The 61,290-nt window shown below is 45.8% G+C and overlaps 1 protein-coding gene across 1 annotated transcript; it reads left to right on the top strand.

Moving 5' to 3' along the window:
- Window positions 1-31,913: 31,913 nt before the first annotated feature.
- Window positions 31,914-59,465, top strand: LOC135042848 (oocyte zinc finger protein XlCOF6-like). The gene is made up of 7 exons (XM_063955059.1): window positions 31,914-31,988; window positions 33,878-34,022; window positions 45,275-45,466; window positions 46,251-46,329; window positions 46,448-46,545; window positions 46,703-47,060; window positions 58,018-59,465. The coding sequence occupies exons 2-7, from the start codon at window positions 33,945-33,947 to the stop codon at window positions 59,340-59,342; spliced, it is 2,130 nt and encodes a 709-aa protein (XP_063811129.1). The 5' UTR covers window positions 31,914-31,988; window positions 33,878-33,944; the 3' UTR covers window positions 59,343-59,465.
- The last annotated feature ends 1,825 nt before the right edge of the window (window positions 59,466-61,290 follow it).

Here is a 61,290-nt window from a genome sequence, read left to right as displayed (position 1 = left end):
TCTATGTCAAAAGGACGGCTTGGGTCAGGAAGACGGTTTCCTTGTTCGTGCTGTATGATGCACAAAAAAAGGGGTTGCCCTGCTTCAAAGCAGTCCATTGCTCGTTGGATTAAGCTTACTATCCAACAGGCTTATGCATCAGCAGCCTTACCGGTTCCACAGTCTCTGAAAGCCCACTATATTAGATTGGTGAGCTCTTCCTGGGCGGCTGCCCGTGGAGTCTCGGCCCTACAACTATGCCGAGCTTCTACCTGGTCGGGGACTAAAACCTTTGTGAAGTTCTACAAATTTGATATCCTGACGAAAGAGGATACCCAGTTTGGGCAGACGGTGCTGCAGTTGTTTCCACCCGTTCCCGCAGCTTTGGAACATCTTCATCATACTAATTCTGTCCCCAATATTCCTTATGAATGCTAGAGAAAATAGGATCAGAATCAGCTTTATTGGCCAGGTGTACTCACGTACACTAGGAATTATTTGTGGTACAATGCATCGCCAAGCAGCAACATGGAGGAAAAATGTAGCATACATTACAAACATTACACATATGAGTTCATACTGCACATATGCAACTGTACAGTAGACATATTATACATTTAAGACTAAAAACTAAGGCTGCTTGGCAGAGCAGCACCGAGGCAGCCATCCGCGGCGCCAAGTAGAACTCACACAATGCACATAATACAGAAGATTTAAGTATTACATCAAAAGATAAACCACACAGACAAAGACACAGAAAGAATAATGCATGATTGGTGTAGGCATTTTGAGTAATAACCTCCAGGGGTTGTGTATTCCACCCTCACAAGGCACCAGGTGCGGCAGCCATCTTAGGCGCACTGCGTAGGATTACCCAGGGTGGAATAGTCCACCCCTAGAAGAGAACACAAAATAGGGAGATTGCAGAGTCCTTAAGTTCAGAGTAGGGTTCCAATAAAAACATCAGGTCCACGCATTTTTCATCCCATCCACAAGCGCACCAGATAAGGCAGCCATGTTGGGCGCACTACAAGGTTACACAGTGGGAGATGAGCCATACAGGTGCCAAATGCATGTATGGGAGAACTGACACGTATGTAAGGAGTATGCTATACCCTGCATGGAAAGATCCAAATGAAGCACACCCCGCCCACGGAGGAACCATCCGAGGCAGCCATGTGGGGCGCACTGCATAGGTTACTGCTGGCAGGGTGTGCAACCAATGGAGGTACACATTACGGGAATAGCACATAGTGGGGTGGAAGTACCGTGTAAGAAGATAGAGAAGAGAAAGACACATTTGCAGGAAAACTGTACTAACATTATTTTGTGAAAAAGATAAATGTCCTGGTCTCATGAGAGCAGTGCGGGTGGGTGTGAGAATGTGGGGTGCAGTGCGGGTGGGTGTGATAGTGTGGGGTGCAGTGCGGGTGGGTGTGAGAATGTGGGGTGCACACTAATGTCCAATGGAATTGACCCAGCAAAGTCTGGTCCTGATGTGCACGTCCCTCAGTTCCCTGCTCAGCTTGAGGGGTAGTCCCGGGGGCAGTCATGATGTTCTTGGACACAGAAGTAGTAGGCATTGGTCCTGGTGTTCTCATGGCAGAGGTGAGGAGAGGCCACATAATGTTCCAGATTTCTTTCTTGATGCTGTTCAATGTTTGTTCAACTGTATTTTTAACTGTTCATTTTCAAAACGCTTAGAGAAGGAACGCTTGGAGTATTGGAACGCACAGCTGACATGCACAGCTGTGCATGGTTGAAGTTACAGATATACTATGGGAAATTGACCCAACTACAGCTGAGGCAAATGTCCCACTAATCAAAGGTGTTACATTACACAGTGTTTGACTAAACAAACACCAGCCCAGTCAGCCTTAATTAAATATGCGGCACTGACCAAGCTTTGAAACTCAGGTATTTTAAATTACAAACAAAAGCATAAATCACAAAACTGTCTAACAAATGATTTGAACATACATTTGGAATATAGATGATTTTAATATACCTACCGGTAAATCCTTTTCTCATAGTCCATAAGGGATATTGGGCGCCCGCCTCTGTGCAGTGACTTTCTGCAGGTTCTCTGTTATGTGTTCCTGTTCAGCTGTTGCGGTTAATGTTGCCAGACCTTGCTGGCTAAGTTATGTATTGGTGTGCTGGTGTTTAACTCTCACCACACCTGTTGTTGTTATGTTCCTTCTCTCAAGTATGTCATTCTCTTTCGGGCACTGTTACCTATAACTTCGCAGTAGGAGGAAGCATAGAGGGGAGGAGCCATCACATCCAGTGGAAGAATTTTAAAGTGCACTTGCTCCTCTGGACCCGTCTATACCCCATCCTACTAATTCTGTTCTCAATATCCCTTATGTACTATGAGAAAAGGATTTACCGGTAGGTATATTTAAATCCTATTTCTTTCTTTCTGTCTATTGGAGGATTCAGAATTTCCATTAGGTATAGGGTGTGCGATTTAGACATGGAAGGTGTTGCGTCCACTCTAGCGCCCATTGACAGAGTTGAAGGCGCAATAATATGCGAATACTACTTTCAGCCTTCCTCTTGTGCAGTAGTGTGTGCCGGATAGTGTAAGCCCTGAGATGTCCATTATCTGTGCCTTAATCACAGTAGCACAGCAGGTGGTTCTGAGTTACCCCATACCTTACTGGGGTTATATTATGGGTTGCAACCCCCAATATCCGTTCCAGGTATTAAAATTAAATATTTCCTAAATTGCATGTGTACATATGTAATTTATGCGATTACATGTCCATGAAGGCAAACAATATGTTGGCCGCACGACACGTACTCTCCACATAAGGTATATGGAGCACAGAAGAAATGTTATAAGGAAAGCAAAACACCCATTGTCGAGTCATGTGGTAAACTGTCAGGGTACAGATTTTAAGAATATCAATATGTTGGCTGTGGAACAAATGAAAACGACTAAAGGGGGAGGTGATAGATACAGTGTGCTGTGTAGACGGGAAGCATACTGGATCTTTAGAATGGATACTCTGACGTCTGGTGGATTAAATGATACTGTGGAGCTTAATGGTATATAATTATGCATATAGGGTAGCATTATGTTTTTGTAACCTAATGCGTAGCTATTAGGGATGATATATTATATAGCTAGGCTAATAGATGGTAGTGGTGTGTTCCTCGGATCTGATCTATATACATGGATGTGTGTATGGATAAAATGAACCTATATAACTTTTAGGATGGAGTGGCGGGAGAAAGTTAGGAACTGATCATTTAAAAATATTAGATATAGTATGGTGTGGTTAAGACTATATGTCTATTGACATTATACCATATATATATAGTCTATAGGTAAAAGGAGAGTGAACCAACTAAACAATTAATGATGGATTGGGACTTAGTGAATATGGATTTATCTGTGTCTCTATTTCTATTTTTATTTTGTTTTTTATTTTTTTATTATTATTAGTAATATTATTATTTTTATTTTTATCTTCATATTATATATATTTTATATTTTTTATTTTTAATATTAATATTTTTTTTATGTATGTGCATTCACTCTTACTATGGTCTAGAGTAGTAGTACGTGTGCAGCAGCTTATTGTTTTAATGTCCTATATCTTCTTGCTACATATAAAAGTATACTTGTTTATACATGTATATTTTTATTTGATACATAAATAATGGTCGTTGAAGCCAGAGAATATATATGTTGTAGTGGGAGGATGCAGCTTAAATAGCTGCATAAATTAGATGAGCTACACTGGTATGGAACGCATAGAATCCTGTAAACGAGAATGCGGGAATGTAGTCAAAACGAGTCATGAACTGCAACAATGTATACGCATGCGCGAATCGAGCGGCGCAAGATATAAAAAAGCACTGAGTATCTGCAGTATAACTATAGACACTGATGAAGCTGCTGACGAAACTTTAAGCGGAGAAACGCGTCTGTCATAACTACTGCAAGGAGTATTGGATATACCAAGTACGTGCCGGCCGGCCAGAGACAGCTACCTTATATGCAAAGGATTGGACATCTCACCTACTATCCATCACACGGTGGACTCCGGATAAGGCTATTTTTTGAAGCGATTACCGGGAGAGGTATTTTAGCACATGCAAAGCCGTAAATTAACACGTAGTTGACCAATCCTATGGCTCTGATGAGCGGGGACTTTGAATAATTATAAAGCTGGAAATAACATCCAATACCGGTTTATAGTATGCGGGGAAACTCTGTGCAGAGACTGCTTTAGAAATTGTGCAGTCAACTGCCACCTGGAAGGGAAAAAGGAGGCTTGTTAAATAGCTATACAGGCACTAAATTCCATACATCCGCTACTATTGTAACGGGCTGCTAAAAAAGGTTACAATTGTGACAATAGGGTTGTATGAGATTGCTTAGGTTAAGTGTTTAGCTGCATGCTTTTATATATAATTAGGATTGTGCAATATTCTCTGGCTGGCAAAACAAGATAGCAATATGGTATGAATGATATGAAGTATATATTTTAATTATATCTAATGAGAAATATTGTGTACCTGAATGTTTTATATGGGTTATTAAAAACATTATTTTAATGTGAATGTGCCAGCGCTGTCCTTGTATTTCTCTGACGTCCTAGTGGATGCTGAGAACTCCGTAAGGACCATGGGGAATAGACGGCTCCGCAGGAGACTGGGCACACTAAAAGAAAGATTAGGTCCTATCTGGTGTGCACTGGCTCCTCCCTCTATGCCCCTCCTCCAGACCTCAGTTAGAATCTGTGCCCGGCCAGAGCTGGATGCACCTAGTGTGCTCTCCTGAGCTTGCTAGAAAAGAAAGTATTTGTTAGGGTTTTTATTTTCAGTGAGATCTGCTGGCAACAGACTCACTGCTACGAGGGACTGAGGGGAGAGAAGCAAACCTACCTGCTTGCAGCTAGCTTGTGCTTCTAAGGCTACTGGACACCATTAGCTCCAGAGGGATCGAACACAGGGCCCGACCTCGATCGACCGTTTCCGTCCCCGCTGCCGTCCCCCTTGCATAGCCAGAAGACAGAAGACACAACGAAAACGGCGGCTGAAGACTCCTGTCTTCATTAAGGTAGCACATTGGTGGGTGCAGGGCGCTGGGGGGGGGGCGCCCTGGGCAGCAATTAGATTACCTTTTGGCAATAAAAACACACATAATACAGTCTAGCACTGTATATGTGTAAAAACCCCGCCATTAAAGTACATAAAAGGACAGAAGCCCGCCGCTGAGGGGGTCGGGCCTTCTTCCTCAGCATACTGGCGCCAGTTTCTCTTCACAGCTCAGCTGGAAAGAAGCTCCCCAGGCTCTCCCCTGCAGTATCCTGGTACACAAAGGGTGAAAAGAGAGGGGGGGCACATAAATTTAGGCGCAGAATTTGTATATACAGCAGTTACTGGGTAAACACTGAGTTGTAGTGTAATCCCTGGGTTATATAGCGCTGGGGTGTGTGCTGGCATACTCTCTCTCTGTCTCTCCAAAGGGCCTGGTGGGGGAACCGTCTTCAAATAGAGCATCCCCTGTGTGTGTGGTGTTGGTACACGTGTGTCGACATGTCTGAGGTAAAAGGCTCCTCTAAGGAGGTGATAGAGCGGATATGTGTGTGGGAGGGTGTTTCCATCGACAACGCCGACACCTGTTTGGATATGTGTAAGTGCTGAGGTAAAATTATTGCACAAAAGGTTAGGGAACAGAAAGGAAATCTACCCTGGTCTGTCCTATGTCACAGAGACCTTCAGAGTCTCTCTGTGCTCACTATCCAAAATAACAAACACTGGTATCGACACAGAGTTTAACTCCACTGTCGACTACGATAATGCAAAGTTACAGCCAAGAGGGCTAAAAAATATTCAATATATGATTATTGGAATAAAAGATGATTTGCATATCACTGATGACTCATCTGTCCCTGACACGAGAGTACACATGTTAAGGGGAGGAATGCTGAGGTAAATTTCCCTCCTCTCATGAGGAAAAAGAGCGGGAATCTCCAGACAAGAGACGGCAGCTTCCCACAAAAGAATTCTTAGGCTGTATCCTTTCCTCACTAGGACCAGGATGTGTTGAGAATCTTCCCCTTGGGTGTCCTGTTTGCACTAGCTATTCTCAGGGATCCTGCAGATAGTGTGCACATTCTAGTATACTACCCAGACCGGCGATTGGGTCGGCATGGGTTTATAGCACTGTGGCAGCGTGGACAGGTACCTTATCAGCAGAGATTGAGACCCTAGTATGCATATAAATATATTAAGATGCTGTCTTAAGTGATAGATATATAATTATAAAGCATGCCCAAAGGGACATGAGTATAATGGGTCCTAGAGTCAAAGCTATGTCGATTTCTGCTTGACGTGTCCTGTAGAATATACAGTGGACAGATGATGCCGACTTAAGAGGCATATGGAAGGCTGAGGATTGTGTGGAGAAAGGTTCTCGGGCCTGGTCTCCACAGCTATAGTGGGTAATTCTGCTAGTTTGCCCTATATTCCTGCACAACCTAGGAAAGCACGACATTATTAAATGCAGCTTTTCGAAAAAAGAAACAAGATAGTCTGAGGTGAGTCCTTTCTTGTCAGAGCCGGGGGCAGAGGAAACAAGCTGTACAACACAGCTAGTCCCCAGGAACAGAAGTCCTCCCCGGCCTCTACAAAAATCCACCGCATGTCGCTGGGGCTCCACAGGCGGAGCTAGGCCCGGTGGGGACACGCCTTCGTAAGTTCAGCCACAAGTGGGTTCACTCCTGTTAGATCCCTGGGCAATAGAAATTGTGTCGCAGGGATACAGGCTGGACTGTGAGAAGATGCCCCCTCACCGATGGCCCGGTGGGCTTCCCCCCAAGAGAGGGAGCCAGTGTTAACTGCAATTCGCAAATTGTATCTTCAACAGGTGGTGGTCAAGGGTCCCCTCCTTCAACAAGAGGGTGTTATTATTCGACCATGTTGTAATCCCGAAACCAGACGGTTCGGTTAGACCCATATTGAATTAAAATTTCTGAACATATACCTGAAAAGGTTCAAGTTCAAGATGGAATCGCTAAGAGCGGTCATTGCAAGCCTGAAAAGGGGGAGACTTTATCGTGATTCGGGACATAAGGGATGCATACCTTCATGTCCCCATTTATCCACCTCATCAGGCGTACCTCAGAATTGCGGTACGGGATTGTCATTACCAATTTCACCAAGGTAATGGCGGATATGATGGTGCTCCTGCGGAAGCAAGGTGTCACTATTAATACATACTTGGATGATCTCCTCATAAAAGCGAGATCAAGAGAGCAGTTGCTGGACAGTGTATCACTTTCTCTGAAAGTGAAACGGCAACACAATTGGATTCTATATATTCCGAAGTCGCAGTTGGTTCCTACAGCTCATCTGCCTCGCCTAGGCATGATCCTAGACACAGACCAGAAAAGGGTTTATCTCCTGATAGACAGAGCTCAGGAGCTCATGACACTGGTCAGGAATCTATTGAAAACCAAAACAGGTGTCAGTGCATAACTGCACTCGAGTCCTGGGAAGATTGGTGGCATCATACGAGGCCATCCCCTTCGGCTGGTTCCATGCAAGGACAATGGAACTTACTGGACAAGTGGTCCGGATCACATCTTCAGATGCATCGGTTAATCACCCTATCCCCCAGGGCCAGGGTGTCTCTCCTGTGATGGCTGCGGAGTGCTCACCTTCTCGAGGGCCGCAGATTCGGCATTCAGGACTGGGTCCTGGTGACCACGGATGCAAGCCTCCGATGGTGGGGGGCAGTTACACAGGGAAGAAAATTCCAAGGTTTGTGGTCAAGTCAACAGACTTGCCTTCACATCAATATCCTGGAACTAAGGGCCATATACAACGCCCTAAGTCAAGCAGAGTTCCAACTGGTTCTGAGCCAGTCAGACCGCAGGGGCTCATGTAAACCGCCAAGGCAGCACAAGGAGCAGGGTGGCGAGGGTAGAAGCCACCAGAATTCTTCGCTGGGCGGAGAATCAAGTAAGCGCACTGTCAGCAGTGTTCATTCCGGGAGTGGACCACTGGGAAGCAGACTTCCTCAGCAAGCACGACCTCCACCCGGGAAAGTGGTGACTTCATCAGGAAGTCTTCACGCAGTTTTGCAAATTGATGGGAACTGCCTCAGGTGGACTAGATGGCGTCCCACCTCAATAAAAAGATTTAAAAAAAAAAAAGGTTTTACGCCGGGTCAAGGGACTCTCAGGCGATAGCTGTGGTCGCACTGGTGACACCGTGTGTGTTCCAGTCGGTCTATGTATTCCCTCCTTTTCCTCTCAGACCCAAGGGCTGAGAATTGTAATAAAAGGGGGAGTGTGAACAATGGCCCTCATTCCGAGTTGTTCGCTCGGAGATTTTCATCGCATCGCAGTGAAATTCCGCTTACAGCGCATGCGCAATGTTCGCACTGCGACTGCGCCAAGTAACTTTACTAAGAAGATAGTATTTTTACTCACGGCTTTTTCATCGCTCCGGCGATCGCATTGTGATTGACAGGAAATGGGTGTTACTGGGCGGAAACACGGCGTTTTAGGGGCGTGTGGCTGGAAACGCTACCGTTTCCGGAAAAAACGCAGGAGTGGCCGGGGAAACGGTGGGTGTGCCTGGGCGAACGCTGGGTGTGTTTATGACGTCAGCCAGGAACGAAAAGCACTGAACTGATCGCACAGGCAGAGTAAGTCTGAAGCTACTCAAAAACTGCTAACTCGTTTGTGATCGCAATATTGCGCATACATCGGTCGCACATTTAAGAAGCTAAGATTCACTCCCAGTAGGCGGCGGCTTAGCGTGTGTAACTCTGCTACATTCGCATTGCGACCGATCAACTCGGAATGAGGGCCAATATTCTTTGCTCCGGATTGGCCAAGAAGGACTCGGTACCCGAAACTGCAAGAAATGCTCTCAGAGGACCCATGGCCTCTGCCTCTCAGACAGGACATGTTGCAACAGGGGCCCTGTCTGTTCCAAGACTTACCGCGGCTGCGTTTGACGGCATGACGGTTGAACGCCGGATCCTAGCGGAAAAGGGCATTCCGGATGCAGTTATTCCTACGCTGATAAAGGCTACGAAAAATGTGACAGCAAGACTTTTTCACTGTATATGTCGAAAATAGGTTGCTTGGTGTGTGGCCGGGAAGGCCCTACAGAGGAATTCCAGCGGGGTCGATTCCTGCACTTCCTACAGTCAGGAGTGACTATGGGCCTAAAATTAGGATCCATAAAGGTCAAAATTTCGGCCCTATCCCTTTTTCTCTCAAAAAGAACTGGCTTCACTGCCTGAAGTTCAGACGTTGTTACAGGGGTGCTGCATATTCAGCCTCCTATTGTGCCACCAGTGGCACCTTGGGATCTTAACGTTGTGTTGGATTCCTAAAATCCCACTGGGTTGAGCCACTTAAGACCGTGGAGCTAAAATATCTCACGTGGAAAGTGGTCATGCTTTTGGCCTTAGCTTGGGCTAGGCGTGTGTCAGAATTGGCGGCTTTGTCATGTAAAAGCCCCTATCTGATCTTCCATATGGAAAGGGCAGAATTGAGGACTCGTCCCCAATTTCTCCCTAAGGTCGTATCATCGTTTCATTTGAACCAACCTGTTGTGGTGCCTGCGGCTACTAGGGACTTGGAGTATTCCAAGTTGCTGGACGTAGTCGGAGCTTTGAAAATGTATGTTTCCAGAACGAAGCAGACTATTGCTCGCTGGATCTGTAGCAAGATTCAGCAGGCTCATTCTGTGTCTGGATTGCCGCATCCGAAATCAGTAGAAGCCCATTCCACAAGGAAGGTGGGCTCTTCTTGGGCGGCTGCCCGAGGGGTCCCGGCATTACAGCTTTGCCGAGCTGCTACTTGGTCGGGTTCAAACACGTTTGCAAAATTCTACAAGTTTGATACCCTGGCTGAGGAGGACCTTGAGTTTGCTCATTCGGTGCTGCAGAGTCATCAGCACTCTCCCGCCCGTTTGGGAGCTTTGGTATAATCCCCATGGTCCTTACGGAGTTCCCAGCATCCACTAGGACGTCAGAGAAAATAAGAATTTACTCACCGGTAATTCTATTTCTCGTAGTCCGTAGTGGATGCTGGGCGCCTGTCCCAAGTGCGGACTATCTGCAATACATGTATATAGTTATTGCTTAACTAAAGGGTTATTGTTATGAGCCATCTGTTGAATGAGGCTCAGTTGTTGTTCATACTGTTAACTGGGTATGGGTATCACGAGTTATACGGTGTGATTGGTGTGGCTGGTATGAGTCTTACCCGGGATTCCAAATCCTTTCCTTGTAATGTCAGCTCTTCCGGGCACAGTTTCCTTAACTGAGGTCTGGAGGAGGGGCATAGAGGGAGGAGCCAGTGCACACCAGATAGTACCTAATCTTTCTTTTAGTGTGCCCAGTCTCCTGCGGAGCCCGTCTATTCCCCATGGTCCTTATGGAGTTCCCAGCATCCACTACGGACTACGAGAAATAGAATTACTGGTGAGTAAATTCTTGTTTTTTTGTATGTTGTTGTTCAGGCTGTGAACCCAGCCTTTTGGACATAGCAGCAGGCGTGTTCACTACAACAATAGTGCCAGATTCTGTACATATATCTTTTTTAGGTATTGAGCCTCTTAGCACCAAGTACTCACTGTCCCCTACCCCAGATATCGGTCCCTTGGTAGCCCCAGCCTGACCCTGGTCCCGATGCTGAGGAGCGAAGCGGATAGGCCACACAGACTCTGCCCCCTGGAGCAATTTTCCCCTCCCTGTATGTCACCAGCCTCATCCTGTGCCCAGCAGTGATAGGCCCTGGTTCCCCGGTCACAGATCACATGAGCAGAGCACCGTCCGGCTAGTGATAGGCCCTGGTTCCCCGGTCACAGATCACATGAGTAGAGCACCGTCCGGCTAGTGATAGGCCCTGGGTCCCCGGTCACAGATCACATGAGCAGAGCACCGTCCGGCTAGTGATAGGCCCTGGTTCCCCGGTCACAGATCACATGAGCAGAGCACCGTCCGGCTCAGGTTAGGAAGGCGCCATTGGATGATGTGAGGGTTACGTAATAGTGGGGTGAGGAGCACCATGGCTACAGGCAGGACAGCAGGAAGCCGTTACTACTTACCTCAGTGCTCCTCTGTCACCCAGCTGAAGACACACCCGACTCGCCCTCTGTGCACCACTTCCAGTCCATGTGTTCCACCCAGAAATGTACTATAACAGCTTCTTGGTGATGAATAATTAGATGGAATAAACACATTATTGTGTCAGCCAGCACATATACTACAGGGGGAGTAGCCTGTGGTGTCTTTTTATTTATACAGGGGGAATCATCTGTGTAATAGCTTTCATGGCAAAGACATTCTCATCGGAGATTATCTTTGCCATGAAAGGATGTACCTGGTCCATAGCAATGTTTAGGTAGATGGATGATGAATGGCTGGACGCAGGGTTTCCCAGCAGAATATTCCCCAAAGGGTCTCACTCAATTCCAGCTTGTTTTCTTCCCACAACGCATCCTTGCTCAGTCTCTTCTCTAGGTAAATGATGCACCAACCGTCCACATGATACAACAGAAAACATGAGGCATCAGACCAGATGTCCTTGCTCCAGTTCCGATGCTCATATGACCATTATAGGTGCTGTCAGTGGTGGACATGGGCTATCAAAGGCACTCTAACTGGCCTGTGGTTACCTAGCCCCATACGCATCACGGATTGATGCATTCTGTATTGTGACAAATTAATCCCATCACTGTGAAATGTTCAGTGATTTGTGCTACAGTAGCCATTCTGTTGGTCCATGCCAGATAGGATCTCCTTTGCACCTCTCACATCGATGACTCTTGGCTGCCCTACACCTCATTTGCGGTTTTCCCTCTCTTCAGAGCTCTGCCGGTAGGAACTCACCATGGCTGACCTTGAGCACCTCACATGACTTGCCATTTGAGATTGCTTTGACCCTTTCAGGTCATAACGATTTGGCCCATATTAAAGTAACTCAGGCCTTCACAACTGTCCATGTCTTCTGCACCCAACACGTCACCTACTATTACTAAGATCAGCCTACCGTCTAATTTATTCCTGACCTTGACATTAGGGAGATGGCTGGCTTCACTGACTTTATATGGGAGTGGTGATAATGTTTTGGCTTATGAGCATATAATCTCAGCAAAGGACTGGAGATATAGGGGGGGTCATTCCGAGTTGATCGCAGCCAGCAACTTTTTGTTGCTGGTGCGATCAACTTATCCAAGCCTATGCGAGAGTGTATTTTAGCTTAGCACGGCTGCATTCGCTTGTGCAGCCCTGCTAAGCTAAAAAAGTTTCCCGCAACCTATGAGTAAGGCTGGATCTACTTACCATGCGCGACGGTTCCAGCGACGTTCCTCCTGGCTTTGACGTCAGACATCCGCCCTCCGTTTGCCTGGACATGCATGCGTTTGGAAGACCACTCCCCGAAAACGGCATCTAACGGTGAGTATCCGCCCCGGACCACCTCTCCGCTGACAATCTTCCTGCGTTAGGCTCTGCGTCTTCTTTTTTAGTTGTGAGCGTCGTTGCCCGGTGACTGTAGTTGCCTGGCAATGACACATGTGCGCAATGCGTACGCTGCGCATACGCAGTTCTGACCCGTTCGCACCGCAGCGAAGAACTGGAATATTGTTATATTGTCCTTTGTTATACTTTTCGATCGTTTTTAAAATGACTTATATAACCTTTTACTGGAAGTCATTTACAAAGATGCAAAATTGTGAGCCCATGGAGGGGGGGGCAAACACATTTAGTTATGCAGGTACGTTATTGGGTAGGTAAAGATATTTCTTCAGGGGTGATAAACTGCTTCTCATGGGAGGAGCTAAGTGGGCCCATCCTGGTATTGCTCCTTCATATGAAAATTAGATGTTATTTTCCTGTTGAGGTGTTTTAAGTGAGTTTTGGTTTAGCATGTGTACAGTATACCTTCCAGCTGCCCCAATTTAGAAAGAACAGCATCTGGGCTGGGTTTGTATGGATCAAGAGTTGGACTTATTTGTCCTGGTTCTGTATGTATCAGTGTTAGGAGGTATACCCATGTATAGACCAAGCCAGTGGCTGCCAAATTTCTCGAATCACGATGACCTAGAATCTCAGCTTTTTTTCAAGGCCCCCCCAGCCTAGATGTTTCTTATTAAGATAATTAACAAACATTATTAAATTAAGTAAAATATTTTTATCTGCCATCCTTCAGTTCAGTTATGAGGTGGTCGACACGGTTGTACTTTTGTTTGTCCATGCATTTAATGATTGGAAGCTACCTGCACTGGTTTTGCCTAACATTGACCAGAAATAACTTGATTTGGGACTGCGCCACCAACTTCCGAGAGCCAGGAACTAGCACAGTGACTGTATGTATCAAACGCCCAGAGCGAGGAACTGAAACAGTAACTGTACGCACCAACTACCCTGAGCCAGGATATAGATATTGGTCCCAGTAGAAGCCTGTTGTGGGGATTCTTCCAATCTGGACACCCTAGGACAGGCTTTTCCAACCTCGGTCCTCAAGGCACACTAAGAGTGCAGATGTTAGTGATATCCAGGCTTCAGCACAGATAAATCAAAATAACTAATGTACTGATAAAGTCCCCTGTGCTCAACAATGGATATCACTATAACTTACTGATAGTGTGCCTTGGGGAGCGAGATTAGAAATGCCTCCCAAGGATCTACTTTCTTCTGCCAAAAATTTCAAGCAGGCAACACAACAGAGTCTATTTTCTTATGGTAGGCTCATCCCGGACACCTGGATGTCATCTGACTAGAAATGGCACTTCACACTGCAGGAAGGTACATACTGTAACATTATAGTTGGGGCTTGTCCATCTCTATACAGACATTGTTCTAGAAGTCTTAGAATCAATACTAACCCAGGTTCTAAGTTCTGTAGTGTTTCCCACACGTTGTGTTCTTAACCTATTTCCTTCATTAAACAATGACTATTTCTAATAAAATTCTGTCAAAAATATCTGCCAGATAAATGATTAATAGCTGATATTGTTCACTTTGGTCACCTTCCTTTAAAGTTGTTCCGTATTTGCAACACAATGGGAGGATTCGTTTAGGTGCAAGCAGCTCACAGGGGTGTGTGAGTTACCAGTGCAACCAGAAGTAAGTGCTGGCAATCACCCTCAAACTCGCTCCCCCCACAGCCTCTTCTAGTACCAGACACATTTTTGCTTGTAGCCCTATGGGGGCTGCACACAAAAATCTGCAAGTCTGGCAGTACCACAAGTGTGGCATGCCCCTGCACTTGCTCAAGCCTAATAGGATCAGCCTCACTGGGGGAATCCAAAGCCACACATAAAGCAAACAGAACTCCGGAAGCCTGCTTTGACCGGTACGCTCTAGCGACTATATGGCTGTATTCTGAATTCTACGCTACCATGTAAATGCAGTGCCCCCACTGTCATTACTATCATGGGCTCTCACACCTATGTACCAAGTGCAGGAGACCTGTCTGGATTTGGTATCCACAATATATATGCACAAATAGTGAGTAATTCTGGCTACACACCCACGACATGCCTACTATACAGTTTTCTTATGTGTGCTTGCATTGTTGCCACCTAGAAATGCCCATTTAGTGGACACAGAGAAACATTAGATGTGTCTGTCCCAGAAGTAGGCCCTTTGTGGTCTATCGGAAATATCCACTGGCTAAGAACACAGGATGTTATCTAGCAACTAACCTGACATACATCCCACTCAGGTTTTTCCAATGGTTTAGATTAGTTATCATGGTGCATATGTATATCCCCTAGATCAGTGGTTCTCAAACTTTTGGTATTACTGTAATATCCAGACTCTACTGATACGTGCAGGTATACTAGGAACGTGGTATAGCGAATACACAGGTAAGAGCAGGTGATTGGAGGCAAAGGACTTGAAGTGCAGGTGATCTGGAATGCACTTGGCAAACATTATAGATAGCAATATTGCTTATTATAAAGGTACCGGATTGTACTGGTAGGTGCAGATTATCAAGCCGGTAAATGAACAAAGTCCTAAATGGCAGATATATACAGTATATTAACAGAGTCCCGGATAGCTGATAGATGTGATAAATGAACAAGTTCCAGATGATTGGTAAACTGAACACTGGGGAAGCAGATTAGTGTCCCAGACAACTTACTAGATGAAGGCACAAGGGAAGCAGGTTGCAGGGGGACGGGACATAGAGCCAGAAGTAAAGCACAGGGAATACTTGCTGGAAACGTGGCCCAGAGTGCAGTCACTGAGGCAGAGTTGAATTGATGAGCTGGCACTGGTCACTGCACAGAGCACACACAAAACGCCAGTCCCCAGGTGTAATCACAATTCGGTAATCAGGGCTATAAGATCACAGACTAGCCAGGGTGGAGAATCCTAGACAGACCTCAGGCAGAATGACACCACAGACAGGGAAAAGAACGTGTATGAGTTGTGACAGTACCACCTCTCCAAGGAGCGGGTTCTAGATGCTCTAACAAATGTCTAAGTGAATGGATAACGGAGACATCAGGGTATCCTAATGCTGCCAAGGAAGCCCAACAGAGACCCTCAGATGCTCTCTATTTCCTCCTTGCAGCCTTCCCAGTAGTAACCGTAGACTGGAGCTGGAAGGAACCAATGCGTAGGCTGCTGGTTGCAATCTTTTTGCTGGCAATGGAGATCCCTGCAAGGGACAGTGTATGGTGGAAAGGTTCTAGAGACCTGACACTGGAGACCTGGAAGGACCCGGTGTGACAGTTCAGCACATGAATGTAGACTGCAACCTACCAGACACTCCAATCTGTTTCCTAGTTCAAAAACAATATGGAAACCAGCGCTGGCTGTAAAAATTCAAATAGTATGGACGGTTTGTTATAAATGAATAATAAACCATTTATTAATCAATACACATTCAAAAAAATATTAAAAAGGGGTATACACAATAAAAAAAACTTAGTAAAATAGCCAGTGCCATCAAATTGAAATACTAAATTCTCAGCGATCCACTATAAGGGCTCTTATAAATAAGTCCTCAATTGGCTGGGACCTCCTCCAAAAGATAGCATTCAGAATATAAGCAATGGATATTACCAGATATCGATTAGGATTGTCCCTTGATGTACTCTCAGCCTTAGGGATTATCCATTTGTGGCCAGAGGGGAATCCAAATTAAAAGTGCTTAGCTGTTGATCCAAATGGTGGAGCGAATGTCTAATAGATGCCAGAGATACAGTAGATGGCAGGAGTCCAAGATATCTGGTGTGGTATCGGTTCTCAATTGTGGCCTACCGGCTCTCAGTATCACGCTCTACGCGTTTCGCTGGTTACAGGACATCCAGCTTTATCAGGAGCATCATGTTTTCATGTTGTTTTACCCATAGTGTGTTTCTTTTGTTTAGTTTAGTGGAATTTAGCCAGAGCCCGGTGGTCAGACAGGTTCCCAGCAGACACCAGGGCGGGACAACGAATTCTTCCAGAAAAGTATACATAAGCAATCCCCAGCCACATTGTAAAAGGCTGACCCACCTGTCTGACATCAATAACATCACTCTCAGCCAGTGGTGGCTCTAGAGGTGGGGATGCAGCACAGTCCAAAATTCAAATAGGGGAGCCACACCAACTGCCACCAACTGTCATTCCAACTGACTCACTGGCAGTTGGTGCGGCTCCCCTATTTGAACTTTGGACTACGCTGCAGCCCCACCTCTGGAGCCATCACTGCTCCCAACCAATGGGCATGCTACACATATCCAAGACAAATGGGGGAGGAGGAGGGGAAAACAGTGATTCATTCTGTGTGTGAGATTGGAGGTGAGAGGTTCTAGAGAAATCTGGGGAAAACCTGTCTGGGAAGAACTTGAGCAGCCAATGGAGGGGGTAAAGCTGCTTTACCCAGGAATTGGACCCAGTAAATATCAGGAGACAGCAAGCAATATGATCTTAAGCAGCTGTACACAGTGCCATCAGTACTATACCCCTGGGTGAGCGTGGACATATTTACAGTAATTATCACTGATGGTTGGGACTCTGCAGGGGCATTTAAGGGGACTGGTAATTACCTGGCATGTTATTCAATGGGTTACAATATGTAATGATTATTTACATTACTGTATTACACTATTGTGTTTTCTGTGCAATAAAGTGTCTGCTTATATATTTATTTCCTCCCTACTCGTGTGTTGCTGAACCTACAGATCCGGGCATACTGAGCGAACAATGGTTCAAATAGCTGTATCCTCACATATGGCATGAGCAGTAAAAGCCCCATAATCCTCAATGTCCCCAGGCAAGATTGCTTGGATCTCTTCTGGAATCATATCTGGGTGCTGAGCAGTCACTGGGCACTCAAAAGACTGGACAGAAGATGGACCCATATGGTCTGGAACCTTGGATGGGCAGGAACCCCCGGATAGACCCAGCTGGATAGGAAACTTGAATGGACCTGGCTGGGCAGGAACCTCGAATGACACCGGATGGGCAGGAACTTCGGCACAGAATTCTGGTGCTTCACGGATCTTGAACAACGGAGGCATACAGCTGCTGGAAGACACAAAAAAAATTAGAGCAATTTGACAGGCATCCGGTGAGGTGGCATTTGAGACAGTAGATGAAACCTCTTTCCCAGAGGCAAGGGTAGAGCTCAGGTTCTCATGCCCAAAGACAAGGGCAGGTGGGTCCACATGCCCAAAGGCAAGGGAAGACTAGTCCTTATGCCCAAAGGCAAGGGCAGACCTTGGGTGGGTTGCCAGCAAAGCAGTGCTAAGAGGGAACTGGAAAACAGCAGCTGGTCACAGGGATGGTTTCCCCTTAGAAGCTGGCAGGCAGGAGACCCTGGCTGAGGCTGACAGACAAGTGTCCTTTCCTGGGGTAGCAACGCTTAAAGCCTGTTTCTGGGGTAGGAAACTTGTACCCTCTCCTGGATTCTTGAAGCCACCTCCTTTGGCAGGACACTTGAAGCCTCCTCCTGGGGTAGGATAATTGGAAGCCATTCCTTGGGCAGGTTACTAAGAGCCCCCTACTGTGGCAGGATACTTGAATTCCCTTTCTGGTGCAGGACTCTTGGAGCCAGCTCCTGGGGCAGGACACTTGGAGCCCCCTCTTAGGCTGAAGCACTGAAGACCCTCGTTTAAGCTGAGGCACCGGAGACCTCACATGGAGCTATGGCACTCGTGACACCTTAACACCATTCATGAAAACATTCAACTTTCATTTAAAATCGAGGATAAGTCTATTAACCTTTTAGACTTTACAATATACAATAAAGATCGAAAAATTCATACAAAAAATTATTCTAAACCCACTATTTTAGGATGCTTTTATTGGTCCTATGCATTGGAACCATGATAGTTGGATCAATTATATTTCTGGGGAGCAACATAAAAGATTAACAATAATTTGTAGGGACTATATCCTAAGAATTGGATTTGAACAAAGAAGAAGAAGAAAGATAAATCTAAACTACTGTAAATAGTGGTGTTCATTACGAGTTCATTGCGAGATACACATGGACCCTTACTTTATGTATGATCTATTATTAATACTCTCCTTCTTGCCATGAATTGGAAGAACAGAGGAACCATATACATCACATAGAAATTATGGACCAAGAGACTGATTAGCAATAATCTGTCATTACTGTTCATGGGTGGTCATTCAGAGTTGTTCGCTCGCTAGCAGTTTTTAGCAGCCGTGCAAACGCTATGCCGCCTCCCACTGGGAGTGTGTTTTAGCTTAGCAGAAGTGCGAACGAAAGGATCGCAGAGCGGCGGCAACTTTTTTTGTGCAGTTTTAGAGCAGCTCAAAACCTACTCAGCGCTTGTGATTACTTCAGACTGTTCAGTTCCTGTTTTGACGTCACAAACACGCCTTGCGTTCGCTTAGCCACGCCTGTTTTTTGTCCTGGTACGCCTGCATTTTTTCGAACACTTCCTGAAAATGGTCAGTTGACACCCAGAAACGCCCACTTCATGTCAATCACTGTGCGGCCAGCAGTGCGACTGAAAAGCTTCGCTAGACCTTACTACTTCGTCCGTTGTAATAGTACTTTGCGTGTGCGCATTGAGCCGCATGCGCAGAAGTGCTGTTTTTTTTGCCTCATCGCTGCACAGCGAACGAATGCAGCTAGCAATCAACTCGGAATGACCACCATGGTCCATATAACATTGTACATTATAAGGTTGAGTGTAATGTATGAATCTGGGACAAAAAATTAGAATTGATATAGCCATTTTTGAAGTGCAAATGTCCTTGACTATAAGCAATATCAGATATGAGAGATATGTGTGGAGACATTTTGATAATGAATACTTACCATGTGGCCGGGATCCTGAGAACCTGTAAAAGAGAAAAAGATACATCATACCTGATTGATGGGGAGGATGGTCGAATTATGATTAATGGACCATTACTAGATTATAGAATATAATAATGGCCTGGCTATTCTATATCCCACTATATATGGTAAACAAGACATACAGACTGTTAACAATATGAAAGAAAAGGGACTCTTATTGGAATTTTGAAATATCACCCTGGCAAATATACATATGCAAAACCCCTCTTAAATAAATTTTCAATATTGGCTTACATGTATCTAGAAGGTGAAACACAAAATAAGCTGTAAATATTATAATATATATGGAGATGGAAACACGTGTTTAGTGATCAGTAGACTTATATATAAGGAATTACAATTAGTCGAATAGATAACAATCACATACAAACAATTAGGGATCACTCTACACAAACCTATGATAACACCACAACACTTTAAACATTTACTCATATCACAAATTCCATTATTTATACTATATCAGTCACAATCATTCACTGTAAACAGAAAAGTGTACAGATGGCGCTTCAATTCAAAGGTGCTGCAGTCCACCAGCCGGGATGGTCACCAATTTCCCACAAAAGTTCCATTTCAGTTCTACAGTTTTGCTGAGGTGCACTCCCTGGGTCACTACGGGTAATGTTCTTTATCCGAAAAAAAGAAGGGTTTACTTCTACAAACGACTTATTCAGCAGTGCTTCCTCATTCCAAATTTTAACTGATATCCTCAAAAAAGAAAGAGAAAACTGTATATATTGAAGTACCGTAGGGCTCCAATTGGTTCACAAAAAGAAGTGGATCATATATCTGGTATGGTGTAGAGCACAACACTAGAATCCACCTTAATATAGCAGACCTACGTACCAGAAATAGTGGGGTGTCAATACTGCCCACCCAAATGCGCGTGTTCTCTCTGGCTTCTGCAGGTACCTCCAATCAGGTGACTGATTGGAGGTACCTGCAGAAGCCAGAGGGAACACGCTGATTGTTGCTACATACCCCGGGGAGCAATATTGCAAGCGTTTTTGGGTGGGCCACTGTGACACCCTACAAACTCTGGTACGTGGGTCCACTAATCTGTGGTGGATTTCAGTTTTTATATTCATGTGAATTTGCACTTTGTTTTATGTTGCACTTAAAAAATAAATCAATTTTGCACTTTACAACAAGCAGTACTTCACTATATATTGCTATTTTCTCCTATTTCCGGACACACTGCATCCGAACGGAGAGGTGAAGGATTGGGAGAAAAAAATTACTATTGAAGCCTGCAGGAACAAAGGGAGTGATATTACAAGCGCATTGGAGTGGGCAGTATTGACACCCCACTATTTATGCTACGTACGTCTGCTATATTAAGGTGGATTCTAGTGTTGTGCTCTACACCATACCAGATATATGATCCACTTCTTTTTGTGAACCCATTGGAGCCCTATGGTACTTCACTATATACAGTTTTCTCTTTCTTTTTTGGGGATATCGTTTAAATTTTGGAATTAGGAAGCATTGCTGAATAAGTCGTTTGTAGAAGTAAACCCTTCTTTTTTTTGGATAAAGAACATTACCCGTAGTGACCCAAGGAGCGCACCTCAGCAAAACTGTAGAATTATTCACTGTATTTATATTTATTACACGGACACATTGTTGTTTCACTATGTTTATTCTGTTTTTTTCACACACGATTTTGATTTCTTGATGTGTTTTTCATATAATGCTGTGGTTATTTTCAACAATAAATGTTAATATATACTAATAAAATATATATATGTTCTATAATTAAGGGATATAAATCCTTAGTTGCATTTGTATATTATGCCTGTCAGAAAGAAATTAGGTCATTAATTAGATCGAGTGTAAGAGAACCAATCACATCTTCCCTATTGGTTCGGCTAGATCATGTGACCAGAAAACGGAATCCATACCAGGAGACAGAAATGTAACATTTTATCTATCACTAGCAAATGGTGCTCAGGCTCCAGGATTGGCCCAGACAGACCACATGATCGGACACATTCCAAGTAAACTTTTATTAAAGGGAGCCTTGCCGTGATTGGATGAGAAAATCACGTGATCAGGAATCCGTCCCGGGATTGGCATGGCGATATTGTTAAATCTTGGTCACTGGAGACATTCTGGTTTGCCCTGAAAAAACTATCTGTGAAACGCGCGTCGGTGGTTCACACTGTACCAATGTGGTTAATAACTTGTGCATGCTGATTATGTGCGTTACTGTCTAAATGTGACTCTGATTGGAATGTACTCCAGATGTAGAGTGATACGTATAGGGGTCAGATTATATGTATCCGAGGCAGAATTAACTACTTAGCTACACAGGCAATCAAACAGCGTAATAGCAGCAGTATAATATTATACAGAGATATAGTGCTTGATGTATCTTTGTACACTTCTATATAAGTGTTTGTGATGCATTGAAAGTAACGTATTAAATAATAAATTACTACTACAGTGTATAAAGCAATTGCTCCCTTTCACTGAATAGGAGAACGTCACTGGTAATATTCAGTATTTAGCTGCATGCAGCCGTTTGTGAAGCACTGAAAGTAATATAGCAAATAATAAACTTCTGCTACAGTATACAAAGCAATTGTTCCCTCATTGAAGAGGAGAACGTCACTGATAATATTTAACATTTAGCCACATGCAGCTGCCTGTGATGTATTGAAAGTAATAAAGTAAATAATAATCTACTGCTACAGTATATAAAGCAACCGTCCCCTTTCACTGAATAGGAGAACATTACTGATACCATCCAGCATTTAGCTAGATGCAGCCGTTTAGGATACATTGTGAGCAGTTTTAAAACAACTTGAGGAGGGTGGCAGAATACTGCAACTCATTAACATTTCAGTTAATTTGCTAACCCTCAGACTCTACACGGTGTACACACATTTGTCATATTTCAGCTACTACAACAGTGATGTACAGCAAAAACATTCACCAGGTTATCACTAACAGTTTAATAAATTCTGCTGACAGCGCTGACAATGAGGATTGAGAGCGTTTGCCAGTAACAAAATCAATATAAATTTGCTAGATGCGTAAGGTGATACTCACTTGAGGGTGAGTTAGTGAGATCATCCTATCTGCTGTAATACACTAGAGCAGTATATACTGCCAGCAGCAGACTCTTGGAATTATTTCACTATTTATGAACTTTTCTTGACACACTATGTGGCTGTGTGTGAAAGGGGAACACAAGCCAGCAGCTGGAAAACCACCACAATATCAATGAAATTGGAATGCTCAATACACATTTGGAATTTTTCTAGAATTATTATACCCTAGATTACATTTGAGAGTTTGGTTTGAATTAAACTGATACAATAAGAGAATAACTGCAAGACAAACATCAATTAAGTCTTTATTGACAGTAATAAACAAATTGACAGTACACACCGTGTCATTAGAGGTCATACTACCCAATAATCAATTACAAGAACGGTGCCCGACACATTGAGTACAGTGTGTGTTTTTAACAATATATGTCACACTTTGTCTTGTCATTTGGTGTTGGTTTTAATATTTCACAGTTATAGGCCTTTTAATAATACTAGATTAAAAGTTATATTTTATGTAACCATTGATTGTTTTTGTGGGCCACCTTAGACCAATTCTTTCCCTTCTTTTGTGAACAAGACTTAATTAGCACCTCAGTCAGTTTGATTTAACCATGTGTGCTGAGCCATGGATATACCTAAAACCTGGACTGTTGGGGTGCCTTGAGGACCGCGTTTGATAACCTCTGTTCTTTGCTTTTTTAAATTAGAGCCTACTTGCCTGTTGCAAGATACATTTGTGCGCTTCCCAAACTTACGCCTTTGAGAAATCAGAGAGATCATTGCATTCAATGCGAATCGTGCATTTTACCACCACCCCCCTCCTACCAGGGGAGAACCGTGAATCACGGAATTTTGCAGAAATGGGGGTGGGGCACGGAGTGCCCAGCAGAGTCTCCTCCCCAGGCCTCTGGAAGTAGGCAGGTATGCAACAAATATACCTACCAGCCCAATCTGAGAAAGCAGCGACCATTCTAGTGATGCCTACAAAATGCGCACGACTCTAGTGATGGATACACAATGCAGGAATAAATAAGATTTTACTCACCGGTAAATCTATTTCTCGTAGTCCGTAGTGGATGCTGGGACTCCGTAAGGACCATGGGGAATAGCGGTTCCGCAGGAGACTGGGCACAAACTAAAAAAAGCTTTAGGACTAACTGGTGTGCACTGGCTCCTCCCACTATGACACTCCTCCAGACCTCAGTTAGGATACTGTGCCCGGAAGAGCTGACACAATTTAGGAAGGATTTTGAATCCCGGGTAAGACTCATACCAGCCACACCAATCACACCGTACAACTCGTGATACTATACCCAGTTAACAGTATGAAACCAACGAAGCCTCTCAAACAGATGGCTTCTCAACAATAACCCGTTAGTTTAACAATAACTAAATACAAGTATTGCAGACAATCCGCACTTGGGATGGGTGCCCAGCATCCACTACGGACTACGAGAAATAGATTTACCGGTGAGTAAAATCTTATTTTCTCTGACGTCCTAAGTGGATGCTGGGACTCCGTAAGGACCATGGGGATTATACCAAAGCTCCCAAACGGGCGGGAGAGTGCGGATGACTCTGCAGCACCGAATGAGCGAACTCTGGGTCCTCAGCCAGGGTGTCAAACTTGTAGAATCTTGCAAACGTATTTGACCCCGACCAAGTAGCTGCTCGGCAAAGTTGCAAAGCCGAGACCCCTCGGGCAGCCGCCCAAGAAGAGCCCACCTTCCTCGTGGAATGGGCTTTTACAGATTTAGGATGCGGCAGTCCAGCCGCAGAATGCGCAAGCTGAACTGTGTTACATATCCAGCGAGCAATAGTCTGCTTCGAAGCAGGAGCACCCAGCTTGTTGGGTGCATACAGGATGAATAACGAGTCAGTTTTCCTGACTCCAGCGTCCTGGAAACATATATTTTCAAGGCCCTGACTACGTCCAGTAACTTGGAGCCCTCCAAGTCCCTAGTAGCCGCAGGCACCACAATAGGTTGGTTCACGTGAAACGCAGATACCACCTTAGGGAGAAACTGGGGACGAGTCCTCAATTCTGCCCTATCCATATGGAAAATCAGATAAGGGCTTTTACACGACAAAGCCGCCAATTCTGAAACACACCTGGCCGAAGCCAAGGCCAACAGCATGACCACTTTCCACGTGAGATATTTCAAATCCACGGTCTTAAGTGGCTCGAACCAATGTGACTTCAGAAAACTCAACACCACGTTGAGATCCTAAGGTGCCACAAGGGGCACAAAAGGGGGCTGAATATGCAGCACTCTCTTAACAAAAGTCTGAACTTCAGGCAGTGAAGCCAGTTCTTTCTGGAAGAAAATCGACAGAGCCGAAATATGGACCTTAATGGAACCCAATTTTAGGCCCATAGTCACCCCTGACTGTAAGAAGTACAGGAATCGACCCAGGTGAAATTCCTCCGTTGGGGCCTTCCTGGCCTCACACCAAGCCACATATTTTCGCCATATGTGGTGATAATGTTTTACTGTAACATCCTTCCTAGCATTAATCAGCGTAGGAATGACTTCCTCCGGAATGCCCTTTTTCTTTAGGATCCGCTGTTCAACCGCCATGCCGTCAAACGCAGCCGCGGTAAGTCTTGTAACAGACAGGGCCCCTGCTGCAGCAGGTCCTGTCTGAGCGGCAGAGGCCAAGGGTCCTCTGATATCATCTCTTGCAGTTCTGGGTACCAAGCTCTTCTTGGCCAATCCGGAACCACGAGTATAGTTCTTACTCCTCTCCTTCGTATTATTCTCAGTACCTTTGGTATGAGAGGAAGAGGAGGGAACACATAAACCGACTGGTACACCCACGGTGTCACTAGAGCGTCCACAGCTATCGCCTGAGGGTCCCTTGACCTCGCGCAATATCTTTTTAGCTTTTTGTTGAGGCGGGACGCCATCATGTCCACCTGTGGCCTTTCCCAACGATTTACAATCATTTGGAAGACTTCTGGATGAAGTCCCCACTCTCCCGGGTGGAGGTCGTGCCTGCTGAGGAAGTCTGCTTCCCAGTTGTCCACTCCCGGAATGAACACTGCTGACAGTGCTAACACGTAATTTTCCGCCCAACGGAGAATCCTTGTGGCTTCTGCCATCGCCATCCTGCTTCTCGTGCCGCCCTGTCGGTTTACATGGGCGACCGCCGTGATGTTGTCTGACTGAATCAGTACTGGCTGGTCCTGAAGCAGGGGTCTTGCTTGACTTAGGGCATTGTAGATGGCCCTTAGTTCCAGGATATTTATGTGTAGGGAAGTCTCCTGACTTGACCACAGCCCTTGGAAGTTTCTTCCCTGTGTGACTGCCCCCCAGCCTCGAAGGCTGGCATCCGTGGTCACCATGACCAGTCCTGTATGCCGAATCTGCGGCCCTCTAGAAGATGAGCACTCTGCAGCCACCACAGCAGAGACACCCTGGTCCTTGGAGACAGGGTTATCAACCGATGCATCTGAAGATGCAATCCGGACCACTTGTCCAACAGGTCCCACTGAAAGGTTCTTGCATGGAACCTGCCGAATGGAATTGCTTCGTAGAAAGCTACCATCTTTCCCAGGACTCGCGTGCAGTGATGCACCGACACCTGTCTTGGTTTCAGGAGGCCTCTGACTAGAGATGACAGCTCCTTGGCTTTCTCCTCCGGGAGAAACACTTTTTTCTGGTCTGTGTCCAGAACCATCCCCAGGAACAGTAGACGTGTCGTAGGTACCAGCTGTGACTTTGGAATATTGAGAATCCAACCGTGCTGTTGTAGCACTTCCTGAGATAGAGCTACCCCGATCAACAACTGCTCCCTGGACCTCGCCCTTATCAGGAGATCGCCCAAGTACGGGATAATTAAAACTCCCTTTTTTTCGAAGGAGTATCATCATTTCGGCCATTACCTTGGTAAATACCCTCGGTGCCGTGGACAGACCGAACGGCAACGTGTGGAATTGAGGTACTCCTGGTGAGGATGGTAAATGGGGACATGCAGGTAAGCATCCTTGATGTCCAGTGATACCATGTAATCCCCCTCTTCCAGGCTTGCAATAACCGCCCTGAGGGATTCCATCTTGAACTTGAATCTTTTTATATATGTGTTCAAGAATTTCAAATTTAAAATGGGTCTCACCAAACCGTACGGTTTCGGTACCACAAACATTGTGGAATAGTAACCCCGTCCTTGTTGAAGGAGGGGCACCTTGACAATCACCTGCTGGGAATACAGCTTGTGTATTGCCTCTAACACTGCCTCCCTGCCTGAGGGAGTTGTTGGCAAGGCAGATTTTAAGAAACGGCGGGAGGGAGACGTCTCGAATTCCAGCTTGTACCCCTGAGATACTACTTGAAAGATCCAGGGATCCACCTGTGAGCGAGCCCACTGATCGCTGAAGTTTCTGAGACGGGCCCCCACCGTACCTGACTCCGCCTGTGGAGCCCCAGCGTCATGCGGCGGACTTGGCGGAAGCGGGGGAGGACTTTTGCTCTTGGGAACTGGCTGTATGTTGCAGCTTTTTCCCCCTACCTCTGCCTTTGGGTAGAAAGGAGGCGCCTTTAACCCGCTTGCCCTTATGGGGTCGAAAGGACTGTACCTGATAATACGGTGCTTTCTTTGGCTGTGAGGGAACCTGGGGTAAAAATGCTAATTTCCCAGCTGTCGCTGTGGAAACTAGGTCAGAGAGACCATCCCCGAACAACTCCTCACCCTTATAAGGCAAAACTTCCATGTGCCTTTTTGAATCTGCATCACCTGTCCACTGCCGGGTCCATAAACCCCTCCTGGCAGAAATGGACATTGCACTAATTTTAGATGCCAGCCGGCAAATATCCCTCTGTGCATCTCTCATGTATAAGACTGCGTCTTTTATATGCCCTATGGTTAGCAATATAGTGTCCCTGTCTAGGGTGTCAATATTTTCTGACAGGGAATCTGACCACGCAGCTGCAGCACTGCACATCCATGCTGAAGCAATAGCTGGGTGTGTATATACAGACTTCAGGATCGCCTACTGCTTTCTATCAGCAGGCTCCTTTAGGGCGGCCGTATCCGGAGACGGTAGTGCCACTTTTTTTGACAAGCGTGTGAGCGCTTTATCCACCCTAGGGGGTGTTTCCCAACGTGACCTATCCTCTGGCAGGAAAGGGTACATCATTAGTAACCTTTTAGAAATTACCAATTTTTTATCAGGCGAAGACCACGCTTCTTCACACACTTCGTTTAATTCCTCAGATGAGGGAAAAACTACTGGTAGTTTTTTCTCCCCAAACATAATACCCTTTTTTGTGGTACCCGGGGTAATATCAGTAATGTGCAACACATTTTTCATTGCCTCAATCATGTAACGTGTGGCCCTATTGGAAGTTACATTTGTCTAATCGTCATCGACACTGGAGTCAGTATCCGTGTCGACATCTGTGTCTGCCATCTGAGGTAGCGGGCGTTTTAGAGCCCCTGATGGCTTTTGAGATGGCTGGGCAGGCACAGGCTGAGAAGCCGGCTGTCCCATATCGTCAAACCTTTTATGTAAGGAGTTGACACTTCCACGTAATTCCTTCCATAAGTCCATCACATTAACAGGCATCTGCTCCGCCTCCACATAAGCCTCCTCATCATACATGTCGACACAGCCGTACCGACACACCGCACACACACAGGGAATGCTCTGACAGAGGATAGGACCCCACAAAGCCCTTTGGGGAGACAGAGAGAGAGTATACCAGCACACACCAGAGCGCTATATAACACAGGGATCCGACTATAAATGAGTGTTTTTCCCTTATAACTGCTTATATAATATATACTGCGCCTAAATTAAGTGCCCCCCCTCTCTTTTTTACCATTTTGTATGCAGGACTGCAGGGGAGAGCCAGGGAGCGATCCTTCCAGCGGAGCTGTGAGGGAAAAATGGCGCCAGTGTGCTGAGGGAGATAGCCCCGCCCCTTTTTCGGCTGACTTTCTCCCGTTTTTTCTGGAAATCTGGCAGGGGTTAATTTACACCTATATAGCCTTTTGGACTATATATGGTGTATATTTGCCAGCCAAGGTGTCTTATTGCTGCTCAGGGCGCCCCCCCCCCCCCAGCGCCCTGCACCCATCAGTGACCGGAGTGTGAGGTGTGCATGAGGAGCAATGGCGCACAGCTGCAGTGCTGTGCGCTACCTTGTTGAAGACTGAAAGTCTTCTGCCGCCGATTTTCTGGACCACTTCTTGCTTCTGGCTGTGTAAGGGCTCCGGGACCGGACGATCGAGGTCGGGCCCTGTGTTCGATCCCTCTAGAGCTAATGGTGTCCAGTAGCCTAAGAAGCCCAAGCTAGCTGCAAGCAGGTAGGTTCGCTTCTTCTTCCCTTAGTCCCTCGTAGCAGTGAGTCTGTTGCCAGCAGATCTCACTGAAAATAAAAAACCTAATTCTAACTTTCTTTCTAGCAGGCTCAGGAAAGCCTCCTAGTGTGCATCCAGCTCAGCCGGCACAAAAATCTAACTGAGGTCTGGAGGAGGGTCATAGTGGGAGGAGCCAGTGCACACCAGTTAGTCCTAAAGCTTTCTTTAGTTTGTACCCAGTCTCCTGTGGATCCGCTATTCCCCATGGTCCTTACGGAGTCCCAGCATCCACTTAGGACGTCATAGAAATTGTTTTAACTAATATACAATGCAGGGACCATCCTAGTGCTTCATATACAATCCATGTACCATCCAAGTAACCAATATACAATACAGGGACCATAGTAGTGACCCACAAAGACAATCCAGGGTCCGTCCTAGTGATCCATATACAATCCAGGGACCATCCAAGTAACCAATATACAATACAGGGACCATAATAGTGACCCCCAAAGACAATCCAGGGCCCATCCTAGTGATCCATATACAATCCAGGGACCATCCTAGTAACCAATATACAATACAGGTACCATCCTAGTGACCCATATACAATCCAGGGACCATCCAAGTAACCAATATACAATACAGGGACCATCTTAGTGACCCATATATAATCCAGGGACCATCCAAGTAACCAATATACAATCCAGGGACCATCCTAGTGACCCATGTATAATACAGGGACCATCCGAGTAACCAATATACAATACAGAGACCATCCTAGTAACCCATATACAATACAGAGACCATCCTAGTGACCCATATACAATCCAGGGACCATCCAAGTAACCAATATACAATACAGGGACCATCCTAGTGACCCATATACAATCCAGGGACCATCCAAGTAACCAATATACAATCCAGGGACCATCCTAGTGACCCATGTATAATACAGGGACCATTCGAGTAACCAATATACAATACAGAGACCATCCTAGTAACCCATATACAATACAGGGACCATCCTAGTGACCCATGTACAAATCAGGAACCATCCTTGTGACCCATGTACAATACAGGTACCATCCTAATGACCCATATACAATACAGAGACCATCCTAGTGACTCATATACAAGGACCATCCTAGTAACCCATATATAATACAGGGACCATCCTAGTGACCCAAAGACAATCCAGGGTCCATCCTAGTGACCCATATACAATCCAGGGGCCATCCTAGTAACTCATATACAATACAGAGACCATCCTAGTGACCAATGTACAATACAGGTACCATCCTAATGACCCAAATACAATACATGGACCATCCTAGTGACCCATAAAAAAATACAGGGAGCCATATACAATACATGGACCATCCTACTGACCCTTATACAATATTTTATCAGGGACCCATTTATAATTTATAATTTTTAATATATAATTTATAATTTTATCAGGGACCCATTTACAATACAGGGACCATCCAATATACAATACAGGGACTCATATACAATACAGGCACCATTCTAGTGACCCATATTCAATACAGTGACCATCCTAGTGACCCATATACAATACAGGGACCATCCTATTGACCCATATACAATACCAGGGACCATCCTAGTTATCCATATCCAATACAGGGACCATCCTAGTGACCTATACATACCCTCCGACTGTACCTTTTTAGCAGGTACAGTACCTTTTTTTTTTTGGTCTGTACCGATTTTTGGCTCTCTAGACTTCCATTGAAAGTATAGGAAAAGGGGCGTGACAACTCCCCATTTACCTGTGGCCACGCCCCCTTTTTCAATTTGTACCAATTTTTGTGTGTAAAATGTTGGAGGGTATGCCTATTTACAATATCAGGGACCATCCTAGTGACCCATATACAATACAGAGACCATCCTAGTGACCCATATACAATACAGGGACCATCCTAGTGACCCATATACAATACCAGGAACCATCTTAGTAACCCATATACAATACAGCTACAATTCTAGTGACCCTTGGGGGTCATTCCGAGTTGATCACTCGCGAGCTAGTTTTAGCAGCCGTGCAAACGCTATGCCGCCGCCCACTGGGGAGTGTATTTTAGCTTAGCAGAAGTGCGAACACTTGTGCAGCCGAGCTCTGCAAAAACAGTTTGTGCAGTAGCTCTGAACCTACTCAGCGCTTGTGATCACTTCAGCCTATTCCTGTCCCAGCGAGCGCCCAGCCACGCCTGCGTTTTTTCAGACATGCCTGCGTTTTTGCAAACACTCCCTGAAACTGGTCAATTGACACCCAGTAACGCCCCATTCCTGTCAATCTTCTTGTGGCCGTAGAAGGAAAACTTCGCTAGAACCTGAGCACAACCACAAAGAGCTTTGTACCCGTACGTTGCCCGTGCGCATTGCGGGGCATACGCATGCGCAGACATGCAGCTTTTTCACCTGACCGCTGCGCTGCGAAAATCGGCAGCGAGCGATCAACTCGGAATGACCCCCCATATACAATACCTGGGGCAATCCCAGTGACCCATATACAATGCAGGGAACATAACAGTGACCCATATACAGAGGTTTTTTTTTTTGTTGTTGCTTTTAATCTTATAGTCCCTCCCTGTGGGATTTATGATTATAGCGCAGTATTTAGTCTATGATAGGCGTACTATACACAGTAGTTACCTGCGGCCACTGCCTATCTCCAGCTCCGGGAAAACTGTTCCATATTTCATTTAAAAGTGGGAATATTTGTATCACATCAGATGTCAGGACTACATGTATTATACCTATACACTGGCAACTTGTCATTTACTGTTGATTAAATATGTTAATTTAATTCTGCAGCGTCCCCAGCGCCAGTGTTACATTAATGTTGGTTATAGTTACTCTGATATAAAACTGGCCCACTACTAGGGATTAATGTGACCAAAATCCACCCTACTTCCGGTATCTGCGTTCCATCACCTAACAGCCAGTGCGTTCCAGACTACTTCCGGAATCTGCGTTCCATCACCTTACAGTCAGTACGTTCCACCCTACTTCCGGTAAATGTGTTTAATCGCCTTACAGCCTGTGCGTTCCACCCTACTTCCGGTATCTGCGGTCCATCACCTTACAACCTGTGCGTTCCACCCTACTTCCGGTATCTGCGTTCCATCACCTTACAGCCTCTAAGTTCCACCCTACTTCCGGTATCTGAGTTCAAGCGATTCCTACCCACCCTCCCGTCAGTGCGTTTCACCCACAGGAAAAACTTTAATATCCGGTGCTACAACTTCCGAGTGTAGAGAGTCCAGTCTTGCACCAAGAGGTACTGTACTGTACAGGAGGAGCAGCCTGTGGTGTCCTGTTATTATTATTATTATCCAGGAGGAACAGCCTGTGGTGTCCTGTTATTATTAATTATTATCCAGGGAGAGCAGCCTGTGGTGTCCTGTTATTATTATACAGGAGGAGCAGCCTCTGGTGTTCTGTAATTATTATACAGGAGGAGCAGCCTGTGGTGTCCTGATGGTATTATTATTATTATTACCCAGAGGGAGCAGCCTGTGGTGTCCTGTTATTATTATACAGGAGGAGCAGCCTCTGGTGTTCTGTAATTATTATACCGGAGGAGCAGCCTGTGGTGTCCTGTTGTTGTTGTTATTATTATTACCCAGAGGGAGCAGCCTGTGGTGTCCTGTTATTATAATCCAGGGGGAGCAGCCTGTGGTGTCCTGTTATTATTATACAGGAGGAGCAGCCTCTGGTGTTCTGTAATTATTATACAGGAGGAGCAGCCTGTGGTGTCCTGTTGTTGTTGTTATTATTATTACCCAGAGGGAGCAGCCTGTGGTGTCCTGTTATTATTATACAGGAGGAGCAGCCTCTGGTGTCCTGTTATTATTATACAGGAGGAGCAGCCTCTGGTGTCCTGTTGTTGTTGTTATTATTATAATTATTATACCGGGGGAGCAGCCTGTGGTGTTCAATTATTATTATTGTTAAACAGGAGGAGCAGCCTGTATTATCCTGATATTATTAAACAGGAGGAGCGTCCTGTGGTGTTCAGTTGTTGTTGTTATTAATATTATTATACAGGAGGAGCAGCCTGTGGTGTCCTGTTATTATACAGGAGGAGCAGCTTGTGGTATCCCATTATTATTATACAGGAAGAGCAGCCTGTGGTGTCCTGTTATTGTACAGGAGGAGCAGCCTGTGGTGTCCTGTTGTTATTATTATACAGGAGGAGCAGCATGTGGTGCCCTGTTATTATTATACAGGAGGAGCAGCCCGTGGTGTCCTGTTGTTGTTGTTGTTGTTGTTGTTATTATTATTATTGTACAGAGGGAGCAGCCTGTGGTGTGTTGTTGTTTACTATTATTATTATTATTATTATTATTATTATTAATATACAGGAGGAGCAGCTCGTGGTGTCCTGTTCTACAGGAAGAGCAGCCTGTGGTGTCCTGTTGTTGTTGTTGTTGTTATTATTGTTATTATTATACAGGGGGAGCTGGCTGTGGTGTCCTGTTGTTATTGTACAGGGGGAGTAGCCTGTGGTGTCCTGTTATTATTATACTGGAGGAGCAGCCTGTGGTGTGTTGTTGATGATGATGATGATTATTATTATTATACAGGGGGAGCTGCCTGTGGTGTCCTTTTATTGTTATTATTATTATACTGGAGGAGCAGCCTGTGGTGTCATGTTGTTGTTGTTATTATTATTATTATTATTATTATTATTATACAGAGGGAGCAGCCTGTGGTGTCCTGTTATTATTATTATACTGGAGGAGCAGCCTGTGGTGTCATGTTGTTGTTGTTGTTATTATTATTATTATTATTATTATTATTATACAGGGGGAGTAGCCTGTGGTGTCCTGTTATTATTATACTGGAGGAGCAGCCTGTGGTGTCATGTTGTTGTTGTTGTTGTTGTTGTTATTATTATTATTATTGTTGCGATGATATGTGATTTCATCATTTGTGCAGAGTCACATATTACCTGAGACTGATGGAATTCTGTATTGTTTGTCCCTTGTTTCCTCCATTCTGGTGCCCTGTCCCTGTATTATTACCCTCTTCTTTTTTCTTTTACTATTGGTGTAACATTATGCAGTTCAGCGTTATGTGACGGCCTCTAAGGAGCCTTATGGGGCTCATTCTTACATATCTATTACTTGTGTTCTCTGTGATTTGTCTTATATTTATTCCTAGACACTACATCTGTGAGGAACCTTTGTCTTTATTATACATATTCTGTATTCTCACTGATTAACTGAGGATGGATACGGACAGGAGTCAGAAGACTGAGATGATAATAAATATCACCCTGGAGATCATCTACCTGCTGACTGGAGAGGTGAGGGGATCTGGGAGCGTCACAATGACGTCACTTATATCTATAGTAATAATACAGGGACATGACTGGGGAGGTGAGGATACCTGGGAGCGTCACAGTAACATCACATATCTATAGTAATAATATGTGGACATGACTGGGGAAATGAGGGGATCTGGGAGGGTCACAGTGACATCACTTATCTATAGTAATAATACAGGGACATGACTGGGGAGGTTAGGGGATATGGGAGCGTCACAGTGACATCACTTATAGCTATAGTAATAATGCAGGGACATGACTGGGGAGGTGAGGGGATCTGGGAGTGTCACAGTGACATCACTTATCTATAGTAATAATACTGGGACATGACTGGGGAGGTGAGGGAATCTGGGAGTGTCACAGTGACATCACTTCTATCAATAGTAATAATACAGGGACATGACTGGGTCGGTCAGGGGATCTGGGAGCATCACAGTGACGTTACGTATATCAATAGTAATAATACAGGGACATGACTTGGGAAGTAAGGGGAAATGGAAGTATCACAGTGACGTTACTTATATCTATAGTAATAATACAGGGACATGACTGGGGAGGTGAGGGGATCTGAGAGCGTTACAGTGATGTCACATAGCTATAGTAATAATATAGGGTCAAGACTGGGGAGGTGAGGTGATCTGAAAGTGTCACAGTGAAATCACTTATATCTATAGTAATAATACAGGGACATGACTGGGGAGGTGAGGGGATATGGGAGCATCACAGTGACATCACTTATATCTATAGAAATAATACAGGTGCATGACTGGGGAGTTGAGGGGATCTGGGAGCGTCACAGTGATGTCACATAGTTATAGTAATAATACAGGGACATGACTGGGGAGGTGGGGGGATATGGGAGCGTCACAGTGACATCACTTATATCTATAGAAATAATACAGGTGCATGACTATGGAGGTGAGGGGATCTGGGAGCGTCACAGTGATGTCACATAGTTATAGTAATAATACAGGGACATGACTGGGGAGGTGAGGGGATCTGGGGGTGTCACAGTGACATCACTTATATCTATAGAAATAATACAGGTGCATGACTGGGGAGGTGAGGGGATCTGGGAGAGTTACAGTGACATCACATATCTATAGTAATAATACAGGGACATGATGGGGAGGTGAGGGGCTCTGGGACAGTCACAGTGACATCACATATCTATAGTAATAATACAGGGACATGATGGGGAGGTGAGGGGATCTGGGAGCATCACAGTGACATCACTTATATCTGTAGTAATAATACAGGTACATGACTGGGGACATGAGGGGATTTGGGAGTGTCACAATTACATCACTTATTTCTCTAGTAAAAATACAGGAACATGACTGGGGAGGTGAAGGGATCTGGGAGCGTCACTGTGACATCACTTATATCTATAGTAATAATACAGGGACATGACTGGGGAGGTGAGGGGATCTGGGAGTGTCACTGTGATGTCACATATCTATAATGATAATAAATGGACAGGACTGGGGAGGTGAGGGGATCTGAGAGCATCACAGTGACATCACTTTTCTCTAACGTCCTTGAGGATGCTGGGACTCCGTAAGGACCATGGGGAATAGACGGGCTCCGCAGGAGATAAGGCACTTTAAAAAAGCTTTGGATTCTGGGTGTGCACTGGCTCCTCCCTCTATGCCCCTCCTCCAGACCTCAGTTTTACACTGTGCCCAGACCAAGATGGGTGCACTGCAGAGAGCTCTCCAGCGTGCTCTGCCTGAAAGCATTTTTGTTTGGATTTTTCTTTCTACTTTTTACTACTTTTTCACAGGGAGCACTGCTGGCAACAGGCTCCCTGCATCTAGGGACTGAGGAGAGAGGAGCAGACCTTCTTGTCTAAGATAGGCTCTGCTTCCTCGGCTACTGGACACCATTAGCTCCAGAGGGGGTGAACGCAGGTTCTTACTGGGCGTCCACCCCCGGAGCCGCGCTGCCGTTCTCCTCACAGAGCCAGAAGTACAGAAGTCAGAAGACGTCTCAGGCGGCAGAAGCCTTCAGCTTCACTGAGGTAACGCACAGCACTGCAGGTGTGCTTCATTGCTCCCATACACCTCGCATACTACGGTTACTGTAAGGGTGCAGGGCGTAGGGGGGGGGGGCGCCCTGGGCAGCAATATAAACCTCTGCATGGCAAATAGACTATATACATGTACAGGTGGGCTCTGTACATGTATATAAAAGAGCCCCCGCCATATTTTACTAAGTTTGAGCGGGACAGAAGCCCGCCGCCGAGGGGGCGCGGCTTCTCCCTCAGCACTCACCAGCGCCATTTTCTCTCCACAGCACTGCTGAGAGGAAGCTCCCCGGACTCTCCCTTGCTTACACACGGTGAAAGGGTGCTTAAAAGAGAGGGGGGGGGGGGCACATAATTGGCGGTTTACATATTACACAGTGCTGCTGGGGAAAAACATTTTGTGTTGGTCTCCAGGGTAATTGCGCTGGGGTGTGTGCTGGCATACTCTCTGTGGGGTAAATTTACTAAGCTCCCGATTTTGACCGAGATGCCGTTTTTTCATCAAAGTGTCATCTCGGTAATTTACTAAGCAATAATCACGGCAGTGATGAGGGCATTCGTAATATTTTGAAGTCCTAGGAAAAAAATCACGAATGAATACACCATCGGTCAAAACGCGGCTGTTTAAGTATGAATCTCGGTCATTTACTAAGAAGTGCAAAGCAAAAAAAAAACAAACACTGCCGTGAAAAATTACAACTCGTAAAAAAGTGCTAAAAAAAAACAGACCTTTATTTTTTATTCGTGATTGGATAGGCATGCACGGATCCATGAGATCCGTGCATGTATATCAGTGGGAAGGGGTGGGAAAGTGCTTTTTTTTTCAAAAAAAATTGCGTGGGGTCCCACCTCCTAAGCATAACCAGCCTCGGGCTCTTTGAGCCGATCCTGGTTGCAAAAATATGGGGAAAAAATTGACAGGGGTTCCCCCATATTTAAGCAACCAGCATCGGGCTCTGCGCCTGGTCCTGGTTCCAAAAATACGGGGGACAAAAAGAGTAGGGGTCCCCCGTATTTTCAAAACCAGCACCGGGCTTCACTAGCTGGACAGATAATGCCACAGCCGGGGGTCACTTTTATATAGTGCCCTGCGGCCGTGGCATCAAAAATCCAACTAGTCACCCCTGGCCGGGGTACCCTGGGGGAGTGGGGACCCCTTCAATCAAGGGGTCCCCCCCCCCCCCCAGCCACCCAAGGGCCAGGGGTGAAGCCCGAGGCTGTCCCCCCCCCATCCAATGGGCTGCGGATGGGGGGGCTGATATCCTTTGTTGTAAAAGAAAAGATATTGTTTTTAGTAGCAGTACTACAAGTCCCAGCAAGCCTCCCCCGCATGCTGGTACTTGGAGAACCACAAGTACCAGCATGCGGCGGAAAAACGGGCTCGCTGGTACCTGTAGTACTACTACTAAAAAAATACCCAAAAAAACACAAGACACACACACCGTGAAAGTATAATTTTATTACATACATACACACATACATACATACTTACCTTATGTTCCCACGCAGGTCGGTCCTCTTCTCCAGTAGAATCCAAGGGGTACCTGTTGAAGAAATTATACTCACGAGATCCAGGGGTCCAGGGTCCTCGGGGAATCCAGGTGTAATCCACGTACTTGAAAAAAAAAAAAAAAACGGACACCCGAGCCACGCACTAAAAGGGGACCCATGTTTGCACATGGATCCCCTTTTCCCGACTGCCAGAAACCCACTCTGACTGATGTCTAAGTGGGTTTCTTCAGCCAATCAGGGAGTGCCACGTTGTAGCACTCTCCTGATCGGCTGTGTGCTCCTGTACTGAGTGACAGGCGGCACACGGCAGTGTTACAATGTAGCGCCTATGCGCTCCATTGTAACCAATGCTGGGAACTTTCTGCTCAGCGGTGACGTCACTTTAGGTCAACCGCAGGGCAGAAAGTTCCCAGCATTGGTTACAATGTAGCGCATAGGCGCTACATTGTAACACTGCCGTGTGCTGCCTGTCAGTTAGGACAGGAGCACACAGCCGATCAGGAGAGTGCTACAACGTGGCGCTCCCTGATTGGCTGAAGAAACCCACTTAGCCAGAAGTCAGAGTGGGTTTCTGGCATTCGGGGAAAGGTGACCCATGTGAAAACATGGGTCCCCTTTCAGTTCGTGGCTCGGCTCTGCGTTTTGTTTTTTTATTCAAGTACCTGGATTATAAATGCATGCGACGAGGACCCAGGGCCCCTGGATCTCGTGAGTATAATTTATTCAACAGGTACCCCTTGGATTCTACTGGAGAAGAGGACCGACCTGCGTGGGAACATAAGGTAAGTATGTATGTATGTGTGTATGTATGTAATAAAATTATACTTTCACGGTGTGTGTGTCTTGTGTTTTTTTGGGTATTTTTTTAGTAGTAGTATTACAGGTACCAGCGGGCCCGTTTTTCCGCCGCATGCTGGTACTTGTGGTTCTCCAAGTACCAGCATGCGGGGGAGGCTTGCTGGGACTTGTAGTACTGCTACTAAAAACAATATCTTTTCTTTTACAACAAAGGATATCAGCCCCCCCATCCGCAGCCCATTGGATGGGGGGGGACAGCCTCGGGCTTCACCCCTGGCCCTTGGGTGGCTGGGGGGGGGGGGGGGACCCCTTGATTGAAGGGGTCCCCACTCCCCCAGGGTACCCCGGCCAGGGGTGACTAGTTGGATTTTTGATGCCACGGCCGCAGGGCACTATATAAAAGTGACCCCCGGCTGTGGCATTATCTGTCCAGCTAGTGAAGCCCGGTGCTGGTTTTGAAAATACGGGGGACCCCTACTCTTTTTGTCCCCCGTATTTTTGGAACCAGGACCAGGCGCAGAGCCCGATGCTGGTTGCTTAAATATGGGGGAACCCCTGTCAATTTTTTCCCCATATTTTTGCAACCAGGATCGGCTCAAAGAGCCCGAGGCTGGTTATGCTTAGGAGGGGGGACCCCACGCAATTTTTTTAAAATTTTTTACAGTGTTTAATTAAAAAAAAAAAAAAAAAATGAACCCCAGCACGGATCACACAGATCCGGCCGAGATTAATTGTAAAAAAGTCGGCAGTGTTTTGCTAATCACTGCCGTAAAAAACAAAAAAAAAACACGAATGACATCGACATCGGAAGAAAAGAAAAACCCGAATACGACAGCTTAGTAAATTAGTCGTAATAAATTCAAAAAGTTGCAGTTTTACACTTTCGATGTCATTCGTGATTGAACTTTGACCTTTTTCCGAAAATTACGAATGTTAGTAAATTTACCCCTGTCTGTCTCTCCAAAGGGCCTTGGCAGGGATACTGTCTTCAGAAAAGGGGTTCCTTGTGTGTGTGAAGTGTGTCGGTACGCGTGTGTCGACATGTTTGACGAGGAAGGCTCGCTTACTGTGGAGGGGGAGTGTTTGAATGTCAGGTCGCCGTCAGCAACGCCGACACCGGAATCGGTGGATATGCTGAATGTCTTGAATGCAAATGTTAATCTATTGCATAAAAGGTTAGACAAGGCAGAAGCTAGGGATCAGTCAGGTAGCCAGTCCATACCTGTCCCTGTGGCGCCAGGGCCTTCGGGGTCTCAGAAGCGCACCATATCCCCGATCGATGACACAGATACCGACACAGATACTGACTCTAGTGTCGACTATGAAGATGCAAAATTACAGCCAAAGGTGTCTAAGGGTATACGGTACATGATTATGGCCATTAAAGAGGTTTTGCATATTTTTGAGGAACCCCCTGTCCCTGACACGAGGGTGCACATGTATAAAGAGAAAAAGCCTGAAGTCACTTTTCCATCATCATCATTTGAATTAAGTGAATTGTGCAAAAAGGTTTGGGACTCTCCAGATAGGAGACCACAAGTTCCCAAAAGGATTCTTATGGCGTTTCCTTTTCCACAAACTTAGAGGATACGCTGGGAATCTTCACCAAAAGTGGACAAGGCGCTGACATGCTTGTCCAAAAAGGTGGCACTGCCTTCTCAGGATACGGCTTCCCTCAAGGAACCGGCTGATCGCAGGCAGGAAATTACCTTGAAGCACATTTACACTCACTCCGATACTATTGCTAGACCGGCTATGGCGTTGGCCTGGGTTTGTAGTGCGGTGGTGGCATGGGCAGATTCCTTATCTGCGGAGATTGACACCTTAGATAGGGATGCCATTCAAATGACCATAGAGCATATCAGAGATGCTGCCTTGTATATGAGAGATGCACAGAGAGACATTTGTTTATTAAGCTCCAGAATAAATGCTATGTCTATTTCTGCTAGGCGACTCCTGTGGACCCGGCAGTGGACGGGAGATGCCGATTCTAAGCGGCACATGGAGTCCTTGCCGTACAAGGGGGGGGGGGGGAGTTGTTTGGAGACGGCCTCTCGGACCTTGTCTCTACGGCTACGGCTGGTAAGTCGAATTTCTTACCTTATGTCCCCCCGCAGCATACTAAGAAGGCACCTCATTATCAAATGCAGTCCTTTCATTCCAATAAAAACAAGAAGGTGCAGGCATCGTCCTTTGTTACCAGAGGAAAAGGGAGGGGAAAGAAGCTGCACACAGCTAGTTCCCAAGAGCAGAAGTCCTCCCCTGCGTTTGCAAAGTCCACGGCATGACGCTGGGGCTTCCCGGGGGGAGGCAGATCTGGTGGGGGCTCGTCTTCGGTTTTTCAGCCACGTCTGGGTTCAATCGCAGGTGGATCCCTGGGCAGTAGAGATTGTTGCTCAGGGATACAGGCTAGAATTTGAAGACTTGCCTCCTCGACGGTTTCTCAAATCGGCTCTGCCGACTTCCCCGTCAGAGAGGGAGTCAGTGTTGACAGCAATACAAAAATTGTATGTTCAACAGGTGATTGTCACAGTTCCTCATCTCCAGCAGGGAGAGGGATATTATTCAACCCTGGTTGTGGTCCCGAAACCGGACGGTTCGGTCAGGCCCATTTTAAACCTGAAATCTCTGAAATTGTACTTGAAAAGGTTCAAGTTCAAAATGGAATCACTCCGGGTGGTCATCGCCAGCCTGGAGGGGGGGGGGTTGGATGGTGTTCCTGGACATCAAGGATGCATACCTTCATGTTCCAATATTCCCCCCCCCCCATCAGGCGTTCCTGAGATTTGCAGTGCGGGACTGTCACTACCAATTTCAGACGTTGCCGTTTGGGCTTTCCACAGCCCCGAGGGTTTTCACCAAGTTAATGGCGGAAATGATGGTGCTCCTGCGCAGGCAGGGGGTCACAATTATCCCATACTTGGACGATCTCCTCATAAAGGCGAGATCTCGGGAGAAGTTGCTGGACAGCGTGTCTCTGTCCATGAAGACGTTGCAGCTACACGGCTGGATTCTCAATATACCGAAGTCCCAGCTAGTTCCTACAATGCGTCTGACCTTTCTGGGCCTGATCCTAGACACAGACCAGAAAAAAGTTTTTCTTCCGATCGAAAAGGTTCAGGAACTCATGACCATGGTCAGGAACCTATTGAAACCAAAGAAGGTTTCAGTGCATCAGTGCACGCGGGTCCTGGGGAAGATGGTGGCTTCATACGAGGCCATCCCTTTCGGCAGATTCCACGTGAGGACTTTTCAATGGGATCTCTTGGACAAGTAGTCCGGGTCCCATTTACAAATGCATCAAAGGATCACCCTGTCTCCCAGGACCAGGGTATCTCTCCTGTGGTGGCTGAACAGTGCTTACCTTCTAGAGGGTCGCAGGTTCGGCATTCAGGACTGGGTCCTCGTGACCACGGACCCAAGCCTCTGAGGCTGGGGAGCAGTGGCACTGGGAAGAAATTTCCATGGTCTCTGATCAAGCCTGGAGACTTGTCTCCACATCAACGTCCTGGAGTTGAGGGCCATATACAACGCCCTGCGTCAAGCGGAGAATGGTTCTGATTCAGTCAGACAATGTCACGGCAGTGGCTCATATAAACCGCCAAGGCTGAATAAGGAGCAGAGTGGCCATGGCAGAAGCGACCAGGATTCTACGCTGGGCGGAAGGCCATGTAAGCGCGCTGTCAGAGGTGTTCATCCCGGGGTTGGACAACTGGGAGGCGGACTTCCTCAGCAGGCACGTCCTGCATCCGGGGGAGTGGGGACTTCATCAAGAAGTCTTTGCACAGATCGCGGATCGGTGGGGCCTCCCTAAAATAGACATGATGGCGTCCCATCTCAACAAAAAGCTAAAGCGGTATTGCGCCAGGTCAAGGGACCCTCTGGCGGTAGCGGTAGACGCTCTGGTGACACCTTGGGTATTCAGATAGGTCTATGTGTTTCCTCCTCTTCCTCTCATACCCAAGGTGTTGAGAATTGTAAGAATAAGCAGGGTCAGAACAATCCTCATTGTTCCAGATTGACCACGGAGGACTTGGTATCCGAAACTGCAAGAGTTGCTCACAGAAGATCTTCTTCCTCTAAGGCAGGACCTGCTGCAGCAGGGGCCCTGTCTGTTCCAAGACTTACTGCGGCTGCGTTTGACGGCATGACGGTTGAACGCCGGATCCTAGCTGAAAAAGGAATTCCAGAGGAAGTAATTCCTACCCTGATGAAGGCTAGGAAAGACGTGACATTGAAACATTATCACCGTATATGGCGGAAATATGTTTCTTGGTGTGAGGCCAGAGCTGCTCCTACGGAGGAGTTCCATTTGGGCCGTCTACTACAATTCCTTCAACAGGAGTGACCTTAGGCCTAAAATTAGGGTCCATAAAGGTGCAGATTTCGGTCTTATCCATTTTCTTTCAAAGAGAATTGGCCTCTCTTCCTGAGGTACAGACTTTTGTGAAGGGGGTGCCGCATATTCAGCCTCCCTTTGTGCCTCCGGTGGCACCTTGGGATCTTAACGTGGTGTTACGTTTCCTCAAGTCACTTTGGTTTGAACCACTTAAAACGATGGAGTTGAAATACCTCACGTGGAAAGTGGTCATGTTGTTGGCGTTCGCTTCGGCAAGACGTGTTTCAGAATTGGCGACTTTATCGCATAAAAGCCCATACTTGGTTTTTCACGTGGATAGGGCAGAGTTGAGGACTCGTCCTCACTTTCTGCCAAAAGTGGTCTCATCTTTTCATGTGAACCAACCTATTGTCGTGCCTGCGGCTACAACGGACTTGGAGGATTCCGAGTCCCTGGATGTAGTCAGGGCTTTGAAGATTTATGTGACCAGAACGGCTCGGATCAGGAAGACTGAAGCTTTGTTTGTTCTGTATGCGGCCAACAAGGTTGGCGCCCCTGCTTCAAAGCAGACTATTGCTCGCTGGATCTGTAACACAATTCAGCAGGCGCATTCTACAGCAGGATTGCCGTTACCGAAATCGGTTAAGGCCCACTCCACTAGGAAAGTGGGCTCTTCTTGGGCGGCTGCCCGAGGGGTCTCGGCATTACAGTTGTGCCGAGCAGCTACTTGGTCGGGGACAAACACCTTTGCAAAGTTCTATAAGTTTGATACCCTGGCTGAGGAGGACCTCCTGTATGCTCAATCGGTGCTGCAGAGTCATCCGCACTCTCCCGCTCGTTTGGGAGCTTTGGTATAATCCCCAAGGTCCTTACGGAGTGCCAGCATCCTTAAGGACATTAGAGAAAATAAGATTTTACTTACTGGTAAATCTATTTCTCGTAGTCCGTAGAGGATGCTGGGCGCCCGTCCCAAGTGCGGACTTCTTCTGCATGACTTGTATATAGTTATTGCTTACATAAGGGTTATGTTATAGTTTTCGGTGATACCGTGGCTATGTTGTTGTTCATACTGTTAACTGGGTAAGTTTATCTTAAGTTATACAGTGTGATTGGTGTGGCTGGTATGAATCTCGCCCTTAGATTTACAAAAATCCTTCCTCGTACTGTCCATCTCCTCTGGGCACAGTTTCCCTAACTGAGGTCTGGAGGAGGGGCATAGAGGGAGGAGCCAGTGCACACCCAGAATCCAAAGCTTTCTTAAAGGGCCCTATCTCCTGCGGAGCCCGTCTATTCCCCATGGTCCTTACGGAGTCCCAGCATCCTCTACGGACTACGAGAAATAGATTTACCGGTAAGTAAAATCTTATTATATCTATAGTAATACAGGGACATGATTGGGGAAGTGAGGGGATCTGGGAGTATCACAGTGATGTTACTTATATCTATAGCAATAATACAGGTACATGACTGGGGAGTTGAGGGGATCTGGAAGCATCACAGTGACATCACTTACTGTATATCTATAGTAATACAGGGACATGACTGGGGAATTGAGAGGTCTGGGTGTATCGCTGTAATGTCACATATCTATAATAATAATACAGGGACATGACTGGGGAGGTAAGGGGATCTGTGAGCATCACAGTGACGTCACAAAGCTAGGGACATGATTGGGGAGGTGAGGGTTTCTGGGAGTATCACAGTGACGTTACTTATATCTATAGTAATAATACAGGGACAAGACTGGGGAGGTGATGGGATCTGGGAGTGTCATAGTGACATCACTTATATCTCTAGTAATAATACAGGGACATGACTAGGGAGGTGAGGGGCTCTGGGAGCGTCACAGTGACATCACTTATATCTATAGTAATAATACAGGGACATGACTGGGGAGGTGATGGGGTCTGAGAGTGTCACAGTGACATCACTTTTATCTATAGTAATAATACAGGGACATGACTAGGGAGGTGAGGGGCTCTGGGAGTATCACAGTGACATTACTTATATCTATAGTAATAATACAGGGACATGACTGGGGAGGTGAGGTTATCTGGTTAGGTGAGGTGGTCTGGGAGTATCACAGTGACATTACTTAAATCTATAGTAATAATACAGAGACATGACTGGGGAGGTGAGGGCATCTGGGAGCGTCACAGTGACATCACATATCTATAGTAATACAGTGACATGATTGGGGAGGTGAGGGGTTCTGGGAGTGTCACAGTGACACCACTTATATCTATAGTAATAATACAGGGACATGACTGGGGAGGTGAGGGCATCTTGGAGCGTCACAGTGATGTCACATATCTATAATAATAATAATAATAATACAGGGGCATGACAGAGTAGGTGTGGGGATCTGGGCGTGTTACAGTGACGTCACATATCTATAGTAATAATACAGAGGCATGATGGGAAGGTGAGGGGATCTGCGAGCGTCACAGTGACATCACTTGTATCTATAGTAATAATACAGGGACGTGACTGGGGAGGTGAGGAGTTATGGAAGTTTATACAATGATATTTGATGTGTCCCCCTATACCCAGGGTTACACGGTAGTGAGGAAGACATCCGGTAAGTTCGAGACACCCAGCAGCTGTCCCCGTGTGTCAGGAAGACTGAGCAGAACCCAGAGCCCCATCACGGTGCCTCCACCTCACTCACTGATACATGAGAGACACAATAACCAGAAGATCCTAGAACTCACCAACAAGATCATTCAGCTGCTGACTGGAGAGGTGACTGCTGGGAATGGGACATTATACAGTAACACCGGGGAACGTGTCTGGGTGATGACTGGAGAGGTGACTGCTGGGAATGGGACATTATACAGTAACACCAGGGGATGTGTCTGGGTGATGACTGGAGAGGTGGCTGCTGGGAATGGGACATTATACAGTAACACCAGGGGATGTGTCTGGGTGATGACTGGAGAGGTGACTGCTGGGAATGGGGTATTATACAGTAACACCAGGGGATGTGTCTGGGTGATGACTGGAGAGGTGGCTGCTGGGAATGGGACATTATACAGTAACACCAGGGGATGTGTCTGGGTGATGACTGGAGAGGTGGCTGCTGGGAATGGGACATTATACAGTAACACCAGGGGATGTGTCTGGGTGATGACTGGAGAGGTGACTGCTGGGAATGGGACATTATACAGTAACACCAGGGGATGTGTCTGGGTGATGACTGGAGAGGTGGCTGCTGGGAATGGGACATTATACAGTAACACCAGGGGATGTGTCTGGGTGATGACTGGAGAGGTGACTGCTGGGAATGGGGCATTATACAGTAACACCAGGGGATGTGTCTGGGTGATGACTGGAGAGGTGGCTGCTGGGAATGGGACATTATACAGTAACACCAGGCGACGTGTCTGGGTGATAACTGGAGAGGTGACTGCTGGGAATGGGACATTATACAGTAACACCAGGGGATGTGTCTGGTTGATGACTGTATCACTGTGTGTGTCAGGTTCCTATAAGGTGTCAGGATATCCCTGTCTATGTCTCCATGCAGGAGCAAGAGTATATAGAGGAACACAGGGGTCTGTACAAGGACGTGATGATGGAGAATCACCGGCCCCTCACATCACTGGGTAAGAGGAGACTGTCATGTATTGTACAAGGGAGAGCAGGTATGGGGGGCCCTATATACACACATCATCTGATAATCACATATATACAATGTACTCAGTCACTTTGTGTCTCCTACAGATGGGCATAGTAACAGAGATACCCCAGAGAGATGTCCCCGTCCTCTGTATTCCCAGGACTGTACAGAGAAGAGTCACAGGACCCCACAGGAGAATCAGGTAGGTGGGATTTAGGGTCTAGACAATATACCAAAGTGACTGTAACTATGTGATCTGTAGAGGAGCTGTGTGTGTCTTATACACTGATATTATACTGTTTACTATCAAATAATGAAATAAGCCTTATTATAAAGTGTTCATTATTGTTGGTATTTAGGGTGAAGATAGGAGTAATGTGACTGATATGAAGGCAGAAGATATAGAGGGAGAAGAAGAGATGTATGTGACTGATATAAAGGCAGAAGATATAGAGGGAGAAGAAGAGACGTATGTGACTGATATGAAGACAGAAGATATAGAGGGAGAAGAAGAGATGTATGTGACTGATATGAAGGCAGAAGATATAGAGGGAGAAGAGACGTACGTGACTGATATGAAGGCAGAAGATATAGAGGGAGAAGAAGAGACGTGTGTGACTGATATGAAGGCAGAAGATATAGAGGGAGAAGAAGAGACGTATGTGAAGGATGATCTGCAGTGTAAGGAGGAGGAAATCCCTACAGATATCAGCACAGGTGAGCAATAAACACTTTATTTTATTTATTTACAGTTCCTTATATAGTGCATCAAATTCTGTTGCTCTTTACAATTGGAAACAGTGATAAAATAAAACCAAACGAGTGAAAACAGTGAGATAACAAGAATAGGTAATAACAGAAATTCATAGAGGTAGGACGGCCCTGCTTTCAAGCTTACAATCTATAGGGAAGTAGGCATTGATAGACAAGGATAGGTGTTGACTATTGCAAAAAGGTCCACCAGATTGCAAAAGTCCTTGGTGGGCTGTATGATATGGTTACACAGCAATGTTGGCCTGGTGTTGGGAGGATGGGAAAGTGAAGAAAGTAAAAACATGTGAGGTTATGTGTGGACTCTACAGTGGGGATGTAATTGGAAAGTAAAGTATATGAAGCTATGTGGGCATTTCCAGAATTCGATAAACTCACCTTCAGGAATTGCTTAAAGTTTTGGAGACTAGAGGCGAGTCTTATTGTGCGTGGGAGGGCATTCCACTATTTTATTACAGAATAGAGTCCCATATTCTCCTTCCTTAGTCACTACAGCAATATCTCATTCTACACCCTTTTCTGTCAGTACAAACTAATGAGAGATATGTATCTGACCATTGGAGGAGTCCAGAGCCATCAGCCCCTATTATACTCCTGCTCTCCCATTCGCATCATGTCACTGTATGTTACCAGCCCAGAGATCTGACCAGTCTCCTCACGACACTCTCTGGTGTATCATATACATCAGGGGACATCAGCCCCTATTATACTCCTGCTCTCCCCCTCACATCATGTAATTTTGTGTTACCAGTCCAGAGATCTGACCAGTCTCCTACCCATACACTCTGGTGTATCTCATACATCAGGAGCCATCAGCCCCTATTATACTCCTGCTCCCCCTCACGTCATATCACTGTGTGTTACCAGCCCAGAGATCTGACCAGTCTCCTCCCCACACTCTCTGGTGTATCTCATACATCAGGAGTCATCAGCCCCTATTATACTCCTCCTCTCTCCCTCACATCATGTCACTGTGTGTTACCAGCCCAGAGATCTGACTTGTCTCCTCACCACACTCTCTGGTGTATCTCATACATCAGGGGACATCAGCCCCTATTATACTCCTGCTCTCTCCCTCACATCATGTCACTGTGTGTTACCAGCCCAGAGATCTGACCAGTCTCTTCCCCCATACTCTCTAGTGTATCTCATACATCAGGAGCCATCAGCCTGTATTATAATCCTGCTCTCCCCTCACATCATGTCACTGTGTTACTAGCTCCGAGAACTGACCAGTCTCCTCCCCACACTCTCTAGTGTATCTCATACATCAGTAGCCATCAGTCCCTATTATAGTCCTGCTCTCCCCCTCACATCATGTCACTGTGTGTTACCAGCACAGAGATCTGACTTGTCTCCTCCCCACACTCTCTGGTGTATCTCATACATCAGGGGACCTCAGCCCCTATTATACTCCTGCTCTCCCCCTCACATCATGTCACTGTGTGTTACCAGCCCAGAGATCTGACCAGTCTCCTGCCTACACACTCTGGTGTATCTCATACATCAGGAGCCATCAGCCCCTATTATACTCCTGCTCTCCACCTCACATCATGTCACTGTGTGTTACCAGCCCAGAGATCTGACCAGTCTTCTTCCCACACTCTATGGTGTATGTTATACATCAGGAGCCATCAGCCCCTATTATACTCCTGCTCTCCCCCTCACATCATGTCACTGTGTGTTACCAGCCCAGAGATCTGACTTGTCTCCTCACCACACTCTCTGGTGTATCTCATACATCAGGGGACATCAGCCCCTATTATACTCCTGCTCTCTCCCTCACATCATGTCACTGTGTGTTACCAGCCCAGAGATCTGACCAGTCTCTTCCCCCATACTCTCTGGTGTATCTCATACATCAGGAGCCATCAGCCTGTATTATAATCCTGCTCTCCCCTCACATCATGTCACTGTGTGTTACCAGCACAGAGATCTGACTTGTCTCCTCCCCACACTCTCTGGTGTATCTCATACATCAGGGGACCTCAGCCCCTATTATACTCCTGCTCTCCCCCTCACATCATGTCACTGTGTGTTACCAGCCCAGAGATCTGACCAGTCTCCTGCCTACACACTCTGGTGTATCTCATACATCAGGAGCCATCAGCCCCTATTATACTCCTGCTCTCCCCCTCACATCATGTCACTGTGTGTTACCAGCCCAGAGATCTGACCAGTCTCCTTCCCACACACTCTGGTGTATCTCATACATCAGGAGCCATCAGCCCCTATTATACTCCTGCTCTACCCCTCACATCATGTCACTGTGTGTTACCAGCCCAGAGATCTGACCAGTCTCTTCCCCCATATTCTCTGGTGTATCTCATACATCAGGAGCCTTCAGTCTGTATTATACTCCTGCTCTCCCCTCACATCATGTCACTGTGTTACTAGCTCAGAGAACTGACCAGTCTCCTCCCCACACTCTCTGGTGTATTTTATACATCAGTAGCCATCAGCTCCTATTATACTCCTGCTCTCCTCCTCACATCATGTCACTGTGTGTTATCAGCCCAGAGATCTGACCAGTCTCCTCCCCACACTCTCTGGTGTATTTTATACATCAGTAGCCATCAGCACCTATTATACTCCTGCTCTCCCCCTCACATCATGTCACTGTGTGTTACCAGCCCAGAAATCTGACTTGTCTCCTCCCCACACTCTCTGGTGTATCTCATACATCAGGAGCCATCAGACCCTATAATACTCCTTCTCTCCCCCTCACATCATGTCACTGTGTGTTACCAGCCCAGAGATCTGACCAGTCTCCTCTCCACACACTCTGGTGTATCTCATACATCAGTAGCCATCAGCCCCTATTATACTCCTGCTCCCCCTCACGTCATATCACTGTGTTTTATCAGCCCAGAGATCTGACCAGTCTCCTCCCAACACCCTTTGGTATATCTCATACATCAGGAGCCATCAGCCCCTATTATACTCCTGCTCTCCCCCTCACATCATGTAATTTTGTGTTACCAGCCCATAGATCTGACCAGTCTCCTCACGACACTCTCTGGTGTATCATATACATCAGGGGACATCAGCCCCTATTATACTCCTGCTCTCCCCCTCACATCATGTAATTTTGTGTTACCAGTCATGAGATTTGACCAGTCTCCTCCCCACACACTCTGGTGTATCTCATACATCAGGAGCCATCAGCCCCTATTATACTCCTGCTCTCCCCCTCACATCATGTCACTGTGTGGTTACCAGCCCAGAGATCTGACCAGTCTCCTCCCCACATTCTCTGGTGTATCATATACATCAGGGGACATCAGCCCCTATTATACTCGTGCTCTCCCCCTCACATCATGTAATTTTGTGTTACCAGTCCAGAGATCTGACCAGTCTCCTCCCCACACTCTCTGGTGTATCTCATACATCAGGAGCCATCAGCCCCTATTATACTCCTGCTCTCCCCCTCACATCATGTCACTGTGTGTTACCAGCCCAGAGATCTGACCAGTCTCCTCCCCGCACTCTCTGGTGTATCTCATACATCAGGAGCCATCAGTCCCTATCATACTCCTGCTCTCCCCCTCACATCATGTCACTGTGTGTTACCAGCCCAGAGATCTGGACAGTTTCCTCCCAACACTCTGTAGTGTATCTCATACATCAGGAACCATCAACTCCTAGTATACTCGTGCTCTCCCCCTCACATCATGTCACTGTGTGTTGTCAGCCCAGAAATCTGACCAGTCTCCACCCCACACTTTCTCATACATCAGAAGACATCTGTTACTATTCTTCTCCTTCTCCTGTTATAGCAGTGAGCAGCACAGTTGGTGTAATGGCAAGCATTACTGAATCACAGAGGTGAGGTTGTGGGTTCAAGTCCCTTACTGCATGGAGTTTGTATTTTCTCCCTGTTCTTTTATGGGTTTCCTCCCACAATCCAAAAATTATACCAGCTGAGCAACTAGTGTATATGTGTTTGCCTATGTGGTAAGGGATATAGACTGTTAGCCCCTGGGACTGAGGTAAGTGGGCGGATATTCTCTGTAAAGTGCTGAGGAATATGTATGTGCTATATATGGATAACTGGTAGCGAATGATCATGCATATCCCTGATCTGATCAGCTCCGGCTGCCAGGTTTGTCTGCTGTCCCTCATGTGGGTGTGACTGACCTCCCCCTGACCTTAGCTGCTGCCCTGATCTTGTGCTTCCCACGCTGTGCACCAGAAATGCGTAATTCCCAGCTCTGCTAACAGTACATTACGCGTATACTGCCCACTGTGTGCGAGCCTGGAGGTAGCAGTATTCCGTCACCTGATGTGAGGGTACGGGGCTCACAGATCATTTCCAGTATTAGATGGAAAGGTGAAATGTTTATGATTAAGGACAAGTTGCACCACAGCATGGCACTCAGTAACAGGAGCAGAGAGTCCAGTAATGTCCCGCGGCTCTGGACAGTCTGCCGTTGATCCAACGTACGTTTCAGCAGGGGTGATGTATAGAGGCAGTGACCAGGATAAGGGGCCGGTGACAGGTCTAAATAATCCCAAAGTTATTTGTCCCACACGGCCTCTTGGCAGAGCATCAACGCTTGTCCACTATAAGAGACAATCACTGACTGCAAAGCTCTCCGGTAGCCATTCCTACCCCCTCTCACCCCCAATAGCGTAATCACTCAGGAGTGTCTGATGCTCCCCTTCCACTCATGACTTAAAATAATAGTCCTAGTAAAGAATAATACATTTTGACATGAATAACTTGATTGCATTTTCATAAACTGAATCTGATAGATATATTGTGTATTGTATATTTGCTTAGTTCTTATAATGTAGTAAGGGGAATGGGTCACCTCAATCTGCTCCCACCTGCTCTGCTCTGCTCCCTTCTGTCCAGTCCCTCCCCCAACTGTGACTGCTGACTTCATCTCTCCTCTCCGTCCCCTCAAAATACAAGACAAAAGTGTAGGAAACAGATACTTATCACCCACCCAAAAGCTCAGACAGATGACAGAGCAGATGTGTGGTTACGTTCTACAAAGATGGGCGACACAAAGATATTACAGAGACACTGGCAGGTACTTTGTGCAGATGAAGATTTAGACAAAGGTGTGGGAGATACAATCTCCAGCTGGAGAAGATCAAGAAATCACTTTTTCAATGGACAACTAGCATATGGACAATTGACAGTTATGAGCTATTCGTTCATTATTTCTCCGGCTGGGTCCACAGGTTATCCACAGGATAACAATGGGATATGATGGAGCGACAGCGGATTGGCACCAAAGATCACAAGCTTTCAGTCCTCCCAGGATGCAATGGGCTCGTCCATATAGCCCCGCCCACTGGCTCAGGCAAATCAGTTTTTTGTTTGGTGCGGCAGGAGCCGGACCATGGTCACAGGGCTGCTGTTCTATGGCAGCCCTAAGCTTTATTATTTTATTTTTAATAGTCTAACTATGTTTTTGAGTGATCTTTCCTAACAGCGTCTTAAACGCATATTGGAAAGAGTCGCTCCAACAACGCTTACCCACGGTTCAAGTGCTGTGTCGACGGGCGTCTGTGTCGGATATACTAGCAGGTCCACCAGAAGTTACCAGGCTGTGGCCGGAGCATGGGGAGAAGGTAAGGCACCGGTTCCACTTAGAAGGGGAATACGGACACCACCGCACTGGTTTGGGAGGAGACTACCAAACAGTAGCTGATGCACCGCCACCACGGATGCTCCAGAGCTAGGCATTAGGGATCATAAAGTGCCAGGAATGGTATGAGGCTGGGATCCCTAGGGTTGATGTCAGCATGGGCAGTCAGACGCTCTCCTGGTCGCCCCTCCCCCCAGTTCATGACCAGTTTCCGTCGGTCTCCCGCCATGAACTGTTGCCTCACTTCCGTCTCAGACGCTACCATGAGGTGTCTCGGTCGCAGCATAGGCCGCTGCGTCTGTGTACACTAAACTCTACCGCGAGGAGACCCAGTCGCAGGACAGGCGTCTGTATGACCGGTGCGCTTGTATGCACAGTGCGTCTATGTCCGCTTAAAGTTCCCGGAGCGACAGTGTACACTAGTATCGTCTGGATCCACTCGGCGTTTGCTAATATATTGATCGATCTTGGAAGTGAGGTGAGTCTCCCTGTATCCCACTCTACTGAGTACAGGTTATACAGCACTACAATTCTTTCTACTTTTGTCAGTATGAATAGTTAAATGTAAGTGCCTATTGCATATGAGTCTTTACATTACTGTGGTTTTCTTCGCATTACGTCTGAATACGTTCGGATCTGTTGTGCTCAAATGACTAATATATAACATGTGACTGACTGCTAGTGTGATTGCTGACTTTATATATGTTTGTCAGTGGTTTCTTCTGAACCTCAATGCTGGTGCATGGGATGGGGTCAGATTGATATCACTTTAATAAGGTAAAGTGATTACAGTCACTAACTGTAGTACACTGTGAAAAGCTGATTATTTATCATGTCTAAGAGCGGCAAAAGTGACGAGGTTACACTGACAGTAACACCAACACTTATAACATGTTTGTCCTGCAAAACGGGATTATCCTCTCAGGATCTGGCACATGATGTGCAAATTGTTTTGATTTTGCAACACTGTTAGCAACACTGATTTTGTACATATTTATACCTCTATGTGAGAGATTGGGACTTTCTTATCAACAATTATTTATAATTCAAGATACCCTAGATATCTATGAATTTGTATGATCACCACAAACTGTCACCTCTGCTTAAATATTTCATCTGTATTACCAGCATATATACTGGCTGACAAATGCGTAGGATATAATCTAATCAGTAATAATGTGTGAATATTAATTGATTTCCTATATATGAAAGTCATTATAATATTATTATTATTATTTTCATGCACTTTGGCATAGGAGAACAAGAGAGGATTCGCTCTAATATTCTGAATACTATTTGAATGAATTAGTTTAAACAAATTTACATTTCTGATTTTTATCAGAGCTTCCTCTCTTCTGAGCACTCTCTCATCTGGCTGATAGCTGTGCTGGCTTGGGTTCTGCCCTTCCCAGCGTACACTTGGTTATCACAACAGAAAGCAGAAGTGTTCCTTCTTCCTTCTGCCTTGATCTTAAGGGGAGTTAGATCAATCAATTCATGATCTTCCCCTATTTAAAACTGGTGAAGGTTCTCCTTTCCAACACTCTCTCATCTGGAAAAGCCTGGGGCCCAGTTATCCAGTGACGCATAGCAGGCAGAGTACAGACAGCAGAAGTGGGTTCTCTCTTCCTTCATAAGTCATCTTCATCATTCAAGGTCGTACTATCCTGAGAGTAGCCCGATCTTCTATCTCGGAAGCTGATAGGATAGACCTGGTTAGTACTTTGAAGGGGGACCACTTAGGAATACCAGGCACTGTGGATATCACTAAGATGATCACTCATATCTTCATGTAAAAACACTGGTGGGGCAGTCCTAATCTGCTCACTCTCTCTCATCTAATCCATATTTCACCTCTTTTTATCTTCTATTTTTATTAATTATTTAATATGTTTGGACCATATAGGTCGATATTTTAACGGAATAAAATAAAAGTTAAGTTTTAGATTATTTATCATCATATCACTTCACCTGATACTGATTAATTATCATCACCATTTTCAATTAAGAGTGCTCCCGAAAAGGTTTTCTTTTGTCTTGTCTCTTTTTATGTAGACAAGTGGGGTTTGCCAGAGATAGATCTCATGGCGTCCCATCTGAACAACAAAGTGCCAGTATACGGGTCAAGAACAAAGGATCCCGGAGCGATCTTTGTGGACCCTCTATCAATCAAATGGGATTTACATCTGGCATATCTGTTTCCTCCGATCATCTTGCTACCCAAGCTGGTGTGGAAAATAAAGCAAGAAAAGGGTGCCATGATTCTAATAGCTCCAGCTTGGCCCAGCGATTGGTATACAGATCTGCAAAGTATGTCAATGGATGCTCCAATTCTGCTCCCTCAACGTCCAGATCTACTGATGCAGTGTCCTTGTTATCACAGGCAGCTGGATCGACTGTCGTTGACGGCGTGGTTCTTGAAACCTCTATCCTGAAGTCAAGAGGATTCTCACAACAGGTAATTCAAACAATGCTCAGAGCAAGGAAACCCTCCTCAGCTCGCATTTATCACCGAATATGGCAGACCTATATTCATTGGTGCAGTAAAGGAAATATAGACCCAAAATCTTTCCAAGTTTCCAGGGTCTTAGATTTCCTTCAAGCAGGAATGGATAAGGGTTTGAAGGTGGCTTCCTTGAGAGTGCAAGTATCAGCATTGACTGTATGGTTCCAAAAGAAAATTGCCAATTTACAGGATGTGCGTACTGTTTTCCAGGGAATGCTGCGCATTCAACTGGCTTTTGTTCCTCCGGCAGTGCCTTGGGACTTAAGTCTAGTTCTCAAAGCCCTTCAAGTTGCTCTGTTTGAACCACTTAATAAAGTGGATCTGAAATTGTTGACTGCTAAAGTTCTCTTTTTTTACTGACTATGACATCAGCTAGAAGAGTGTCAGATTTAGGAGCGCTGTCATGCCGTTCTTCTTTTCTGATTTTTTTATCCAGATAAAACAGTTCTCAGAACTAGGTCTGGGTATCTTCCTAAGTTGGTGTCTATATTCCACCTTCATGAAGAAATTGTAGTCCCGGCTTTTCAGGTATCGGGACTGTCTGCGGGAGAAGCGTCGCTGGACGTAGTCCGGGCGTTAAGGATCTACTTGGATCGCACCAGTGCCTTCAGAAAGACAGATTCTCTCTCCATTCTCTACGGATTTCACAAGAGAGGATGGCCAGCTACTAAACAGACGCTATCAAGATGGCTTCGAATGACGATTTCAGAAGCGTATTCTCAAGATGATCTCCCTGTTACGGCTAATGTCTTGCTCACTCTACTCGTAAGGTAGGTCCTTCATGGGCAGCACAACATGGTGCTTCAGCAGAACAGATATGTAAGGCAGCCACATGGTCTTCCATTAACACTTTCATTAGACATTATGCCTTGTATACTTTTGCCTCTCATGACGCTAAATTCGGGCGCAAGGTTCTCCTGTCCAATCAGGAGTGTACCCACCACTAAATTGCTTTGGGCTAAATTGCTTTGAGAAATCCCATTGTTATCCTGTGGATAATCTGTGGGCCCAGCCGATGAAATATACGTTATGGTAAGAACTTACCGTTGATAACGGTATTTCTCCTATGTCCACAGGTTCCACAAGGATCCCACCCTGATGCAACTGATTTGGGGATCTTTATACTCGCTAAACTCGTCCCTCTTGCATGGAAGGGTGTGCATGTGTGTTCTTCTCGCCTTAATAGGGCTCTACATGATGCTCCTGCCTAAATGATTTGGAATACAACTGATTTGCCTGAGACAGTGGGCGGGGATATATGGACGAGCCCGTTGCATCCTGGGAGGACTGAAAGCTTGTGATCGTTTGGTGCCAATCCGCTGTAGCTCCATCATATCCCATTGTTATCCTGTGGAACCTGTGGACATAGGAGAAATACCGTTATCAACGATAAGTTCTTACCATAACGTATATTTCTTCATCAATTTAGCAGGCAAAGGGTCTAGAGGTGATTCCAAGTGTTGAATTTGCATTTTTAAGCAGTTGCTGTGAACCCACAACATGCAGTTAAATGAGACAAAATCAGACAGATCGCAGGGACCTTCAGACTGGCCAAATAATCAAATTTATATTGACCTAACCGTATAGTATCCCATCTTCCACCTATTGTATCACACCATTGTCACCAAAATCTCCCTTTTTTTCAAACACACCAAACACATTTTCACTCAGTAAATTGGGATGTATTCCTCCCTTTCTAGAAATAATTCAGCAATCTTATATCCTGAAACCCCCCAAAAAACCCTAAAAAAACTTTGTTGACCTTTTGTGTGTCGACCATGCCCACGTCAACCTAATGACCATGTCGACCTTCCATATGTATTGACCTAGACATGTCAACTTTCGGTCAGTGTCGACCTACTTACTGTTGACCTTCAGTGGTCAAACTAGTGACTGACGACCTAAAGACCGGATACCAGTTTAGTTATTTTTAGATTTATATATTATATTTTAAGTTAGTAGTTCCCAAACTTGGTGCCGTGAGGCACTTCCAGAGGTGCTTCAGGTTGGTGGTCCAGCACTAGGGTGCCATGATTCAAGAAAGTTTGGGAACCACTGTTATAAGGCAATTCTTTCCTCTGCCACTGTAAATTGTGCGGCAGTATCAGCAAAGACGGTGTTGATGAGCTTCTGATTCAGTGTGGGGCTGAAGGGATCTGCCCACACAGAGAAGAAAAAGGGTGGACAGACAGTCCAGGTGGAGACTGCTGTTAGAGCCCAGGGTGCCTGGAGGCCAGTGGGGGCTATGAAGCCACATTCTTATCCGCAAGAGGCAGGGAGAACCAGAATACACACATGTGGCGCACCTGTGGGTTTGTGTGCTGTAATAGAAATCCAGAGGGAATGTGACCCTGACTGCAGCCTGTTCATTTGCCAGAAAAAGGGAGTACCAGCTTCCATTCCCAGTACATGTCACCACACCTTGCATTACATTTTTATCTTCTGCAGTGGAAGTACTATATCTAGGGAGATATCTTTGTGATCTATTGGCGTATAATTTCTGGTGAAGATGGCAGAATATCGCAATGTAAGAGCCTCTGAATGAGGCTTGATAGTAGGTACATTCTGCAGTCACTTAGATGGGAGCAGGCTCTTTTAGGAAGACAATGCATCACCCTACAGGTCTGGAGCCACCATATTATGGCTGGAGGAGCATTCCTCTGAGTCTGACATCAGAAATTGGACCCCTCATTTGCCATATCTGAACCCAGTAGCACTCCACTGGGGAATATTATAAATTGTACCTTATTATGGAGAGACATTCAATTTTCTGTACACTTATTCCCAACAGATGAATGTAACAGAAGGAATATCTCAGAAGAAAATCTAATTTCATCTTCAGGTTGTAAAACAGAAGATGATGACATCACACAAGATTCTCCTGGAGAAACCCCTACTGCTCTACTCGTACCTCCTGTACCTCAAAATGTGCTTGTGTCATGTGGTCCCTCTAATCAAAGGGAATGTTCTGATAACACTGATATTGGGTCATCTTCTACAGCTCTGACAGTAGATAAAATATTTCCCTGTTCTATAGATGACAGATGTTTTACACAGACCGCACAGCTTATAACCAATCATCCAGCTAAGGGAGGTGAGAAACCATTTCCATGTTCTGAGTGTGGGAAATGTTTTACACACAACTCACGTCTTGTTACACATCAGAGAAGTCACACAGGTGAGAAACCATTTCCATGTTCTGAGTGTGGGAAAAGTTTTACCGATAAATCAAATCTTGTTACACATCAGAGAAGTCACACAGGTGAGAAGCCATTTCCATGTTCTGAGTGTGGGAAAAGTTTTACACACAAGTCACATCTTGTTGCACATCAGAGAAGTCACACAGGTGAGAAGCCATTTCCATGTTCTGAGTGTGGGAAATGTTTTACACACAACTCACGTCTTGTTAAACATCAGAGAAGTCACACAGGTGAGAAACCATTTCCATGTTCTGAGTGTGGGAAATGTTTTGCTGATAAATCAAATCTTGTTACACATCAGAGAAGTCACACAGGTGACAAGCCATTTCCATGTTCTGAGTGTGGGAAATGTTTTACATGGAAATCACTTCTATGTCTACATGAGAGAATACATACAGGTGAGAAGCCATTTCCATGTTCACAGTGTGGGAAATGTTTTACCAAAAAATCAAATCTTGTTACACATCAGAGAAGTCACACAGGTGACAAGCCATTTCCATGTTCTGAGTGTGGGAAATGTTTTACACACAAGTCATGTCTTGTTAAACATCAGAGAAGTCACACAGGTGACAATCCATTTCCATGTTCTGAGTGTGGGAAATGTTTTACACGGAAATCACTTCTATGCCTACATGAGAGAATACATATAGGTGAGAAGCCATTTCCATGTTCACAGTGTGGGAAATGTTTTACCAATAAATCAAATCTTGTTACACATCAGAGAAGTCACACAGGTGACAAGCCATTTCCATGTTCTGAGTGTGGGAAACGTTTTACACACAAGTCACGTCTTGTTAAACATCAGAGAAGTCACACAGGTGAGAGGCCATTTCCATGTTCTGAGTGTGGGAATTGTTTTAGCGATAAATCATCTGTTGTTAGACATCAGAAACTTCACACACATGAGAATGTGTAGCATGACAGTAATCGAATCTTGATAAAACTATACTTTATTAACACTAGTTAAAATTTGTATATATGCAGATGGAAAGTTATTTATCTTACAAATAAATCTAATTTCTCACATGTTTTTGTTAAAGGGCTGAGCTGGAATGATTTGTGTTATTTCTCTAGCATCCGTAAGGGATATTGGGGACAGAATTAGTGCGATGGGGTATAGATGGGTCCAAAGGAGCAAGTGCACTTTAAAATTCTTCACTGGGTGTGCTGGCTCCTCCCCTCTAGGCCCCCTCCTACAGCTCAGTTTAGATAAAGTTCCCTCAGGAGAGGATGCACACTCTAAAGCTCCAGAGTTTTTCTTCATTTTATTTCTAAGTTTTATTTATTTCGGTATGCTGTTTGGGCAACAGCATACCTGTGCTGTGGGAGTTATGGGGGAGACGGTCACCGGCCTCTTGAGGTGCAGAGCCGCTTTCCCGCTGAGGGGCTGTTTGTTCAGCGAGGCATGGATCCTTGGCTGTTGCAGCCGCAGCATGCCGCAAACCCTTAACACTGCGTGAAGGTGATCATCAGTGGTGAGTACCAACCAGAGGCCCCGCTAGGGGGGGACCCATTATAGTTCCTGCATGAGACTGGCTAACTAGAGTGAACCAAGCATTTATGTGAGGTTTTACATGTTAAAGGAGACATGTCCAGTATAAATATACAGCAGTAGCACCGGCGCCATGTCGGGGGGCGGGGCTACATGAGAGCAGGCTCAGCGGCATTTTGGCACCTTCCTCTGCATGAGCAGCAGCTGCAGCAGCCTACACAGCTCCTCCAGAACTGTCCCTGTATACACTGGTACCGGGTATAGGGAGGGGGGGGCACTATTATTGTGCACAATAATCCCCTGGGGGATTTTATCAGTAATCTCACTGTTTTACTCATGTATATCAAATGCTGACAACCTCACTGGGGCCGGCCAGCGTTGGGTGCGCTGGAGTCTCTCTTCTCTGTCTCCTCTCACATTCAATAGGGCAGGCTTGTCATATATAATATCAGGCTGTATTGTGTGTGTATATTATACCTGTTTTTCTAATCACTATGGTAAAACAAAAGTCTTGTAGTGTGTGTAATGTCAGGTTCTCTCCTAGTAAATCCAGCTCATTATCATGTGAGCAGTGTAGTCAGACATCTCATGCTGATACTAATGTGGGGGAGAATGCAGAGCCCCCCTGGTTGGGGGCTATAAAACTATGATGTCTGATATGTCTTCTCAGCTCACTGCAACTGCAAACAAGACACAAGAACTGCAACAAGCAGTGGCTAGCCTTACTGCTAAGCATCCCTCCCTGCCTGCTTCACAGAAACCTGCTCTACCAGCACTCCTATCAGATGATACTGATGATATACATCCCACCCCGATTCAGGGTATTGAACCCCTCATATTGGATATTGGGGAGGTGTCAAAGCTCCCCCTGGGGGATGCAAATACTCAGCATTCATTTTTCCTCCCTCAAGAGGAGCCAAAAGTCACATTCCCTGATTCCACAGAATTGGATGATTTATTTAACCTAGCCTGGAAGAATCCAGATAAAAAATATCAAGTGACAAAAAAGTTTGTGAATACCTTCCCATTTGCCCCTGAGGGCAGAAAGTTTTGGGAAGAATCTCCAGCAATAGATGTCTCAGTGTCTCACCTTTCTAAAAAGGCGGTGCTCCCTGCTCCGGGCTACCTTACGGTAAAGGACCCAGCAGATAGGAAAATAGAGACCACTCTACAATCTATTTACATTGCTGCAGGCGTAGCACAAAGGATGGTCATTGCAGGTTGCTGGATGACACATACAATCCATTCCCGGGCTAGTCAAATAAAGGAAGGTCTGTTGGGTGATAGGACCTTAGTCGATACTGTTGCTTTCCTGACTCGCATTCAGGACACGGCAAGAGTCCACTGTGACTACCTAAAAGAGATTGGCACT

This window comes from Pseudophryne corroboree, unplaced genomic scaffold (assembly GCF_028390025.1).
Source record: "Pseudophryne corroboree isolate aPseCor3 unplaced genomic scaffold, aPseCor3.hap2 scaffold_840, whole genome shotgun sequence".
Taxonomy (NCBI): Eukaryota; Metazoa; Chordata; class Amphibia; order Anura; family Myobatrachidae; genus Pseudophryne; species Pseudophryne corroboree.
The sequence above is the reverse complement of the archived record's forward strand: the minus strand, read 5'-3'. Positions and strand labels throughout refer to the sequence as shown.

Bases quoted from the DNA above. Each gene is read 5' to 3' on its own strand.
- LOC135042848 (XM_063955059.1), top strand. From the start codon at position 33,945: ATGGATACGGACAGGAGTCAGAAGACTGAGATGATAATAAATATCACC. The intron at 34,023-45,274 runs GTGAGGGGATCT...CCCTATACCCAG, and splicing joins TCTACCTGCTGACTGGAGAG to GGTTACACGGTAGTGAGGAA. The intron at 45,467-46,250 runs GTGACTGCTGGG...GTCTCCATGCAG, and splicing joins TTCAGCTGCTGACTGGAGAG to GAGCAAGAGTATATAGAGGA.